Below are 72,089 nucleotides of genomic sequence, written 5' to 3'. Positions count from 1 at the left end.
TGAATTATTTGTTAAAGTAATTGCAAAGATTTTTTTTATTTTGCTATAAAATACAAATTATTTGTTAAAAGTAATAGAAATTTAAGCAATTATAATAATTTATTTGGTTTATAATTAAAAATATATATTTTAAAATATAGAATTTTATCTTCAGTTGGCCAAATCTACAAAGAAGTAGGAACAATTAGCATTTTATTTATGAATTCTGGCATTTATTTTCTATTGTAATTCATTAGACATATTAGTTGGATGAGTTTAGTTGCAAGTCATACTATCTTCACATCAATCGATATTTTTTGTCAATTTCAAAGACTTTAGGAAATGTTACAATAGACCCAGAGTCAAAGTTGATAGGAAGGATTAATTCAACAGTTCACTTAGATCCTTGATTGATCTGTTTTTTTCATGTTAGACCAAGAAAAAAATTTATTTAAGTAACAGATTGTTTACAAATTGCAAATATGAACTATTGGTTATTTTCAGGACTAAATTTATTGATACAAAGTTATTATTTAACTAAATCTTTTTAAAGTTAGGACCTTAAGTGATAGTCACAAATATTTTTGTGAATTATGTACATGAACCAATTTTTTGATATACTCTAATTAATGAAATCATTATTTTATTACTTTTTTTAATCTTTGAAATCTATATTACTATTACTTTAATTGATATCCACATCATGAAAGGATATACCACTAAACCCCGTTTAATTCAGTCTAAACATGGTTGATTTTTCTAAATTTGATGATTTTATATAAGAGAGGTTGGTGAAAAATACTTTACTTTTCAAAATTGTCAGAACTCAACAAAGATGTTTATAAGGTGCAAATATCAGTATATAATTTTGTCTTTGAATGAATAATTCTTAGTTCTTTGCCTTCATTTAGTGATTTTATTAAAGGATTTAAGACAAATATTTAATTCTAATTATCTCATTAAATTTTTAAGTTTTTATTATTTTTGTTTTAACAGTGTTTACCATAGATGTATTCTACTTATTAAATTGTGGGTTTGTATTCTTGTTAAGCTTCATGCTTTGCTGTTTATGACAACAAATGAGTCATAGAGTATAGTTGCGAGAAATTGTATTTTTGAACTCCTAAATTTTTCGATATTTTTGAGAAAGCTAAAGAGTTTTTTGTTTCTAATTCATCACAATGCATGTATGAGTTTCATGTGGTGAATTTAGATTATTGTCAAGTCATTTCTTTTTCTTTTTGATGTACTAATGAAAATTGTGAACAATTTAAAAGGAAAAACTTTAGAAGTATGATCTCTGTCAAGCATGAAAAATATCTGGGCGACTTAGCTGAAGAAAATGTAACACATGAACATAATTTTTTCAAAGATGAAAAGTGAAAAAAAATTGTTACTCTAGATTGGCTTTCTCTACACTTTTCTTTTTTCTCAAGTTAATATTTGTTTAGTGCAAAGTTCATTAACAAAATATTTCTATATATATGAGCTAAATTCTAAATGCCATTACTTGATTCATGTAGTGAGTTTTATATACTAAAAGTAAAGTTGTGTTATGAATGAGATTGTGCTTACATTGCCTACTTGCTTCTATTTAATATCTTATTTTAAAATAATTTATAGATTTAGTTTCCAGATTTGTAGTTGCCATTTCTCTATTGATTTGTTCTCTTATTTTAAAATTTTGTGTATTGACTTTGACAATGTTTAGCATGATAGTGAAAGTGTAAAAGTTATTAGCCAACTAAAGGATAGACATGTGCATTTAAGTTTTCTAAAAGTAAAGAAGGATATAGCAGATAAACAGACATATACATATTCATTCTTTTGGAAATATATCAACAAATATAGGAAAGACAAATATTCCTGTAAAAGAGCATTGTAATTCCTCTATGGCTCTATATCTTAGTAAAGGAGAATTTTCAAAGGCTGTAATTTTGGAGAAAGTTTAAGGAGAAATGTCCTTTTTGCAGCATATGACACCAAAAGAAAATATATGAAGAATACTACCAAAAACGGGTCTTTTATACAAAAAATGTAAATGGATAGATATATCTTTTTATTTGTAGCTATGATTTTTTTTTATTTTTAATTTAAATTTATTCTCTAGATGATGTATTTGTTTGAGGTCATGGAAACACTTGATTTATTCTGGCCAAATCCTATTTCAAAAACAACAAGGCTTTTTGTTTCCTTTTTCAATTTAATAAGGTTGGTTTTTGTTTTAAATATTCTGTCTATTATAGTCCTTTTTAATTATTTAAATTTCATACAAGTTACTAATTACTCAATATACTTCTTGATACAAATATAAAAGAGAAAGTATTGTATATTTTCTATTTTAAAGTAAAAGTTTTTAGTAACAAACATAAGATATTACTCCTGAATTGGTCATTTTTATTGCTGAATTGGTCTCCTTGAGTAAAACAAAAGAAAAATACAATTATGAAGTGAATGTAAACCATATTTAAATTGTTAATTGGTGTGAAAAATAAAAGAGCACTATTAATGTTTAGAAAAATAATATAATGTAATTTAATATAAATTACGTACTATTTTAATTTTTAATATTTGGGTTAAATAGTAGAAAATTTAAAACATCATTGAATCACTTATAAATAACAACGTAACATAATATTTTATAGCATATTTTTAATAGTTATCTTTTTTGCTTGCTTAAAAATTTTCATATACTTTTTCGACTAATATCAATGCTTTTTTATTTTTGTACCTAATAATATCCCGAATATATTTTATATTCTTGTTATTATAGTCTTCATTTGTCTTATCCGTGCATTTTGCGGATATCTTACTAGTATCAATTAATTTTTGTGTTTTGTTGCTGAGCTCCACCCTCGTTTGTTCCGGTTACGTTGTGCTCGTCCTTCCTCTACTGCAGGCCACCTCTTGCCGTTCTTTTACCCCACCTTTGTACTTTAGAAGGTACTTTTTTCTGTGACTATTATTTTTCTTCAATTATTTTGTTATTACTGTGGTTTAGGATTCTTGATCACGTTCTTGTTGATTCTATTATGATGTTGGTTCTCTTGTCATTTTTTGGATAAATTATATTTTTTGTCGTTAATATTTTCTAAATATTTTAAAATTGATCTTAACGTTTAATTTGTTTCAACTAGAATTACTATCAATGGAGAACTATAATTGTTAGATTGTTATTAGTGTGATTCTCCTCCTTCAATTATTGCTATTATTGTGTTTTAGGATTTTTGATCATGTTCTTGTTAATTTTGTTATATTGTTGTTTTGTTGTCCTTATTTTTTGGGTAAATTATATTTTTTGACATTAATGTTTTCGAAATTTTTCAAAATTGATCGTTTAATTTGTTTCAACTGGAATTAGTATAAATAGAGAACTATAATTGGTATATTGACAAGGTTGAACTCAAAAGAGTAGAAAATGACGGTTATTTCAGATAAATTATTGCACAGTAGCGAAAAAAAGGGTTAAAATTTTGGAAGTATCAAGTAATGACAGCGAAAAAATTGAGAGACAGAAATGCTATTTTCAGACTTTTTTTATACTCATCGAAACTTTTTCTACAAGGATTTTTTTGTTTTTTCGAAAATAATGGGTAGATTTGGGTTTTTATTACGAGAATTATCACATGGATTTAGCAGATGTTTAGACTTAGGATTGGAACGAATTTCAAGGTTTATCCCAAACAATTTTTATGAGTTCAGTCAAATTTATACGAAGAGAAAAATATGTGTTATGGAAAAATAGGCTAGTATAATTTTGTAATAAATGAGGATGAAGCACTCGTTACGAGAGTCGAGGAAAATCTTTGGTCTGATTTTATGGGGAAGATGGCATTATTACGGATGACATGCGGCATTTACATAACATTTTTTTCACTGAATCTCGGTCCATTTCCGAAAGAACTCGGCATGTCCTTAGATTTTTTTACTATAGTGAGTTAAAATATTCTTTCAATTAGTATATAATTTTTATTTGACTTTCGTATATATTTTATGATTTATTTCTATTATTTAAGGTGTGGATAATGGAAGCGGGTGTTGTGTCATTCGTTTTTTCTTGGATTTTCAACGCATTATTTTTTTTTGCCCAACCGATATTTAAATGAATATTTAAGAAAATTTTGGCATGCATCGGTCTGAGAGACGCAATTGGAAAGCAACTTCGATATTAGATATATATGATAAATTGGCAAAATTGAATGAACACAGTGAACTATCCAATAATGATGCAAATTTTGAATGGTGTAAGTGCAAATTATGGTTATTATTCTAGTGAGTTTCTTTGATTTGCAAGAAACGGTGTAGCTCACTTTAACATTGTGTTCAATTATTTTTTTATTTATAATTTTAAATTTAATTTAATTATAGTATTTTGATATTTTCACAAGAATAAATATTATCTAAATATTATATTTTTAAAATTATATACTAAATATTATTTTATTTTTTTATATATTTTTTTATAGGCTTAATGTTAAGATGTGTCAACAAGTTGAAACTTTGACAAAAATAATTATGTTACTTTTCCATATTCAGTGCATCGCAATACATCGTGTGTTTATGGTAGGAAAAAATTTATATTTTATATATCTCAATAGCTGAATCCAAGATTGTACGTTTTGGATTAGCATATCAAAATATAAATTTTCACTGCCACGAATGATGTAATGCGACGTTCACATAGAAAAGGAGGGTATGAATTCTCAATCATTTTCGTCAAAGTTTCAGCTTGTTGATACACTTTAACATTAGGTTATTAGAAAAAAATTATATAAAAGAATAAAGTAATACTTAGTATATAATTTTAAAAAATATAACAATATTTAGATAATATTTATTTTTGTAAAAATATCAAAATACTATAGTTAAATTAAATTCAAAAGTATAAATATAAAAAAAAATTGATCACAACATTAAAGTGAGCTACACAGTTTTTTACAAATAGAAGAAACTCACCAAAACCATGACTATAATTTGCATTTGCAAAACTGTTTAAAATTTGCATCATCACCGGATAGTTCTCTGTTCACTCCATTTTGCTAATTTATCATATATGTATTTGATAGTATCAAAGTTGCTTTTTAATTGCATGTCTCAAATAGCACATCAAAATTTTCTTAAATAATCATTTATATCGGTTGCCCAAAAGAAAATAATAACATGAGTGTTAAAAATCTAAGAAAAACGGATGACAAAATAACAGCTTCCATGATTCACATATGAAATATTAGTAATAAATCATACAATATATACGAAATTCAAATAAAAATCATATACTAATTAAAAGAATAGATTAACTCACTATAGTAAAAAATTTAAGAATATATCGAGTTCTTTCAGAGGTGGATCGAGATTTACCGCATCTCGCTCGTAACAATGGCATCTTTGTCCATGAAATCAGGAAAAAGATTTTCTTGGTAATAAGTGCTCTATCCCCATTTATTACAAAATTATATTGACTTATTTTTTCATGACACATTTTCTTCTCTCTATATAAACTTGATAGAGCTTTTAAAAGTTGTTTGAGATGAATCTTGAATTTTTTCCAATCTTAGACCCGAACATCTGCTAAATCCATGTGATAATTCCTATAATAAAAGCTTATCTCGCCCCATTATTATCGAAAAAAACAAAAAAGTCCTTGTAGAAAAAAGTTACGATAAGAGTGTCAAAGTATTTTTGTTTTTCAACTTATTTATTGTCGTTACTTGATACTTCCAAAATTTTAACACTTCTTTCGCTACTGCACAATGATGCATCTAAAATGATAGTTCTATTTTTTTCTACTCTTTTGAGTTTAATTTTGTCAATATACCAATTATAGTTTTTCATTGATGCTAATCCTTAGTCGAAACATTTTAAACATTAAGATCAATTTTGAAAATTTTCAAAAAATTTCAAAAACGTTAACGAAAAAATATATTTTACCCAAAGAGTTAAGTATTGTTTTTGTCCCAACGTTTGGGGTAAGTTTTAAGTTTGTCTCTAACGTTTCAATCGTCCTATTTAAGTGCATAACGTTTCAAAATTAACTCAATGTTGTCCTGCTGTTAGGGATCCGTTAACAGAATTGACGGTGGACAAAATTGAGACAATTTTGAAACGTTAAAGACTTAAATAAGATGAAAACGTTAGGGACAAAAATGATACATAAAAATAAATATTAATGTAATTTTATCTTTTGATATTATTAATTTTGTACTGGACATAGTATTCTATTATTTTTTAATTACATCTAAATAAATTACACTTAATCATATTACTTTTATTTTAAATAAATTTATTTTTTTATAATTTAAAAGAATTTTGATACATTAGAGACAAAAGGTAAAATTTATATTTTATTGTATATATATTATTTTCTTTTCTACAAGTTTATATACTAGTAATTCTATAAACATTTCATGATAACAAAAAATCTTTAAGAGTAAAATTATAAAAAAATAAATTTATTTAAAATAAAAGTAATATGATTAAGTGGAATTTACGTGATTAACAAATAATTGAATACTATGTATAGAAAAAAATTGATATTGAAGGATAAAAGTAAAATTTATTTATATATATTATTATTGTCCTTAACGTCTTTCATAAGAAATGGTAATTGGCCCTTTTGCCTCCTTTTGCATTTGATACAAACATTCATATATATACAAACATTTAAAAATAGTCTCAAGGTTTGTGTAAGATTTATTTTATAATAAACATTTAAAATTGGATTCATAGAGTTTCATGAGGTTGACTTAAATTTTAAACTATAAAGTTGGCAAGGCTGTACTAGGTAAGCATTCTCTAACTCATGATTCACAATAATGTTTTCATGTTTTTTTGAAGATTTTTTTTTCAAGCTTTTGAATATTAATTTTCTGGATTAAACTGTCCTTTTCCATTCCTTCTTTGAGTTTATGTTCATTTGAAGCATTAAAAGATTCAGTAGCAGCGTAGTGTGGCCAATTGTAAAGTTAAGATGTGATTTTTTTATTAATATTTTTAATTAAGCCCGATATCATAAGAATAGTTATTATTGGAAGCTTTTAAGATTTTTCAAAAAGAATGCACATAAATGGAAGCTTTTTAGATCCTTTATGCTTACAATTTCATTAATAACATGATCGGAGTCATGAATTATTTGTTAAAGTAATTGCAGAGATTTTTTTTATTTTGCTATAAAATACAAATTATTTGTTAAAGTAATAGAAATTTAAGTAATTATAATAATTTAATAGGTTTATAATTAAAAATATATATTTTAAAATATAGAATTTTATCTTCAGTTGGCCAAATCTACAAAGTAGGAAGAGTTAGCATTTTATTTATGAATTCTGGCATTTATTTTCTATTGTAATTCGTTAGACATATTAGTCGGATGAGTTTAGTTGCAAGTCATACTATCTTCACATCAATGGATATTTTTTGTCAATTTCAAAGACTTTAGGAAATATTACAATAGACCCAGAGTCAAAGTTGATAGGAGGGATTAATTTGATAGTTCACTTAGATCCTTGATTGATCTGTTTTTTTCATGTTAGACCAAGAAAAAATTTTATTTAAGTAACATGATTGTTTATAAATTGCAAATATCAACTATCGGTTATTTTCAGGACTAAATTTATTGATAGAAAGTTATTATTTAACTAAATCTTTTTAAAGTTAGGACCTTAAGTGATCTTTACAAATTTTCTTGTGAATTATGTACATGAACCACTTCTTTGATATATTCTAATTAATGAAATCATTATTTTATTACTTTTTTTAATCTTTGAAGTCTATATTACTATTACTTTAATTGATATCCACATCATGAAAGGACATACCACTAAACCCTGTTTAATTCAATCTAACCATGGTTGATTTTTCTAATTTTGATTATTTTATATAAGAGAGTTTGGTGAAAAATACTTTACTTTTCAAAATTGTCAGAACTCAACAAAGATGTTTATAAGGTGAAAATATCAGTATATATTTTTGTCTTTGAATGAATAATTCTTAGTTCTTTGCCTTCATTTAGTGATTTTATTAAAGGATTTAGGACAAATATTTAATTCTAATGATCTCACTAAATTTTTAAGTTTTTATTATTTTTGTTTTAACAGTGTTTACCATAGATGTATTCTACTTATTAAATTGTGGGTTTGTATTCTTGTCAAGCTTCATGCTTTGCTTTTTATGACAACAGATGAGTCATAGAGTATAGTTGTGAGAAATTGTGTTCTTGAACTCCTAAATTTGTCGATATTTTTGAGAAAGCTAAAGAGTTTTTTGTTTATAATTCATCACATTGCATGTATGAATTTCATGTGCTGAATTTAGATTATTGTCAAGTTATTTCTTTTTCTTTTTGATGTACTGATGAAAATTGTGAACAATTTAAAAGGAAAAACTTTAGAAGTATGATCTCTGTCAAGCATATGAAAAATATCTGGGCGACTTAGCTGAAGGAAATGTAACACATGAACATATTTTTTTTTTCAAAGATGAAAAGTGAAAAAAAATTGTTACTCTAGATTGGCTTTCTCTACACTTTTCTTTTTTCTCAAGTTAATATTTGTTTAGTGCAAAGTTCATTAACAAAATATTTCTATATATATGAGCTAAATTCTAAATGCCATTACTTGATTCATGTAGTGAGTTTTATATACCAAAAATAAAGTTGTGTTATGAATAAGATTGTGCTTACATTGCCTATTTGCTTCTATTTAATAGCTTATTTTAAAATAATTTATAGATTTTTAGTTTCCAGATTTGTAATTGCCATTTTCTCTATTGATTTGTTCTCTTATTTTAAAATTATGTGTATTGACTTTGACAATATTTAGTATGATAGTGAAAGTGTAAAAGTTATTAGCCAACTAAAGGAAAGACATGTGAATTTAAGTTTTCTAAAAATAAACATACATATTCATTCTTATGAAAATATATCGACAAATACAGGAAAGACAAATATTCCTATAAAAGAGCATTGTAATTCCTCTATATCTTAGTAAAGGAGATTTTTCAAAGGCTATAATTTCGGAGAAAGTCTAAGGAGAAGTGTCCTTTTTGCAGCATATGACACCAAAAGAAAATATATGAAGTATACTACCAAAAATGGGTCTTTTATAAAAAAAATGTAAATGGATAGATATATCTTTTTATTAGTAGCTATGAATTTTTTTATTTTTAATTTAAATTTATTCGCTAGATGATGTATTTGTTTGAGGTCATGGAAACACTTGATTTACTCTTGCCGAATCCTATTTCAAAAACAACAATAATTATCAATTTGACAATGAAGTAATTAAGGCTTTTTGTTTCCTTTTTCAATTTAATAAGGTTGTTTTTTGTTTTAAATATTCTGTCTATTATAGTCTTATTTAATTATTTAAATTTCATACAAGTTACTAATTACTCAATATACTTCATGATACAAATATAAAATAGAAAGTATTGTACATTTTCTATTTTAAAGTAAAAGTTTTTAATAACAAACATAAGATATTGCTCCTGAATTGGTTATTTTTATTATTACTGATACTTTTTTTTTTTTGAATATGTTAGTTTTTTCTATCTATATTTGCAATTTATCTACGTGTCTCCTTGAGTAAAACAAAAGAAAAATACAATTATAAAGTGAATGTAAACCATATTTAAATTGTTAATTGGTGTGAAAAATAAAAGAGCACTATTAATGTTTAGAAAAATAATATAATGTAATTTAATATAAATTACGTACTATTTTAATTTCTAATATTTGGGTTAAATAGCAGAAAATTTAAAACATCATTGAATCACTTATAAATAACAACGTAACATAATATTTTATAGCATATTTTTAATAGTTATCTTTTTTGCTTGCTTAAAAATTTTCATATACTTTTTTGACTAATATCAATGCTTTTTTTATTTTTGTACCAAATAATATCCCAAATATATTTTATATTCTTGTTATTATAGTCTTCATTTGTCTTGCCCGTGCATTGTGCGGATATCTTGCTAGTATCAATTAATTTTTGTGTTTTGTTGCTGAGCTCCACCCTTGTTTGTTCTGGTTTCGCTGTGCTCGTCCTTCCTCTCCTGCATGCCACCTCTTGCCGTCCTGTTACCCCACCTCTGTACTCTAGAAGGTACTTTTTACTGTGATTATTGTTTTAATTCGTTTACTATTGCTAAGTTGTTATTACTTTGATTATTCTTCTTCAATTATTTTTGTTATTACTGTGGTTTAGGATTCTTGATCACGTTCTTGTTGATTCTATTATGATGTTGTTTTGTTGTCATTTTTTGGGTAAATTATATTCTTTGTCGTTAATGTTTTCTAAATATTTTGAAATTGATCTTAACGTTTAATTTGTTTCAACTAGAATTAGTATCAATGGAGAAATATAATTGTTAGGTTGTTATTACTGTGATTCTCCTCCTTCAATTATTGCTATTACTGTGTTTTAAGATTCTTGATCATGTTCTTGTTGATTCTGTTATGTTGTTCTGTTGTCCTTATTTTTTTGGGTAAATTATATTTTTTTGACATTAATATTTTTGAAATTTTTTAAAATTGATCGTTTAATTTGTTTCAACTGAAATTAGTATAAATAGAGAACTATAATTTGTATATTGATAATGTTGAACTCAAAAGAGTAGAAAATGACGGTTGTTATTTCGGATATATTATTGCGCAGTAGCAAAAAAAGGATTAAAATTTTGGAAGTATCAAGTAATGACAGTGAAAGAGTTGAGAGACAGAAACGCTATTTTCAGACTTCTTTAATACTCTCATCGAAACTTTTTCTACAAGGACTTTTTTGTTTTTCCGAAAATAATTGGGAGATATGGATTTTTATTACGAGAATTATCACATAGATTTAGCAGATGTTTAGGCTCAGGATTGAAACAAATTTCAAGGTTTATCTCAAACAATTTTTATGAGCTCAGTCAAATTTATACAAAGAAAAGAACATGTGTCATGGGAAAATAGGCTAGTATAATTTTGTAATAAATGAGAATATAGCACTCGTTATCAAAGTCGAGGAAATTCTTTGGTCTGATTTCATGGGGAAAATGCCATTATTACGAATGACATGCGGCATTTACATAACATTTTATTTTCTTTATTGAATCTCGGTCTATTTCCGAAAAAATTCGGTATGTCTTTAGATTTTTTACTATAGTGAGTTAATCTATTCTTTTAATTAGTATATAATTTTTATTTGACTTTCGTATATATTTTATAATTTATTTTTATTATCTAAGGTGTGGATAATGGAAGCGGGTGTTATGTCATTCGTTTTTTCTTGGATTTTTAACACATTATTTTTTTGCCCAACAGATATTTAAACGAATATTTAAGAAAATTTTAGCATGGCATCGGTTTGAGAGACGCAATTAAAAAGCAACTTCGATACTAGATATATATGATAAATTGGCAAGAAGGAATGAACAGAGTAAACTATCCAATAATGATGCAAAATTTGAATAGTGTAAGCGCAAGTTATGGTTATTGTGTTAGTGAGTTTCTTCGATTTGTAAAAAAAGGTGTAGCTCACCTTAAAATTGTGGTCAATTATTTTTTTATTTATACTTTTGAATTTAATTTAATTATAGTATTTTGATATTTTCACAAGAATAAATATTTTCTAAATATTATATTTTTAAAATTATATATTAAGTATTATTTTATTTTTTATATATTTTTTTTAACCATTTAATGTTAGGGTGTGTCAACAAGCTCAAACTTTAGCGAGAATAATTACGTTGTTTTTCCATATTCAGTGCATCGCAATACATCGTGTGTTTATCGCAGGAAAAAATTATATTTTAGATATACCCCAGTGGCTGAATCCAAGATTGTACGTTTTGGATTAGCATATCAAAATATAAATTTTCACGGCCACAAACGATGTAGTGCGACGTTCACATAAAAAAGTCAGGTATGAATTCTCAATTATTTTCGCCAAAGTTTCAGCTTGTTGACACACCTTAACATTAGGCTGTTAATAAAAAATTATATAAAAAAAATAAAATAATACTTAGTATATAATTTTAAAAAATATAACAATATTTAGATAATATTTATTCTTGTAAAAATATCAAAATATCATAGTTAAATTAAATTCAAAAGTATAAATATAAAAAAAAATTGATCACAATGTTAAGGTAAACTGCACAATTTTTTACAAATCGAAAAAACTCACCAAAACCATAACTATAATTTGCATTTACACCGTTTAAAATTTGTATCATCATCCGATAGTTGTCAGTTCACTCTATCTTGCCAATTTATTATATATCTGATAGTATCGAAGTTGCTTTTTAATTGCGTGTTTCAAATAAGACATCAAAATTTTCTTAAATAGTCATTTAAATATCGGTTGGCCAAAAGAAAATAATAACATGAGTGTTGAAAGTCTAAGAAAAACGGATGACAAAATAACAGCTTCCATGATCCACATCTGAAATATTGGTAATAAATCATAAAATATATACGAAATTCAAATAAGAATCATATACTAATTAAAAGAATAAATTTAAAAGATTTTTTTGGGTAACGAGTGCTCTATCTCCATTTATTACAAAATTATATTGGCTTATTTTTCCATAATACATTTTCTTCTCTCCATATAAACTTGATAGAGCTCGTAAAAATTGTTTGAGATAAACTTTGAGATTTTTCCAATCCTGAATTCAAACATCTGCTAAATCTATATGATAATTCTCGTAATAAAAGCCCATCTCTCCCCATTATTCTCGAAAAAACAAAAAAGTCCTTGTAAAAAAAAAAGTTACAATGAGTGTCAAAGAAGTCTAAAAACATGTGTTTCTGTCTTTTAATTTCTTCGTTGTCATTACTTCATATTTCTAAAATTTTAATCCTTCTTTCACTACTGCCCAATGATGCATCTAAAATGATAGCTCTGTTCTTTTCTACTCTTTTGAGTTCAACCTTGTCAATATACCAATTATAGTTTTTCATTGATACTAATCCATAGTCGAAATATTTTAAACTTTAAGAACAATTTTGAAAACATTAACGAAAAAATTATATTTTACCTAAAGAGTAAAGTATCGTTTTTGTCTCCAACGTTTGGGATAAGTTCCAAAGTTGTATCTAACGTTTCAATCGTCCTATTTAAGTTCATAACGTTTCAAAATTGACTCAATGTTGTCCTGTTGTTAGGGATCCAGTAACAGAATTGACGGTGGACAAAATTGAGACTATTTTAAAACGTTAAAGACTTAAATAGGACGAAAACGTGAGGGACAAAAATGATACATAAAAATAAATTTTAATTTAATTTTATTCAATAATATTAATTTTGTACTGTACATAGTATTCAATTATTTTTAATTACATTTAAATAAATTACACTTAATCACATTACTTTCATTTTAAATAAATTTATTTTTTTATAATTTTAAAGAATTTTGATACATTAGAGACAAAAAGGTATAATTTATATTTTATTGTATATATATATATATATATATAATTTTTTTCTTTTCTGCAAGTTTATATACTAGTCATTCTACAAACATTTCATGATAACTAAAAATTTTTAAGAGTAAAATTATAAAAAAAAATTAATTTATTTAAAATCAAAGTAATATGATTAAGTGTGATTTACGTGATTAAAAAATAATTGAATACTATGTATAGAAAAAATTGATATTATTGTAGGATTAAATTAAAATTTATTTCTATATATCATTTTTGTTCTTAACGTTTTTAATAAGAAATGATAATTGGCCCCTTTTGCCATTGATACAAACATTCATATATATACACTCTTATCAACAAATCACAGCTAATCTTTTCCTAATATAGCAGCTTGATTTGTTATCCTAATTTATTCCTACCAAAAATATATATGACAAATTGCTATATACATAAATAACCAAACCTTCTAATTGACATTTCTATATATAACTTATGCTGACCGTTGTTACCCCCCTCAAGTTGGCGCGTGTAAATTTCGAATGCCCAACTTGACTAAGAGCTTCCCAAACTGTTTCGTCCTGAGAGCCTTGGTAAAAATATCAGCTAGTTGGAGATGAGTAGGAACGTAAGAAGGTAATAGTTGATTGTGTATGATTTCATCCTGGACAAAATGACAGTCGACTTCGATGTGCTTGGTACTTTCATGGAAGACTGGTGTGAAGCGCCGCTTGACTATCGCAGTGCAAGCGAATGGGAGTAGGATGCAATACGTGCAGCAAGGATAGTATATCCTTTATCCATATTAATTACCTGGTTGTCTTGGCCATTGAGCGGTACTCAACTTCAGCAGAAGAGGCGGAGACCGTTTGTTGTTTATGTGTTTTCCACAAGATAGGGGCGGTACCGAATTGAATGAACCATCCTGTAAGAGACTGGCGCGTTAGCAGATAGCCAGCCTAATAACAAGAAAAAGAACAAGACCTGTATAGAAAATTCAACAACCCAATAACAAGAAACAAGAATAATCTTAGTCTCAATCTTAATCCAGCAAATTGAAACACAACCCAATAATTAGCAAATTGACATAGCAACCCAACAATTTAGCAAAATAACAACGGAACAAGATCAAGAATAGACGTTCATGGTAAAAAAAAATAAGAACAATGGAACAACACCATAACAGAGTTCACAAAAACATGATCAAGAATCTTAAACCCTAGTAATAACAACAATAATTGTAAAAGAATAATCACAGTAATAATAATTTAACCATCGTAAACGAATTAAAACAATAATCATAGTAAAAAGTACATTCCAGGGCACGCGAGACGAGCATAAAAGAGCGCAATGGGGACGATAGCTTCGACCAGATGCGACGAAGGCGATGATGCGGCGGTGACACAGCGATGGCTGGATAGAGCAAAATGGCAGAAGAGAAGATTTTGCTTTGCTGAGGAAGTGAGGGTCGAAGGAGATGCTGAGAAGGTGCAATTGTCGAATGAGGAAGAAGAGCAGACGACTAAACGATGACTGTGGTGCCTGAGCCAGACGGATGGCGGCAGTCCTTGCGGCATTGTTGGAGAAGCTAGGGTTCAGGGTTTCTTTCTTTGATTTCTTTCAGGGAATCAGTGTTTCCTTCTTTGAATTTGAGTGAACAGAAGGGGAAGGAAATCACACGATGTGCGATTCTTTCTGTTTCTAGGAAATCTGGCCGTGTTTTGCTTCTGTCCAACCGGCCGGTGAAACAGGTCATGTATGGTTTTTAGAATTGTGGTTTTTCCATTTGAGTCAAACTGCAAATGTGTTCGGTTTGTGGTTGGACCGATCCGACCGGTCAGTCTGGCCCGATTTCTAGAACCATGATATTTTAAGCAACAAATTATTCAGGGTTCAATCAGTAACAAATTCATACCAGTGATGATTTTCAGCAACAAAAATACTAGTTCAGTGATAATTTCAATAACAAAATCAAAGTGTAGTCATGTATTACACAATAAAATTGAAAAAGAAAGAACACAAAAATTTGTTGGAACTCACCAAATTAGGGACCGACTTTTGGTTGCGTGAAGGAAAATTGACGGTAAGACTTGAAGTAAGGAGACGACAATTACGACCAGCCCCGGAACCTGCTGCTTCTGTCACTAGCGACTATGAGCGAAAGGAGGGGGCGCGATTGAGTGAGAGACGGTAACAAGAGAGAGAGAGCGACAACGACAATCAATCCTAGGACTTGCTGCTTTTGCCACCGGTGATGACAAGCGCAGGAAAGGTTCACGTGCACAATTGAGTACAAGACGGTGATGATTAACGACAACCGTGAGTGTGAGAGCTAGTGAGCCATAGTGAGAGAAATGAGAGAAATCGAGTTTTAGTGAGATAGTGATGAGAGGAAGTACACGTTTAGGGCATAAGGGTTTTGATGAAGTATGTAAAGCATAATAATAACTCAACAGCTAAGAAACAAGATTTGACTCATTCAAATTTAGTTCCTATCTAATAGCTTCCTTTATTTTAGCTTTCTATCCCCAAACTTTAGCTATAAAATAGCAGCACATTATTCACTCTATGTAACACGTTTAATAGCATACACAAACTATATGCTCAGATTATAGCACTTTCTTTTTCTCTCTGTTCCTGAGTTACTACTTCTCTCAAGAACCTTTATTACTTGGTTCTTCATTATATTCAATCTTCTTGAATATTCTTCACATGGTATCCAGAGCCCTTAGGTTACAACCATGGCTATGATCCTGTCTAATGCTTCTACAACTAAAGACCTTCTACCAGTAATTGCTGATAAACTTGATGACAATAATTTTGTTACATGGAAACAAGCTGCGACTGTTATGGTTGAAAGTCAGAATCTTGAAGGTCATTTCAAGAAGGAGAACATACCTACTCAAATGGTAGATTCTGGAGATGCTACAAAGCCATCACAAACTGAATTTGAAACTTATAAGGAGTGGAAGCTCCAAGATAAGTCACTAATTACATGGCTTCTAGCTTCGATATCAACAAGCTTCAAGAACAAAGTTGTGCACTGTAAGTACTTCTATCAAATGTGGGATACCATCATTGAATATTTTACTGCATCATCAATAGCAAGAATTCAAACTCTTCGATCTCAATTGAGATCAGTAAGGCTTACAACTACAGTTACGGATTATCTCTCCAGCATTTGTCAAATTGTAGATTCTTTAATTGCTTTAGATTCTTCAGTCTCTCAAGATGAACATGTTCAAACAATTCTTGATGGAGTCACTGAGGAGTATCAAGGATTTATTGGTACTGTCCTGGCAAAAAATGGGAAAATTCACTGTGGTTGAAACAGAATCATATTTGGTAGCGTATGAAAATATGCTAAATCGGTTCAAGAAACCTTCTCAATCGATTCCTTTAGCTAAACTGTCACAATCTTCAAATGCAAATAATCAAAATTTTCAAAGAAACAACAATTTCAGAGGAAGAGGAAGGGGAGGCAAGTTCATGAGAGGAGGAAGGTCCACTAATTCCTCATCAAGATTGTTCTGCCAAATCTGTAATCGATCTGGACATGCTGCATGGAGCTGCTATTACAGGTTTGACCAGCAATTTTCATCACCAAATGCATCCAATTTCACACAATCAACTCAACCACCTGCACCACCTCCTTCCTTTCATCAGCCAAGAGCCTTCTTTTCTGCACCACCTTCTATCCATGAATCCTCTTGGTATCTTGATAGTGGTGCTAGCCATCATGTATCTGCAGACAACAATAATCTCCTTCAAGCTGCTGAGGGTCAAACAGGCTCAGATCAACTCTATATAGGTAATGGTCAAGGTATCCAAATTACTAACTCAGGTTCCTCATATCTTTGTGATACTCAAACTGATCTTTCTTTTAAATTGAATAATTTGTTGATTGTTCCTCAAATAACTCAGAATTTACTTAGTGTCTCAAAGTTTGCAGCAGATAATTGTGTATTTTTTGAGTTCTGGCCTTATCATTGTGTGGTTCGTGATCAGGCTACCAGGAGACAGCTTCTGCAAGGGGTAACTAAGAATGGAATTTATGTTTTTCCTAGTCTCTATGTACCTAGACATCTGCCTACATCTAATTCTTGTATAAATCCAAAGACAGCTTTGAATGTAGGACATAATCTAGTGACTTCTATTGATACATGGCATAAGCGATTAGGCCATCCTTCAATGAAAACTGTTTTACAAGTTCTTCATACAAATCAGATTACTCATTCCAAATTGTCTACTCCTTTGTCTGTATGTGAATTTTGTACTATGGCTAAACTACATCAATTGCCATTTTCTGATTCTAATTCTGTATATTCACAGCCTCTAGAATTAGTATATGTTGATATTTGGGGGCCTTCGCCTACTATTTCTCGGTATGGATATAGGTATTATATCAGTTTTGTAGATGCGCATACAAGATACACATCTATTTCTCTTCTTGTTAATAAATCAGAAGCTTTTGTTGCATTTAAACAATTTAAAACCCTCTTTGAAAACCAAACTGGTTTCAAACTAAAAGCACTACAAACTGATCATGGTCTTGAATTTTTATCTAATGACTTTAAGACTTTTTTTGCCCAACACGGTATCATTCATAGAATGTCTTGTCCCTATACTCATCAACAACAAGGCACTGTGGAAAGAAAGCATAGACACCTAACTGAGGTAGGTCTTGCTCTCTTGGCCACTGCTGCCTTGCCATTACAATTATGGGATGATGCATTTCTTGCTGCAGCTTACTTGATTAACAGATTTCCCATTCCCATTTTACAAAATCAATCTCCTTTTGAGAAGATGTATCATCAACAACCAGATTATAATTTTTTGAGGGTATTTGGGTGTACTTGTTATCCTCTTTTACGACCTTACAACAAACATAAGTTTGATTATAGATCACATCTATGTTTGTTTTTGGGATATGATCCTCAACATAAAGGCTACAAATGTCTTTCCCCTGATGGTAAGCTCTATTTATCTCGTAATGTTGTTTTTGATGAAGGCAAGTTTCCATACTCAACTCATTTTACTAAAACTATTGCTAATTCTACTTCTGAATCTTTTAGAGATACTTACTCCAATAACCAATTTGTTGCTGTTCCGAGCTTTCGATCAGAATCACTTATCTCATCCTCACCTCCTACATCTTCTATACCAGCACCTACTCCTCTTATTCCTCCCACTACACCAGCTACAAATACATCATCAGCCTCACAACAATCTCACCCTTTACCTTCTGGACAGATCTCTAATATTGAAATTCAACTCCCTTTCCCCCCCCCCCACCCCCCACCTCCTCCTCCTCCACCACCAAAATTTAATTCTCATCCAATGACTACAAGATCAAAATCCACACACTCTAACCCATCTGCTGATCTCACTCACTTGTTAGATTCTAAAAAGGATCCTTCTTTTCTTCATCATCCACCTAAAACTGTACAACAAGCTCTTCAACATCAACATTGGAGAACAGCAATGGAATCTGAATATACAGCTTTAAACAGATGCAAAACTTGGAAATTAGTATTGCCACCCTCAAATGCTACTATCATCAGTAGTAAATGGGTGTTTGCTGTCAAGAAGAATCCACAAGGCCACCCAATTCGATATAAAGCCAGGTTAGTGGCAAAAGGCTTTCTTCAAAGAGAAGGGGTAGATTTTGATCAAACCTTTTCCCCTGTGATTAAGCCACAAACTATTCGAGTTGTGATTTCTTTACCACTGTCCAAGGGTTGGCAAATGCGCCAATTTGATTTTGACAATGCGTTTCTCAATGGAGAATTACATGAAACAGTCTTGATGGAACAACCTCAAGGTTTCTCGGCATCTAACCCTCGCCTAGTTTGTAGTCTTAAGAAGGCCATATATGGCCTCAAACAAGCACCAAGATCTTGGTTTCTAACCTTAACTGCTACCTTGCAACAGTTTGGTTTTCACAATACTAAAACAGATCCCTCATTATTTGTAAGACATACATCAAACTCTATTACGCTACTATGTGCTTATGTTGATGACATTTTATTAACAGGGAATAATCCTCAAGAGTTACAGTTTCTCATTGACAAACTAAACTCTATTTTCTCTCTCAAGGATCTTGGTCAATTTAGTTATTTTCTTGGCTTAGAAGCTACATTTATTAATAACCAACAGCTCATTTTAACACAAAGAAAGTATATCTTCTGACTCGCACTAACATGTTAATGGCTAATGCAGTACCAACTCCAATGGTATCCTCTTCAAAACCAAGTTTACATGATTCTGACCCATTTGATGATCCCAAGTTGTACAGGTCTGTAGCTGGAGCATTACAATACTTGACTCTTACAAGACCAGATCTCACATATTCAGTGAGTAAAGTCTGCCAGTATATGCATAACCCAACTATCAATCATTGGAAAGCTCTCAAACGAATCCTTCGATGCATAAAAGGTACAGTTGATCAAGGCTTAGTGTTTACCAGTTGTACTAACTTCAGACTTCTTTCCTTTGCTGATGCAGATTGGGGAGCAGATTGTGATGATCGAAAATCAATCACTGGCTATTGTGTTTATTTAGACAATAATCTGATAGCATGGAAAAGCAACAAACAGCACGCAGTCAGTCGATCCAGTACAGAGGCAGAATTTCGAGCATTAGCTGCAGCACAATCTGAACTTGCTTGGCTTCAAAACCTGCTCAAAGAGTTATTCATACCAATACCAGTTCCTCCTACCATTTATTGTGATAATCAAAGTGCTTGCTTGCTTGCAGCTAATCCTATCTTGCATAGCAAATCCAAGCACTTTGAGCTAGATCTCCACTTTGTAAGAGACCAAGTGACTGCTGGGAAGCTATTTGTCTCCAATCTTCCAACCATAGACCAAGTAGCTGATATCTTCACTAAAGCTCTCTCAATCACTCTGTTTTTCAAGTTTCGGGACAAACTGAGAGTGGCTTCAAAGCCCTCTCTCAGTTTGAGGGGAGATGTAAAGCATAATAATAACTCAACAGCTAAGAAACAAGATTTGACTCATTCAAATTTAGTTCCTATCTAATAGCTTCCTTTATTTTAGCTTTCTATCCCCAAACTTTAGCTATAAAATAGCAGCACATTATTCACTCTATGTAACACGTTTAATAGCATACACAAACTATATGCTCAGATTATAGCACTTTCTTTTTCTCTCTGTTCCTGAGTTACTACTTCTCTCAAGAACCTTTATTACTTGGTTCTTCATTATATTCAATCTTCTTGAATATTCTTCACAAAGTAAAACAATGTTTTCGAAATTTAAAAAACAAACATGAAGCATGACCCGGTTCAAGTTATGTCACTGGTTTTGATAAAAACTGGATGGGTTAAATTGGTTTTTACCATATCCGATGTTTAGACGGTTAGGAAGGTGGCTCAACCCGGCCAAGTGACCGGGTGATTGAGTTTTTGGTAGAACTGATTGGGTTAAGTCGAGTCCGATAATTATGTTTTATAGCATCAAAAGAGATTAACAGAGAGATCTCCTCCAACGATTACCTTATCGCACCAGAGTCGGTCATTCATTAAGATGAATGTAATGTACTAATATGAATAGTTTGATTTCGTTGTACATCTAATAATTCAAATAATAAAAATAGTTTGTCATTCTTTGTCCTTACAATTTGTCTTCGGTTTATTTATTTATTACATTCACCCATCAATATAGAAAAATACATGTCCCTTATAAGTATGTGCTTTTTAATTTTCATATTGACTCCACAGTGGTGTTTTTCACCATTATTGGAGCTCTGTGTGTAATTTAATTTGAGTTTTTCTAATTTAATTTTTTTTATTCACAAAATCTTCTCACCAATTTGAGTTTTCAATTTTTTTTAAATACAAAACCGATTCACTGAACTTGTACAAAATAAAAAAATTTTCACCCAACACACAAATCAGAGACTCCAATTTGTGATAGCTCAAAATTTGAATTCTTCAAACCCAAAATCAGAGTCTCCGTTTTCTTCCCACCCAAAAATCGACCCTTTAATTTGCACTTTCAAAAAAAAATCCATATCTATAAAAAAAAGCATGCAATCAATCCATAACAATGGATTACACAATGCTTCAATCCATAACAAAAAAAAATAGCCATAAGTATGAGCTTTTTAATGTGTTCATAGTATACTATTATTAGGACAGTTGTTTATGTTGATGAATGCTATAATTTACTTATAATCACAGATTCCAAAACCAAAATTTTACATTAAACATTGGAACTAATACAAGTACCAATTTCTTCAAACTAAATTAAAAAGAAAAAAGAAAGAAAGAGAGTAATGTTCCAGACTATTTTATAATTAAGTTAATTCTAATAAAAATATCTTTGTTAACTATGCATTTTTTTTAAAATGTATGTAACTTGTTTATGTCTGTTATATTATTTATCGTTAAAAAGCATTTATTCGTAATTTAAAAAGTTTGTACTTTTTTTTTACATAAATGCATTTAAGCAAGAGCTCTTAATTAAAAAGTCTTATTCAAAAATTTAGTAAGATGCAAAATGAAATTTGTTCATTTGATGCTTTTACGTGATCATTCACTTATCTTACATTTTTCTTTCTTTGTACTAGTTCATCCTATGAATTTTTAATTATATACGAAAATATTTTGTGCTAAAATTGGGGATTAAAGATAGTCATGACTTGTTCCCTTTGGCTTTTATTTGTATTTATTAATTATCGTTTAAATAAATATATAATATTAAATGTAATAAATATATAATTATAAATATTATATATATAAAATTAGATTTTTTTATTTAGATATTATAAATATTAAGTTAAATAAGATAATTTTGCTCAACTTAACACGTACAATAATTTAATTTTGCTCAGTATAATACTCAATGTTATACCATATCTTTAGTTTTGACATAGAAATATAAAAGTATGGATTTAATTTTGATGCACTGATAGTGTAAAATATTTTATATAGTCGTGCAATCATACCCGTTTTTTTGGATGACAATTCATGCCATCAATGAAAATAGTAGTTATTTTTCATGATGTGATATTACGGTCATTAGATGCACGTATAAAACTGTTTTATAATGATAGTGCATCAAAATTAAATTCATAAAAGTATATATACTAAATAATAATGCTCTACAGTCAATTCCAAGTGAATTATATACCCAAGTTCAACTAAGTTGTTATAATCATTTTTCACATCACGCGCCACTTACTAAGAACTAAGATCAAAAACATCTTTTTTCTTTTTTCTTTCACAAGATCAAAAACATCATATTACCATGGGAGTCAGCCTGGCTTCCCGGTTCTTTTTGCAATCCTAGCTTTGCTAAAACAGCTTCAAGCTCCTCATGCTCTTTTTTCTTCAATTCCTTCTTTGAAAGTTGGTTTTCAGTTTCCTTGGTAGACAACGAAGGTTCACGAGGCTTCTTAACAAACAGTTTCAGGTACTACTGGCGCTTCTAAATCATTTTCGTGTTCATCCTCAGCATCATCAAGGCCTTCTAACTCACTATCGCTTTCCTACTATTAAATCATTCACATGTCTTGCAGTTAGTCAATGTGAAGCTCAATGTCTCAATGAAACAATAATAACCATCTTCTATGTTATTAATTTGCCAGTAAGGCCAAAACAAATTAACAATTAAGTGCCCAGTTATGCAGCTTTCAGCTTTCACTACTCCAAATGGGACGTGAAGGGCAAGTCTATGAAGAATAAATGCTACATTACATCATCTACGTTAAACATTATAGTTATGGGTGAAGACACAATCATTTTAACTATGCAAGATTGAACTTTATTGAACTTTATATATATGTTAAATGATTAATTCAAAGTTTCCAGAGAACTTTAATTTATTAGTTTTTCAATCGGGATATTAATCTGTTTTTAGAAATTGGATATTTGTTAGACTTTAGAGGTTTCTAAATTTTTAAATAGTTAAAATTTTTCTACTAGTGAAGACATTGATGATTGTCTATGTTATCAAGCTTTGAATGAGTTAAAAAAATATGCTTTATTTAAGGATCAATTTTTTAAGCTGATCAAATATGCAGATTTTGTTAGATTTCTTTTGGTTTCATAATAAAAAGAAGAAAAAAGACGCGAGAATTTGAGTTGGGGTTCTTCTTTTATACTATATCTTTATTTTTATTACCGATGTATAATTTTGTGTTGTAACCAACATTTTGGTGAACATATATCTTTTTTGCGATAAATAATCTAATTTGGGGATCATTGCTATGCAAAAAGAAAAAGTGTATAAAGACATCTACTATAGCATGAACTGTTGAAAAATTGTTTCTATTTTGTTAGTTTGTCCTATACTTTAAAACTCAAGTCTTGTATTCATATTTATTTGGCTACCCTTTTTGTATCATGGAAACTTTGACTATTTTAAAAGAAGTTTTTTATATTTCTATATGGTTTTTCTCTAGGCAGAATTTTTCGCTTCCAAATGTTATCAAATTTTGGTTTTTCATGTATTATTTCTATTCATTTGAAGTTTACTAATCATATTTTAGATTTAGTTACTGTTCTGAATAATTGGTGTTTAATTAATTTTCTACATCTTATTTGATTCTTATTTTTGTTTAACGTGTGATCCATGATGGGGTTGTTGAACATTTTAAGAGTGTGGTTTAGTGGCAGCAACTGAAAGAAGCCATTGGAAAAGGTGCAAAAACTTGTTTTTGGAAGGTAAGCAACATTAACAAGAAAGGTAAGCAAAAACGTTCTAGACTCTACTTTTTATAACATATAAATGTGTTAACTGATTGGAACTTGTTTTTGGAATGAAACTTGGTTTTCAATAAGGAACAAGTGCGCATTAAGTTACAAAGCTTTTTAGTAGTTGAAATTCCTGAGAATTGGTGATCCTTTTCTACTAACTCCTATGCTTTCGATTGTAGTTGTGAGATGTAAACAATTTGCACAAGTCCTAGGTAATGGTTACTACAGGTGCCAATCAGGTGATCAATCCTCATAAGATATAAATGTGTTTTATAATTTTATAATTTTTTCATGACATAAAAATATAACACACGGTTAGTGAAGATAATGCACTTTATAAGCATTTCTGTTTCCATTTCATACCTTTATGTTTATGTGTATAATGTATTTTTTCTTCTTGGCTTCTCTCGGTTTGAACTTGGAAAGGAGCATTGTTGGGGAGAGATTTTCGGTGGTAATGAATTGGTGGTCAAATCCAGCGCCAATGAGATAATTTATGTTAAGAAAGGCAACGACTTCCCATGGTTTCTTTTCACGGATTCGCATAATTTGTGTCTTTGAGGTGGGTAATTCCCAATAGTTTTGAATAATTTTAATTCTTTGTTGAATTCCGTCTCCATGAAGAGAGATTGTTATTCGATTTTTTGTTAGAGTTTTTGATAGGGTACTAGGATAATAAACATCTCATGTTATACTGATTTTGGGGTTCACCAAAAATCGAACTCTCTTGACATTCGGATATAGAGTTTTAATACCATGTCATGAAACCGTTCATCGTAAAAACTTAACCTAATAGGAAAATATAACACTAATGGTTATATGTCTAATACTTTCTAAACCTTCGTTGTACACATTGTACAAAATTTCCATTAGCTCCCTATACTTTCTCTTAATGAAATGCTCATACACACTTGATTTTGGTTACATTGTCGATGCTTCAAATTTTGTAGGCTTCATTTCGTGTTAAGGTGATAAGATCTGCTCAAGGGGCGCCAATATACCAAGTGGTATGATTCTGTTTATAACTTTATATACAAATACATATGGTAGAAACTCAGATGCAATCGATTTCACGTGAAATTGATCACTGAGAACGGTTAGATAATTTGACTGATTTGATTAAATTTTCATCTAACGACTCTCAACTATCAGCTTCAGATGAAGTCGACTGCATCTGAGTTCTCACCAATACATATATACTTTTATATTTCTCATGTTACAGAAGGTTGTGTCACAATATTAGAAGTCATTTATAACATGTTCACGTTCATTAATTTGGATATTAACATTAAAATATTACAAACAACTCTTTTGATTGTCATTTACAGAAATAAATTATACAATACGAGCAAAGAAAAATTGAGTTGTGATAGATATATTTTTACTGTTACGATGGATTGATGTCTTCTTGTATTTCAAGTTCGGATGGTTCCTCAACTTAATTTTTTCCGTAATATAATTGTTTCTTATATCATGAGCAAACTTTGCAAGTAAGTTTCATAAATCATAATTGGATAAAGACACGTGGTACCTAGCATGAGATGAGATATCATTGTTTATAGAATGCGTATTTTCTTAGATTATGTTTCTATCATATGTTTTTTTTAATTATTTTTTTGTCGTATTTATTGTATAAAATTGAAGTGGAATTATACTTCGCTTGAATAAATGAGTTGGGTCAAGTAATGTAGCAAACAAAGACTAATAATTACTATGCTTAAATTTATGTTTGAAAATATAGAATCATGATTGTATACTAATAACGAATAAACATATTACGATTTTTTTTTTGTTAAATGATGGAAGGTGTTTGAATATAAGTAACATGTGTTGGCACGATGATTTTTTTTCAGTTTTGTAACAAGAATTATTCTATTAGGCTCACTGTCATAGAGTGAGTGTATGTCAGGTGAATGTTGAGCCTCCTAACATAAATCTTTTTGGTAAATTTTAAGATCTACAAACCAATTGTTAATTACTTGTCCAATGTCTATACCACTTAAAATTTTTAGAGTAAAGTATCATTTATGTCCCCAACGTTTAGTGTAAGTCTCAAACCTATTCCTAACGTTTTAAACGTCCTATTTGTATCCCAAACGTTTCTAAATGTAGTCAATGTTGTTCTACCGTCAAAATGGTAAAAATTTCGCTAACGCCGTTACCTACGTGGACGCTGAGGTTGTAAGCCCAAAGGTTTTGAGAGACACGTCTGCCTCTTCGCGCCCATTATACCATTCACTGAAGGAAATACGAAACGTTGAAGAAACAGAGCACCTCAACGCAAGTTTGTTCAGTCCGGTTCTCCTCACCACATACGTCTGACACTTCTTCGAGGATGATCGCAAGGAGGGGCTACAAGGTAGTTGGCGGGTTGCTATTGCTTGTGTTGCATGAAAGATCACACCTTTGGTCTGGCGACAAAGAGGTTTTCTTCGACAAGGTATGTACGAGGAAGAAATTTTGTTTGTTGGGTTTTTATTTAGTAGTTCGATGAAGAACAAAGGTCATATAGGAGATTGTTTACACTTTAGGGTTTATTTGAATTTATGTATTCCCAGAGAAATGTTCGTTGCGAATGTTAGTTAGGACATGAATTGACTTGTTTTTGGTGACTTAATCAGTGCTTATGAATTTACTAGTTTCACTTTGCTGATCTGATGTAACAGGGTCTGCCGTTTAGGATGAGTTATTTTAGTGTCAAAGTTTACCATCATGGAAACTTTGGTCTTGAAGGTGGGCTTTTGAAGTATTTGGGTGGGGAGACAACTGTGATAGACTACTATAATGAAGATGAGTGGAGTCTGATTGAGGTTCATGACATAGTGAGCAGACAAGGGTATCTGAAAAAAGACATTGCAGCAATGTGGTACAAATCACTGGGAGGGAGTACAGAAGAAGGCTTAAGGATGTTGCGAACCGACAAAGATGCAATGGATATGGCTAATATTGGGGTTAGGAAAGATATGGTGGAGCTGTATGTAGTTCATAAAACTAGTGATATCCATGAAGAGGTTGAGGATGTACACATGTTAGGGAGTACTGAAACTACCATGCAAGAGCAGGCTGGTGGATCTAATGGGTCAGACCCAATGGTAACATTTGAGGCCCATTCAGCAAGACAAGTGGAGAGGAATTCTGGCCCAAATGTGGAGGAAGAAAATGTGGGTGAGCAAGATGAAAATGATGAGGAAGAAGAGGGTAGTGATGGCAACGAGGACGAGGACTATACTCCCAAGGGTGGTGTAGTTGACAGTAGTGATTCATGGAGTTCTAATTCCATAAATGGTTATTACTCAGAAGATAGTGCTGCTGAGGTTGTGTTTGGTGACAGTGATGATGAGAAAGAATGGGCTGAGGGGTTAGTTGATGTCGACATCAGGGTAGAGGATACATTTGAGGCTGGCACAACTGAAACCCAAACTGATGCAAGAAAAGAGAGTAGGAGACTAGGAGTGACAATGACAGCGGTAAGGAGAAGATTGCTGCAGGTTTAGGGGATGAGGAAGAAGGATATGAATATGAAGATTTTCTTGATGTGCCTATTGTTGGTGATGATCAGGATAATAACAATGTTGCCAAGAGGTATCCTTTGCACAAGCAGCTAAAGGACATGAGTGAGTACAAGTGGGAGGTTGGTACTCTTTATGTATCAAGAGAGGAGTTTAAGAATTGTGCTACTGCCTAAGCTGTTTCAAAGAAGACCACAGTCACAAGGCTAAAGAGAAAATCATCTGCCAATGATGTGAGTTCACAACACTCTCAAGCTACTTCAAAAAAGGCTAAGCTGACTCCGTCCACCACAAATATGAGGGTGCTGCCAAGCCCATCGAAGAACATCAGCAAATTCCAACTAAAATTCATGGCTAGGACACCTCCCAAAGCATGGAAAAAGATGTGACAACAATGATGTCTGCTGTTTTATGTTTTAAGGCTACTTATTTATGAGTAAAGGATTTGTGTTTAGTATCTTTATAATGTCTGGAAACTAGTTTTAAGACAATAGTTTGTTATTGCAGACCATTATTGTGGAGCAAACTGTGTTGCTCTTGTTTTGTTATTTTGCTTCCAATCTTTTGTGCTTGTATCCAATGACAGCTTTATGGTTAATCATTAAGTAACATTTTACAGAAATGATTGTTCCCATCCTATTGACTTGCTTGATTTAAATAGATTGCAAAACCCAAAATTTGATTTCATTCAACTCTTTCACTGGAACAACATTGCATCTGCACAAAACCAGCCTTTCTTCAACCAAAACTCACAAAAACATCATTGCTTTACAATATCATTGAGTTCAACAAAACAGCAACTACTTTAACATCACTACTATTTCTAAGCCAACATACAGAACACAATTTAGCTATCTAACAATTTTCTCCTATAACTTATCATAACCAGCAACATCATTCTAGTGACAGTCTCCCAAATTTGGTTGCTGTTGTTTTTTCAAACACCAATATCAGTGCAAGTGTCCATCCAACTAAAGCAACTCCCACTGCAACCATGAACCTGAACTCCACCATATCCACTTTGCCCTTCAAATTTTTAACCTTCAATCTTAACCTAGAAACTTGGGAGGGATCTTCCTCTGGTTCTGCCCATACAAAGTAGCCGCATTCTTCTCCAACCTAGACAAAACATGAGACAGCCGAGTCACACCCATTGATGGTCAAAACACATAAATCAACAACAAATAAAGACATGGCTAAAGCTCACCCCGAAGTTAACGCAACCCCAGAACCTCCGCCCAGGATTTTCTGCCGTCGACGACGTTGCGAGCACAGGCCGTTCCCCACAGTAACATGCTGTCCTCCTTCGATGTGCTAGGTTTCTACTTCGAGTGGCTTGCTTGCTGCCTTGGGTTGCTTCAGATTGGCATGCTTCATGCTCCATCTTTTCTCACGCAAACGGAATCGCCCTTCAGAGGCAGCGCAGCAGCAACAAGAAGCAAAGATTTGGGGATTAGGGTTTCGAAGAGGACCCTCTGCTTCACATTTATTTTTTTTAATTCAATAACGGTAACAACATATGCCCTGCCACCATGTCACATAACGTCCACGTAGGCTACGCCGTTAACGAAATGTTTACCATTTTGACGGTAGGACAACATTGACTACATTTAGAAACGTTTGAAATACAAATAGGTCGTTTAAAACGTTAGAGATAGATTTGAGACTTACCCCAAACGTTGGGGATATAAATGATACTTTACTCAAATTTTACTTAGATCAAGCCAACATATGAAGTAAATGTAAACAAAAAAGAAAAAATAAATAAATTAAGAACAATGTTATCTTAACGTATAGTAGTATTGTTGTTTATTTAATAGAATTTTAAATTATTTTTTACTTCAGCAACTGGAGAGAAATATTAGTACAAGAATATTTTTCAAGTTCATATAATTTTAGTATTTTAGGTTTATGATTAATCCAATTGAATCAGTCAATCAAGTTCGATTTTTAGAATCTTAAAAAATACACATAAAATAATTTGATTTATAATTTAATTTCATTAAAAATTGATGTAAAAATTACATACAATACATCACTCAATAACATATTAAAATGTACAAATAATTTAAAATGTCAAAATACACAAAAAAAAATTAGTAAAATTTTAATAACTCATAAAAATTGACCGAATGAAAGATTATAGTTTAAAGTAATAGAAAATATTAAAAGTTGTTATAATAATAATAATTAATTATGATCTGATGAAAAAAAAAGTGAAAGAAGAAAACGAAAAAACAAAAAAAATATAAATTAATAATTTTAAAAATAATAATAAAATTAAAGATAATTTAAAAAATTGAATATAAAATTAAAAAATAAAATATTTTTTATTTATTAAAATTATGCATGAAAATAACAAGTATTTTGTTTTAAATGAAATATTATTAAAAAAATAAATTTAATAATGCTTATAAATAATTAATTTGTAATTAATGTTTATAAATATTTATTTTTATTTTGTTATACATAATTTTTTTAATATATTATTTAATTTAAATTTATAAATTTTATACAATTTAAAATTAAATAAATATTAAAATTTTTATATGTTTTTAAATATTTTTTATTTTAAATTATTTCATCAAATTTATAATTTTAAAAATAAAAATATAAAAATTAATCTAATATATATAGAGAGAATAAGTTGATATTTGAAACCTGGTCCCTCAGCCTCATCTTTCATCTTTTAACTAGAGGTGTTTATAAATTGGATCGTATTCGCAGATTCGCGATAAATAATTACGTCCGATCCAAAAATTACAAATACGATCCAATCCACAGATTGATCGAATCGAATTGTAGATATTTATTTTACATTCGCATATCCGATCTGTGGATCTGGACAATAATAATTAAAAAATAAATAAATATATATATTTTTAGTATTATATTTACTTGTTCATATGTTTTAATTAATAATTATTATTCATATATTGTATTATTTTATTTTTGTTATTCAAAAATAATTTAATTAAAAATATTTTAAAAATAAATAAATTTAAAAGTTTAAAAAAATATTTTTATTATATTTTTTACATAAAAATATATGATTAAAAAGTTCAATTACGTGATATCTCCCATCCGACCCTAGAAAATACAGATATCATGTCCGATCCGTACCCTAATGCTAGCTTTTTGCTGCCGCAGCACCACCGATCTCGTTCGATCGGAGAGAGTGATGGCGGAATTGGATGCTGCTGAGTCAAAACGACGAAAAACTGAGCAGGTTGAAATGGCGAAGGAAGCGCGCCTTTGCCTTATGACGTATGGAAAGTTGATCGTGATCAAACTGAGCAATTTAAAGGAAGAAGCTGATGTCAAAGATTGGACTTGTTTGCCTCCACCACCGTTCGAGATGTGTTTGGATCTTCCAGATCATGATATGTGTCCCTTCGAGATCGACTCCAAGATCTATATGGCGCAGACCGACGATTTGAGCCTGCCGTCTGAAATTGGCAGAGCCAAAGCCGTTTCCATGGGGAATGTGGTCCCCTGGCCAATCTACGAAATCAAAATTGAGGAGGGCAGAATTGACCCTACGCTGGAGGGTGCACCCTTTCCTTTTTACAAATCATACATCGCAAACACGCCAGGCTCAGGCGATGTTTACTTCTATATAAAAGTGAGGCGACGGGTCAGACATGAATCTAGATTTTACGTTCTTTGTTCTGGTTCTAGAGCTTGGAAACCCTTGATGGCTCCTGGGGCCGCCATCATTAGCAAGCCACTTGTCGAGAATACCATGTTCGTCCTCGACAACAACCTCTTTTTTTCATCGTCCAGGGAGTTGGAGAGAGACTCTATTTGGCCCGCTTCGACCCCATCAAAGAGACTTGGATGGATATGTCTGCCGCTGATAACAATCTTTCGAACTTCATAACGGGTAGACTCATTAGCCGCAGTGAGCAATGTCGTATTACTTTTTCCCCACACATTTCTGTGTCCCTTCCCGGTCTTGGAAGCAGCAACTACACCGTTTGCCTTACACATGAGTATGTGGAGGAACCTCCTCATACACCTTTGGACAAGGTCCTTGCCATTCTCGTTAACCACCTGAATGGCCTAGTCGCATTATATCAATACCTTGATGTGGCTTTTGAGGGTATTCTACCACCGACGGAAGGACCCGGCAGATTCAATTTTGTTGACCTTGGCAACGGGAAGCTGTGTGCAATATGCTCTATGCAGTTATTGGATTCCGATCCCTATTCATCCGCGCATTGCTTCTCCATTTTCACACTGTCCGTGTTGAAGGACTTTGCAGCATTGCAACTTGACAGTGGGGCTCCTCCCATGGAGCGAGATTTCTTACAAGTTACTGTCCATAGGAAGAGTGTCTTCACCATGGAGCACCGTGGGATTACTGGGATTACTAATTGTATGCGCCATGCGTTTGTTTGGCCACCTACTAAGGGAGGAAGATTTCAGCACAGGACAACTCTATTTTAGTAACATTTCTTGTTATTTCTTGTGGCTTATTATCCTCCTTAGTCGTTTTCAATAGGATTATGAATGAACAATGAATTAAATATTAATGTCTTTCAGGAATATGATCTTGCTTTGAGTTGTGTCTATATTCTCTTCAACTCGTACAAAATTATCTGTGCATTTTGAGATATTTGCATTATTGCTGCTGGTCATATTAAATGATCAACTCACTGCTTTCTATTTCAAAATACATGATGCATTTTAAATAATTAATTCAACTAATAGCCCGCACATATTATGTCAAAAGAAACATTTTGAAGTTTCACATAAAGTTAGAATGATTCTTGTTTGAAAAATTTAGTTTAAAAATTTGATTTGAATCATTTATAATATTATCGATTGATTGCTTTATTCATTAGATTAAGAAAATAATAAGAACGATTTTTGTCTCCATGAAGAGAGATTGTTTTTCGGTTTTCTGTTAGATTCTCCATTTTCGGTATGTAATGATTTGGTTAAGGTTTGCAATTGTGTTTTTGATTTCCCACTAGGGTTTTTGTGTAGTTAAATCTAAGTTTTGTAATTTTCCGTTGATTTTAATAGTCAATTTTGTATAATGTACACTGAACCATTGAGCTAATAATATGCTCATGCACACTTGATTTTGGTTACATTATCCATGCTTCAAATTTTGCAGGCTTCATTTCGTGTTAAGGTGATAAGATCTGCTCCAAGAGCGTCCCAAAAAGAAGGGGCGCCAATATAGCAACAAGTATGATTCTGTTTATAACTTATATACAAATACATATATACTTTTAATATTTCTCATGTTACAGAAAGTTGTGTAGAGCACAATATTGGAAGTCAATTATAACATGTCATGTTCCTTAATTTGGATATGAACATTAAAATATTGCAAACAACTCTTTTGATTGTCATTTACAGAAATAAATTATACAAAATTACTTGATACGAGCAAAGAAAAATTGAATTGTGATAGATATTTTTTAATTGTCGTGGTGGATTTATCTCGTGTTTCAAGTTCGGATGGTTCCTCTTTTTTCCGCAATATAATTGTTTCTTATTTCATGAGCAAACTTTGCAAGTAAGTTTCACAAATCATAATTGGATAAAGACAAGTGGTACCATGCATGAGATGAGATGACATTGTTTATAGGATGCGTATTTTCTTAGCTAAGGTCTCTATTGTATGCTCTTCTTTTAATTATTTTTTTGGTCGTATTTGTTGTATAAAATTAAAGTAGAATTATACTTCCCTTGAATAAATGGGTTGGGTCAAGTAATGTAGCAAACAAAGACTAATAATTACTATGCTTAAATTTATGTTTGAAAATATAGAATCATGATTGTATACTTATAAACGAACAAACATAATATTACGGTTTGTTTTTGAGTAAATACCTATAGTAATCCCTGAGATGCGTGCAAATACTCAATGTAATCCTCAAGATCCCGATTTTCTCATTGTAGTCCTCCAGATAGAGCTCCGAGCACTCAAAGTGGTCCTTGAGCATATTTTTGGTGATGATCTTCACCGGAGCGGTGACGTGGCGTCGTTTTGCCAGGCTGGAGCTGAGCTGGCCCATTTTCAATTTATACCCACATTGGTCCCTCATAGTTGGTGTTATTGTATAAAGCCCTACTCATGCACCCTTGGCTCTCCCTCTTCCTCGCGTTCTTCATTGCATTCTTCAGGCTCCCAATTCTCTTCCTCTACGCTCTCCAAACCTACATCCACCCCAATGTCCAACCTTCCACATCCAACAGCCTTCGTGCTGCCATTCGCCGTCCTAGCGCCCCAAAGGCCCTGCTCCCGACCTCAGAAAGCGCCCCAAGAATAAAGACAAGCTCGATTTCGCCCCATGTTCCTTTCTATATCTTTCCCCAACTTATATTTGCTGCTTAAATTCCCATCATGTTTGTTAGGAGCCACTAAATGTTTGATGTTTAACTGGGCAGGTTGAATGACTTAGACAATCATTGACAGCTATTGAAGAGCTACATCTTATTGGAAACAATATAAGCAGAATATTGGTACATTTTGCTTTTGGTTCATTATTCTCGTTAAACTATGGAGAGCAATTGAATAAACATTATTCTCTAAAAAGTAAAAACTATGTACCGAGTATTTTTTGAGCATGTCTTTCATGTCTGATTGAGTTATTATGCCTCTTGCTTCTTGTAAACACATTTTTTTTTTGTGTGTATACTCCTCTGAACTGCTTTCTTTACATCACATGGATGTAGTCAGATTATGAATTCATAATTTACCATAACCCCAAGACTGACCCTTGAGGCTAAAATTTATTTATAAACAAAAAATTTACCATCTCATGGATGTAGTCTGATTGAGTTATTGTGCATTCGATCCTTTTCTGAAATAAATAAATAAATTGAAAAATCCTAAACTTGCGATATTTTATTAACTTGATATAGGGATATGCAGGTATCACTTTGAAGTGTGTTGGAGCATCCATGGGTGAGAAGCAACCGTTGAAAAAGAAGCTGCCAGCAACAACTACGGTTAAAAATCTATTCTTTTATTAATGTAATGTTCACCCTGTTTAGACCTAACACAGTTTTTCTAATTAACTTGTTTTTCTTAGGTTGGTAAGCTGAAATTTATGTGAGGGCTTTTTTAAGCTGAAGTCATTGGAGCTATAGTTATTTCTTCAAGAAGAGGTTTGTTTTCATTGAAAAAAAAGAAATAGCACGTGTGTTCAAATCACGATTGCCTGATCAGTTACCGGCGACTTAATCTTGAAAAATCATTTCATTTTCCCTTGAAAGAAAGATCAGAAATTGAAGAGGTTCTCTTGTGCTGAAATTTCTACCCCGTTCTGATTAGCTGCAATTAATTTTAAAAGTTGGCTTGCAAATGAATGTATTTTGAAGTGGTAGACCGATTGAGTGTGGTTACAAGCCAACATTAGACGTGTCATGTGTGTTTGAGGCCCTGCTGAATTGGATGTTCTTTACCCTTTCATGTCATAAATATTTTCTGATTCCATTGCAAACAGATTTGGATCTTGCACGCCAAAAAAGAATAATGGCATTATTTGGAAAATGAGCTCAAATCTATTACAAATATGTTGTTTATGGAACATTTATTTTTGCAATGCAGATTCGGATTAGTCCCTCAAAAAGTATTGTTGTTTCTGTTTAGTTCTTGGATTAGTTGGCATGGAATATAGGATAAATAGAAGGGTTAAATGGAAAATTTGTGATATCTTAAGGGACTATGCTTTATGCTTGCAGATCCCACCGGAATGTGGATTTAACCACATATGCTGCTAAAGAGCTTCTAAAGTTAGATAGAGCGATGGAGAAGATGAGATGAAGTTTACGAAAATTTGGAGATTTAGGGTTAGATATAAAGGGAAGGATCAACGTGGGTACAAATTGGAAATTAACCAGTTTAGATAGCTGTTGGACCCCTCCAGTGTGGTAAACAGAGGCCACGCTAGCGCTCCGGTGATGACTCATCACCAGAAATATGTCTAAGGACTACTTTAAATGCTCAGAGCTCTATATGAATGATTAAAATGGGGAAATCTAGATCTTAAGGATTATATTAAGTATTTATGTAATGTATGTGTAAATGTTGAGCGTCCCAACATAAATATTTTTGATAAATTTTAAGATCTGCAAACCAATTGTTACTTGTCCAATGTCCATACCACCTAAATTTTTTACTTAGACTAATCCCAACATATAAAGTAAATTTGAATAAAAAAAAAATTAATAAATTAAGAACAATGTTATCTTGACATATAATAGTATTGTTGTGTATTTAATAGAATCTTAAGTTAATTTTTACTTCAGCAATTCCAGTTATATCTTTTGAGGAATAATTAGAGAGAAATACTAGTACAAGAATGTTTTTCAAGTTCATAAAATTTTAGTATTTTAAGTTCCTGATTAATCCAATTAATCGGTCAATTAAGTTCGGTTTTTAAAATTTTAAAAAATAGACATAAAATAACTTGATTTATAATTTAATCCCATTAAAAATTGATGTAAAAGTTACATACAATATATCGTTTAACAAGGTACTAAAAGATACAAATAATTTAAAGTCTCAAAAGATACATAAAAATTTTTTTTTTTAATAAAATTTCAATAACTCATAAAAGTTGTCCGAATAAAAGGTCATAAATCAAAGTAATAGAAAATATTAAAAATTGCTATAATGATAATAATTAATTATAATCAGATGAAAAAAATGAAAGAAGAAAACGAAAAAACAGAAAAAGACAATATAAATTAATAATTTAAAAAAATAATAAAATAAAAGATAATTTAAAAAATTAAATATAAAATTAAAAAAATTAAATATTTTTTATCTATTAAAATTATACATGAAAATAACGAATATTTTATTTTAAATTAAATACTATTAAGAAATAAATAAATAAATTTAATAATATTTATAAATAATTAATTTGTAATTAATGTTTATAAATATTTATTTTTATTTTGTTACACATAATTTTTTTAATATATTATTTAACTCAAATTTATAATTTTTATACGTTCTAAAGTTAAATAAATATTAAAATTTTTATATGTTTTTAAATATTTTTTATTTTTAATTTTTAAATTATTCCATCAAATTTATAATTTTAAAAATAAAAATATAAAAATTAAGCTAGTATATATATGTATAAGGAGAATAAGTCGGTATTCGAAACCCTGGTCGCTCGTCAAGATCCCCATCTTTCGTCTTTTAACTTTCTAGTGCTCTACCCTAACCCTAGCTTTTTGCTGCCGCAGCACCACCGATCTGGATCGATCGGAGAGAGTGATGGCGGAATTGGATGCTGCTGAGTCAAAAAGACGAAAATCTGAGAAGGTTGAAATGGCGAATGAAGCGTGCCTTTGCCTTATGACATATAGAAAGTTGATCGTGGTCAAACTGAGCAATTTAAAGGAAGAAGTTGATGTCAAAGATTGGACTTGTTTGCCTCCACCACCGTTCGAGATGTATCTGGATCTTCCAGGTCATGATATGTGTCCCTTCGAGTTCGACTCCAAGATCTATATGGCGCCGTCGGAGCGGACCAGCCTGCCGCCTGAAATTCGCAGAAGCAAATCCGATTCCATCGTGAATCTGGTCTCCTGGACAATCTACGAAATCAAATTTGAAGAGTCCAGAATTGCCCCTACGGGATCACTGGATGGTGCACCCTTTCCTTTTCACAAATCATACATCGCAAACACGCCAGGCTCAGGCGATGTTTACTTCTGTATAAATCTGAGGCGACGGTTCAAATATTCATCTGGATTTTACGTTCTTTGTTCTGGTTCTAGAGTTTGGAAACCCTTAATGGCTCCTGGGGCCATCATTAGCGAGCCACGTGTCGACAATACCATGTTCGTCCTCGACAACAACCTCTTTTTTTTATCATCCACGGAGAGAGACTCCTGTTTGGCCCGCTTCGACCCCATAAAAGAGACTTGGATGGATATGTCTGCCGCTGATAACAATCTTTCGAACTTCAGAAAGGGTAGGATCATCAGCGGCAGGGGCCAATGTCGTATTACTTATTTCCCACACATTTCTGTGTCCCTTCCCGGTCTTGGCAGCAGCAACTACACCGTTTGCCTTACACATGAGTATGTGATGGAATCTCCTCATACACATTTGGACAAGGTCCTTGCCATTCTCGTTAACCACCAGAAAGGCCTAGTCGCATTATACCAATACCTTGATGTGGGTTTTGAGGGTATTCAACCTCCAATGGAAGAACCGGGCAGATTCAATTTTGTTGACCTTGGCAACGGGAAGCTGTGTGCAATATGCTCTGCAGAGCTCTTGCATTTCGAACCGGATTCATCGACGCACTGCATCTCAGTTTTCACACTGTCCATGTTGAAGGACGTTGCAGCATTGCAACTTGACAGTGGGGCTCCTCCCATGGAGCGAGATTTCTTACAAGTTACTGTCCATAGGAAGAGTGTCTTCACCATGGAGAACTGTGGGCTTACTAATTATATCCGCCATGCGTTTGTTTGGCCACCTACTAAGGGAGGAAGATTTCAGCACAGGACAACTCCGTTTTAGTAACATTTCTTGTGGCTTATTATCATCCTTAGTCGTTTTCAATAGGATTATGAATGAACAATGAATTAAATATTAATCTCTATATGAATATGATATTGCTTGAGTTGTGTCTATATTCTCTTTAGCTCATACAAAACTTTTTGAGATATTTGCATTATTGCTGAATGATCAACTCACTGCTTTTCATTTCAAAATACATGATGCATTTTAAATAATTAATTCAACTAATAGCCCGCACATATTATGTCAAAAGAAACATGTTGAAGTTTCACATAAAGTTAGAATTGTTCTTGTTTGAAAAATTTAGTTTAAATTTTTTATTTGAGTCATTTGAAAAATAATAAGAATGATGATGAAGGCAAACTGGGTTACAAAAATTCAAATCAAGTTTCTAAATGATTAAAGAAAAATAATGATGTTATTTTTATAATGTCATTCTGTATGAATTTAGGGAGAAAAGTAACATTATCAGAATAGGTCATGTTCCTAAACAAAATAAGCCAATGTGGTGATCAGTTTTAACTGAAGTGCTGCAAAATATAATGATACATGCATATGGAGTAAAGAAATTTACAAGTCTCATTCATATATGATAATGTCATACTCTGTACAGAGCCCCAAACTAAAACAAAACATAGGGGAGCAAAAAGTTAAGAACAAGAAGTGGAAACCTAAAATCTAATGGGTGACTTTATCAACATTTTCTTCCAATACATATTTCACATATTCAAACCATTATCTCCAGTACAAGTAACATAGTTTAGTGTAGCCAGTTCTACTCAATCTATTATTTGTTGTACAATGGATTTCAGCTTCAAAACGGCATTTGTGTCATCACAGGTGAATTCCCCATGTAAGCACATCTGGTTAATACTACAGGGAAACTTCTGCATGTAGACATCAACATTTAAGTTCCTATTCACTTGCCATTGGCCATGTATCTGAAAATGGAAATCCATTTTGCATATTTCGCAAGTCATGACCGAGAGGGCCGTTTCCGGTCAGGCTGATGTTCTGACTTCCGACCTAACCACGTTATCACATCTTCTGACAAACTGGTCAAGAGTTCTCTGCTTTGAAGGGCTATGCCCGATAGTAGTATGCTTTGCAGGGTTACTTAATGGCTGATTATTTGACACAGCTAAGGTGTTCTCATGGGCATCTAACATCTGATTTTTCAATAACTAAAATTCAGAATGGTTCCTCAAAAACATCAAAAAGTAACTTTCAAATACTGCTCGAGTATAGATCTTGACAAAATATAAATATAAACCAGAATAAAAACCTTGAAACTAAGCATTATGTACATTTTGCATTACATATGATAGTTCAAGAAGATGTAGAAATGTACCTGCCCCAAATTATCCGGTTTGAATTGCACCACATCCCTAAGGCGTAAAAATTTAGATCATCAATGCATAATAAATGTTAAGTCAATGCTATACCAAGCAGCGAAAGACTGCAGAAATAATAACAGAACCTACCAAATGATGTCATCAACCATATCATTTGCCAACTAGTATATATTTACTGATGAGACCTGTAAACAAGAACTAACTAGTCAAAAAAACAGAAGAGCGCATGTTGTCTCTGCTACTCAAAAATTTAGATATGAGAGTTCTTTTCATTTGAGATTATCTGTTTTCTTAATGTTGTCATGCAACTAGTAACAACTCTCTCCTTTCTACTTAATGAGTGTGAGAATGCCTGGCCAATTCTATGAGCACGATCTTTGGCCTGAATTAGGTCACCTGGAGTCCAGGATTGTTCTGCAAAGATAACTGTGCTTGCAGCAGTTAAAGTTAATCCAACTCCTCCCACTTTATAATGGATAGCTGCATGATAACGTGTCACATGAAATCATTATCTCAAGCACAAATACTAACCAAGAAAACAGAAAAAATGCTTATAACGGAAACACATGGAAGAAATGCACGAATTGAATGTTCCTTTTCAACAAACAAATTTTGAAGCTTGAAGATAGAAAATAACATCAGTTTCCCAATTATAGAGAAAATGAAAATAGAAGAATTATTTCCTGAACTTTATAATTAGATATTTCTCCTAGAACCTTCTCTGCTTCTGATAAGGAAGAAAGCGGGAACATCCATAACCTGCAGACTCAAATTTTCAAATAACTAAGCCCTCAAAACAGCCAATCCCAAAAAGCAGAAATTATTACCTGCCATGAAACATAGCCTATAAAGCATGAGTATGCAGGAATTTGTTCAAGGTCAAAGACATAGCCCCTAATTATGGAAAATTCAAAATTTTCAATAGAAATATAAAGTTCAATACTCTTGATGAAGTTAGCATGTGAAACCTGGTCATATTGGAATTTCGCTGCAACATGCCCACTGGAATGAAGAAAATGTTTGACAGAAAACTTCGGCAGTTCTTTAGAACTTAGAAGGCTCATCTGGTTACATATAAAGCCAAAATCCAAAGCAAATGCCAATAGATCAACAAATGATATTTCAAAACCCGAAGAAATTACATCTAAGTTTATAACTATTATTTTTTCTTATGGTAGATAATTAGAATTAGAGACAAGTAACACAGCCCTCAACAATGACACTGAAACAAATGTTAAGGTTTTGAAGGAAAGAAGCATACTTTTTCCCTTGAGGCAAAGCGTCCACCTGGATTGGAATACAAACACACTATGAGAAGTTCTCCTTCCAGAAACTGAACCACAGGGTCTTTTGATTCTTCTGCATTAATTTGTTTTCTAACATTAAATGAGGGTAGCGGTGAGGACGAAGGTGGTGATGACGGAAATGATGGAGGTGACGACGGGGTCAGGGAAGTGGTGGTGGTGGAGGAGGGTACAACGGTGGTGACGGGAGGTCAGGGAGGTGGTGGAGGTGGTTACGGGGCCACTATGGTAGAGGTGTTGGTGGTCAGGGTGGGAGTACCGGAGGTGGTGATCGTGGTCATCCTGGAGGAGGATAGAGGTGAGGCAGGTGGCCAGAGCCATGTATATGGTTGCGGTGGTGTGTGTGGAAGAGCCATCTGTACATGTATATCCTTACGGTAGAATTCACCAACTTTTAATTAGTATGTTTTTGTTTGAAAAGCTTATTAGCGTAAGGTTAAAATGAAGGCCTATTTGTTTTTGTTTTTGTTTTTTTCTGTTTCTTTTTTTGTTTTCAAATAAGCCCTATAAATTAACAAAAGGATGACACTCTTGTAATATAAATTGTAGAGTGAGAGAAAGACACACATCATCATCGCTTCCGATCCCCCGCCCCTCATGGCCTCACCCTTCAATCTCTATGCTCAAATTAACGCTCCCTTTCATAACTTCATCATCCACATTACATTCCTCACTTCTCAGATCACCATTCTCCCGGACAAGGAACAAACAAAAACAAACCCTAGAGTTTCTCTCTCTTTCTTTTATTTATTTGATTTTATTTCCGATCTTGTCCCTTCACTGGAGCTGTTGAAACGCGGTCGTTTCGGGGCCATCGCTGCTGAGTTTGAGATTGGAAATGGTGGGAGGAGGGAGCAGTAGGGAGGAGGCGCCGGTCATAAACAGCTTCAACGTGTTCGCAGCGCTCGGAAGCCTCAAGAAGAATAAGAAGCCTGAGATGCTGAGAAGGAACAGGCTTCATCCAAGGGGAGAGCCTCCTCGTCCTCTTCCACCGCCGCTTCCTCCGCCGCACAACAGCAGGAGAAAAAGGAGGTTTTCTGGGCCCCGGCGCCACTCACGTCGAAGTCATGGGCTGACGTTGACGACGAGGATGATGACGACTACTACGCCATCACCGCTCCACCTCAATCCGTTTGGGGCGCTCCTGTTGCTGCTGCAGCTGAATCCGAGGCCCATGCTGAGGTGAACATAAAACTTTGAGCATTATTTCTTTTTTAATTGGATTATTCTATTTATGTGTGTTGGATCATTACTGCTGAAACTTGATATGCAATGGCTTGAATCGTTTATTTTTTAACTGTGGATGGTGATGATCGTTGGCTTGAAGCCGAGAGTGTGTAATTTTTTTCTTTTATTATTGTGTTTTTTATCTTTGAATCCGTTAGTCCTGTGGCATGGATAGCGACTAGACTTGGAAAAGGTGGATTAGTTGAGCTGTTCATGTTCTCACATTTATTTGCCACGAGGTGAACCGAACTGGAATGGATGTTATTCAGTAGGTGTTTTGATTGTGTTCTCTGTGTTCTGTTAGTTGGATGTGTTAGGCAATGCTGTTTTGAAGGTTGGATTGGATGGGTTTAATGGTGTCTTTGAGGAGAAAGAGTTGCGTTGAATGTTATTGCATGCATGATTGGAAAGAAAGCTGAGTGTTTCTTTTTATATCTTAAAGATATAATGTTGGATATTCTGTTTGATAATGAGCATCCTGGATTCTGGTCTTGTTCTGGATATCTAGCTCTGGGAAGGTATTTATGATCCTTGTTGAATTGTCATTTATGTGATTTGTGTTAACGGTCTAACGATCTGTAATCTGGTATGCTTGGATTTGATGACGTTGTGCTTGTCGGTTTGCTAATTCGAATATCTATGTTCTTGTTGAGTTGTCATTTATTCGGTTTAATGATTTGGAATCTGATTAATATGCATTTGATGGCTATTTGTCGGTTTGCCGATTTGTTATTCTCATTTCCGGATTTGCAATTTGGTTCTTCAAGCTCAAGTTTCCACGTGTTCAATCTTGCATAGTTAAAATGATTGTGTAGACCCATAACTATAATGTTTAACGTAGATGATATAATGTAGCCTTTATTCTTCATGGACTTGCCCTTCACGTCCCATTTGGAGTAGTGAAAGCTGAAAGCTGCATAACTGGGCACTTAATTGTTAATTTTTTTGGCCTTAATGGCAAATTAATAACATAGAAGATGGTTATTATTGTTTCATTGAGACATTGAGCTTCACATTGACTAACTGCAAGACATGTGAATGATTTAATAGCAGGAAAGCCATAGTGAGATAGAAGGCCTTGATGATGCAAAAAAACCGTTTAGCAAAAAACCGGTAAAAAAGTCGGTCGAACCGACAATCAACCGGTAAAACCGGTTCGTTTTTTGACGGTTTTCAAAGGTAAAAAAAAAAAAAAGTAAAAAACCCCATATAAAAGCTCCCACTACCCAGTTACCGCCACTCTCTCAGAAGAAAACCCTAATACCCCTCTCTCTCCCTCTCTGAGTTCCAGCGCCGCCACCACCCCTCTGAGTTCCAGCGCCGTCACCATGAACAGTAGCGTCACCTTCTCAGCTTCTCTATCATCGTGGTGTCGTCAAACCCGCCTCTGTCCTCGTCGTCGTTGGCCGTCCCTCTTCTCCTCCTGGATCCCTTCCCCTCGCATCGCCGGGTCTGCTCGGAGCTGCTGTTGGTGTCGTCAAGCCACTTCTGTCCTTGTCGTCGTCGGCCTCCATGAACTGGTCTCTGTCCTCGTCGTCTTTCCCCGTCTTTGTCTTCGATCCCTTTCTCTGTCGAGCTCACGGCGAAGTTCGAACGTTACTTTCTGCCGCCGTGGACTCTTCGCTCACTCTGCCGCCGTAGAAAATTACAGAGTTTGAGTATGTTGCTCTCCCTGTTTCTTGAGTTCTTCGGTAGTTCAATTTATTTTTTTATTTTGTTAATTATAATGATTATGATTTGCTGTTTTTTTATATTCTGGATTCTGATGGTTGGATAGATTAAATTCTGATTGTTGTAATTGTAAAAAAAAAAAATTCAATTGGATTAACTATTTAACTCTGTTGATTAACTGATGAAGAAAATCTGGTTGCTGCCTCTTTTGTTTTATGACTTCCGGAGTATTTTTGTTAATGGTTGCTGGTACTTTTGTTAAATTTTTTAGAATAATTTTGTTGATTTTAGAAAACTAAATTATACATTGATGCCAATAACTACAACAAGTTTTTTTTTTCCAGATAACGTACTTCATAAGAATTTCTAAAAAATTTGAAGGTATATTTTTTATGGCTGATGTTTTATTTTGTTATATGTAATTTATATTGGTTTTCATAGATGGACGGTTTTTAAGTTTCTTATTGGTTTTCTTAGCCAACCATACATCTATCTTGGTTTGGCGCCATTGATAGTGATCGAGTGTGATCTAAGTGTTAAAATTATGGATCTGATTCAATTGTTATTCACCTCGTTCTTCTTCTGCTAATAAGATTTCGGTGCTTTTCGTTTAGTTAGGTCGGAACTTTGCAGAGCATACTCTTTCGGTGCGGTCTACCTCAGCTGGAAGACCGGCAGTTTCGGTTCGCTCTGCGGAAGCAGTAGTACCTTGGCCGAGCAAATCCACAATCCAAACACCTATGGCTGTTCCTCCAATTGATCCTCCTTCCAATCGGAGCTGAGAGAAAAAGTTGTAAGCATTACTTTACTTTCCCCAGCCGTACTAATTATGATTTGCAGCTATTAGAATTAAACAAGGTTTTATACGTCTTGTAGGCTTGTAGCATTTCCAGGTTTGGCCATTAATTAATACTATAAAGCTGAATCATCATAAATTTTAAAGAACTAGTGGGCTAAGACTCTTCTAATACTTCGGTGGCACTTCTATTCAGACTTTAACGGTGCCAACTGCCAACTTCCCTAGCAAGTAAATTTCTGAAGTTTCTAACTTCCTTTGATAATATATATAGTTTCCAAGTAGAGGTAGTTTTTGATGTTTCAGACTGTTCTATGTCCCTAATAAAAAGTAGCATGCTGTGTGATGCAATGAGCTGCATACTTGTTCCTGGACCAGGATTTCAGTAATTATGGGCAAGGCTGCAGCTGCAGGGCTAGTTTGATGTTGCAGCTATTTCCTTCTGCAATGCCCAGTATTTAGAGTGCTATAAATTGAGTTTTGTGTCTTAGGTTTCCTAATGACAAGGAGTTATCAATAATACATTACATTTCATCATTACATTTCATTAGGTTTGACATTGCTTTTGTAGTCTATGATAAATTTGAAAATTGGATCCATAAAATATTTGGAAGTGTTAAAATAGAATTAGATGCAGCATCTAGTTATTAAAACAACATCAGTTAAAAATTTAAAATACGGCTACCTTAAGAACTAGTTAGGCGTATAGATAAATGATAGATATGTCATTAGACAAGCTTAATCATATATACTAAATTATGATCGCTTTGAAAAGATGGCATTTAAGGCTGTAAACTTTTGTTGAGAAACAAAGGAGGCCAATCCATAATGACTCAATGTTATTTTTATCAAGGATGAAATGAAGAATTCTCTTACTAGTTTTGCCTCCTTGTACACTTGGGATAAAAATAGAGGTCAAGCCATAACTCACTTATCTTTTGTTGACTGTCGGCTATTCTTTTTCTTTTCAATTTTTTTTGGTCAAGTGGATTACAAGTGAATCTTTTAATCTTTATACTGGTGCTGATTTGGTAATTCATAAAGTATGTGCTTTGAGGCTGATTCAACTTTTATTTTGCAGCTGGATATGCTACAAGAGGAGAATGAGGTTATATTAGAAAAGGTGGTGCTCTTCTGGCCTAACAAAGTTGGTTTTAAACTCAAATTATGTGAGATTATATTGACAGTTAAGAGTTGCAGAGAAAAAAAGCCAAGAAGTGGAGGCCAGAGCTAGGAAGCTTGAGAAACAGGTGAGGGTCCCCTTCCTCTTCTCCTTTTTCCCGACCAAAAAAAAGATAAATAAAATATTTATACCGAGCTAAATTAAGTTATTGTATGTCTTAAGTTGAGCAAAATTATCTTATTTAACTTAATATTTATAATATCTACATAAAAAAAATATAATTTTATGTATATAATATTTATAATTATATATTTATTACATTTAATATTATATATTTATTTAAATGATAATTAATAAATATAAATAAAAGTCAAAGGGGTCAAGTTATGAGTGTCTTTAATCCCCAATTTTAGTACTAAATATTTTCGTATGTCATTAAAAATGCATATGATGAACTAGTACAAAGGAAGAAAAAATGTAAGATAAGTGAATGATCTTGTAAAAGCATAAAATGAACAATTTTCATTTTTCATCTTACTAAATTTTTGAATAAGACTTTAATTAAGAGCTCTTGCTTAAATGCATTTTATGTAAAAAAAGTACAAACTTTTTAAATTACGAATAAATGCTTTTTAAAGACAAATAATATTATGATCATGTTGAAAGGTACTTATTACTGTGATTATTTTAATTGGTTTACGAATTGTTAGGTTGTTATTACTATAATTTAGGATTCTTGATCATGTTGATTTTGTGATGTTGTTTTGTTGTCCTTATTTTTTTGCGTAAATTATATTTTTTGTCGTTAATGTTTTCGAAATTTTTTCAAAATTGATCGTTTAATTTGTTTCAATTGGAATTTGTATCAACGAAGAACTGTAATTGGTACATTGGCAAGGTTGAGCTCAAAAGAGTAGAAAATGACAGAGTTATCATTTTAGATACATTATTGCGCAGTAGTGAAAATATGGTTAAAATTTTCGGAGTATCAAGTAATGACAGCGACAAAGTTGAGATACAAAACGCTGTTTTCAGGCTTTTTTGACACTCTCATCGAACTTTTTTTACAGGAACTTTTTTATTTTTTCGAGAATAATGGGGAGAGATAGGTTTTTATTATGAGAATTATCACATGAATTTAGTAGATGTTTGGGCTCAAGATTGGAATAAATTTAAAGTTTATTTCAAACAATTTTTAGAGTTCTTTCAAGTTTATATGAAGAGAAGAATACGTGTCATGGGAAAATAAGTCAGTATAATTTTATAATAAATAGGGATAGAACACTTGTTACTGGAGTCAAGGAAAATCTTTTTTCTGATTTTATGGGCAAATATGCCATTGTTACTGATGAGATGCGGCATCTACATATCATTTTGTTTTCTTAATTGAATCTCGGTTCAACTTCGAAAGAACTTGATATGTCTTTAGATTTTTTTATTATGGTGAGTTAATCTATTCTTTTAATTAGTATATGATTTTTATTTGAATGTCGTATATATTTTATGATTTATTATTATTATTTCGGGGGTGGATCATAGATGCGGTGTTTTGTCATTCGTTTTTTCTTGGATTTTCACACATTATTTTCTTTTGATTAACCGATATTTAAATGAATATTTAAGAAAATTTTGGCGTGTCATCTGTCTGAGAGACGCAATTGGAAAACAACTTTGATATTAGATATATATGAAAAATTGGCAAGATAGAGGGAACAGAAGGAATTATCCGTTGATAATGCAAATTTTGAATGGTGCAAAGTGCAAACTATGGTTATGGTTTTTGTGAGTTTCTTCGATTTGCAAGAAACTGTGTAGCTCACCTTAACATTGTGGTTAATTATTTTTTTATTTATACTTTTGAATTTAATTTAACATAGTATTTTGATATTTTCACAAGAATAAATATTATCTAAATATTGTTATATTTTTTAAAATTATATACTAAATATTATTTTATTTTTTTATATAATTTTTGTCTAACAGCCTAATGTTGGGGTGTGTCAACAAGTTGAAATTTTGGCGAGAATGATTGAGGATTTGTACCCTTAATTTTTTTATATGCATCGTGTGTAAGTGAAAATTTATATTTTTGATATGTCTAACGGCTGAATCCAAGATTGTACTTCGAGTGTTTGGATTCAGTCATTAGAGCACTTTTGCCTCAAACACACGATATACTCTGATACCCTGGGCATAGAAAAATCCTTAACCATTTTCGTCAAAGTTTCAGCTTGTTGACACACTCCAATAATATGCTGCTAGAAAAAAATTTTACAAAAGAAATAAAATAATATTTAGTATTTAATTTAAAAAAATATAACAATATTTAAATAATACTTATTTTTGTGAAAATATCAAAATACTATAGTTAAATTAAATTAAAAAATATAATTATAAAAAAATAATTGATCACAATGTTAAGGTGAGTTACACAGTTTCTTGCAAATCGAAGAAACTCACTAGAGCCGTAACCATAAGTTGTACTCGCATCGTTCAAAAATTGCATCATCTCCGGATAGTTTTTTGTTCACTCCATCTTGCCAATTTATCATATATATCTAATAGTATTGAAGTTGCTTTCCAATTGTCTTTTAGACCGATGGAACGCCAAGATTTTCTTAAATAGTCATTTAAATATTAGTTGGTCAAAAGAAAATAATAACGTGTGTTGAAAATTCAAGAAAAACGGATGACAAAACAGTTTTCATGATCCACACCTGAAATAATAGTAATAAGTCATAAAATATATACGAAATTCAAATAAAAATCGTATACTAATTAAAAGAATAGATTAACTCACCATAGTAAAAAATCTAAGAATATATCGAGTTCTTTCAAAGATGGACCGAGATTTAGTGAAGAAAATAAAATGTTACGTAGACGCCGCATCATCTTATTCGTGACAATGGCATTTTTGCCCATGAAATAAAAAAAGATTTCTCTCGACTCTGGTAACGAGTGTTCTATCTCCATTTATTACAAAATTATACTGGTTTATTTTCACATGACACATGTTCTTCTCTTCATGTAAACTTGACAAAGCTCGTGAAAATTGTTTGAGATAAACTTTGAATTTGTTTCAATCCTGAGCCAAAACATCTGCTAAATTCATGTGATAATTCTCGTCGTAAAAACCATCTCTTTCCATTATTCTCGAAAAAAACAAAGTCGTCGTAAAAAAAGTTCCAATGAGATTGTCAAAGAAGTTTGAAAATAGCGTTTTTATCTTTCAACCTGTCATTATTTGATACTTCTAAAATTTTAACCCTTCTTCCGCTACTACGCAATGATGCATGTAAAATGATAACTCTGCTCTTTTTTACTCATCCACAGTTAGAACATTTTAAACGTTAAGATCAATTTTGAAAACATTTAACAATAGAAAATATAATTTACCCAAAAAAACAAGGACAACATAACAGAATCAATAAGAAACCTAAACCACAGTAATAACAATAATTGATCGAAGGAGGAGAATCACACAGTAATAACAACCTAACAATTATAGTTCTCCATTGATATTAATCCCAGTTGACACAAATTAAACGTTAAGATCAATTTCGAAAACATTAACGACAAAGAATATAATTTACCAAAAAAAATAAGGACAACAGAATAACAACATAACAGAATTAACAAGAACATGATCAAGAATCCTAAATCACACTAATAACAACAATAATTGAAGGAGGAGAATCATAGTAATAACAACCCAACAATTTGTAAACCATTTAAAACAATAATCACAGTAAAAAGTAGAGCAAAACTAGAGAAGAGGTGGCCTGGAATAGAGGAAAGAGGAGGATGGCGGAACTGGAGTAAAGGGGGTGGAGCTCAGCAACAAAAGAATTTAGCTAGGTAATTATTTGAACAAGACAGTAACATTCAAGGTTCAACGATGGCAACCCGATAACAAAAAACAGGGACATTTTCAAGCTTAAGGATTAGCAACAACAATTTAGCAATTTAACAAGAATAAGAATTGAATAGAAAATCAGCAACCCGATATCAAAAGACGAGCAATCTCAATCTCAATCCAGCAAATTATCAAGAACAAGACCTGAATAGAAAATTTAGCAACCCAATAACCAAAAACAAGAACAATCTCAATCTCAATCCAACAAATTGAAACAACCCAATAATTAGCAAAATAACGGAACAAGATCAAGAATACATTCACTTTAAAAAAAATAAGGACAACATAACACAGTTAATAGAAACATGATCAAGAATCTTAAACCCCAATAATAATAACAATAATTGAATAACAACAATAATTGAAGAAGAATAATCACAGTAATAACAATTTAACCATCGTAAACAAATTAAAACAATAATCACAGTAAAAAGTACATTCCAAGGCACGCGAGACGAGCACAGAAGAGCCTTCGACCAGATGCAACGACGGAGGTGACACTGTGGTGGCTGGACGGAGCAGAATGGCAGAAGAGAAGATTTTGCTTTGCTGAGGAAGTGAGGGTCGAAGGAGATGCTGAGAAGGTGCGATTGTTGAATGAGGAAGAAGAGCAGACGACTAAACGACGATTGTGGTGCCTGAGCCCGACAGACGGCGACAGTTTTTGCGGTGGTGTTCGAGAAGCTAGGGTTTCAAGGTTTCTTTCTTTGATTTCTTTCAGGGAATTAGGGTTTCCTTCTTTGAATTTGAGTGAACAGAAGGGGAAGTCACGCGATGTGCTATTCTTTTTCTACTTCTAGGAAAACTGGCCGGGTTTTGGTTGTGTCCAACCGGCCGATTCAACAGGTCATCCTTGGTTTTGAGTCCAACTGCAAATGCGTTCGGTTTGTGGTTGGACCCATTCGACTGGTCAGTCTGGTCCGATTTCTAGAACCATGATCTTTTAAGCAACAAATTATTCAAGGTTCAATCAGTAACAAATTCATACCAGTGATGATTTTCAGGAACAAAAATACTAGTTTAGTGATATTTTCAACAACAAAATCAAAGTGTAGTAATGTAATAAAACTGAAAATGAAAGAACAGAAAATTTTGTTGAAACTCACCAAATTGGGGACCGGCTTTTGGTTGCGTGAAGGAAGTTGATAGTAAGACTCGAAGCAAGGAGACGACAACGACGACCAGCCCCGGAAATTGCTGCTTCTGTCGCTAGCGACTATGAGCGAAAGGAGGGGGTGCGATTGAGTGAGAGACGGTAACAAGAGAGAGAGCAACAACGACAATCAATCCTAGGACCTGCTGCTTTTGCCACCGGTGATGACAAGTGCGGAAAGGTGCACGTGTGCGATTGAATGCAAGACGGTAATGACTAACGACAACCTTGAGTGCGAGAGCCAGTGAGCCATAGTGAGAGAAATGAGAGAACTCGAGTTGTAGTGAGATAGTGATGAGAGGAAGTACACGTTTAGGACATAAAGGGTTTTAATGAAGAAAAACGACTTTGAAATTTAAAAAACAAACATTAAGCATGACCCGGTCCAAGTCATGTCACTGGTTTTGATAAAAACTGGACGGGTTAAATTGCTTTTTACCAGATCCGATGTTTAGACGGTACGGCTCAACCTGGCCAAGTGACCGGGTGATTGAGTTTTCGATAAAACTGATTGGGTTGACTGATAATTATGTTTTGTAGCATCACAAGAGATTAACAGAGAGAGCTCCTCCAACGTCTACCTTATCGCACCAGAGTCGGTCATTCATTAAGATGAGTGTAATGTATTGATATGAATAGTTTGATTTCGTTTTACATCTAATAATTCAAATAATAAAAATAGTTTGTCATTCTTTGTCCTTACAATTTGTCTTCAATTTATTTATTTATTTATTTATTACATTCACCAATCAATATAAAAAAAGACATGTCTCTTATAAGTATGTGCTTTTTAATTTTCATATTGACTCGATAGTGGTATTTTTCACCATTATTGGAGTTTTGTGTGTAATTTCCGAGTGTGAAAGAATGAGTTTTTCTAATTTATTTTTTTTTTAATTCACAAAATCTACTCACCAATTTGGATTTTCAAATTTTTTTTAATACAAAACCAATTCACCGAATTTGTGCAAAATAAAAAAATTTCACCTAACACACAAATGAGAGACTCCAATTTGTGATAGCTCAAAATTTTAATTCTTCAAATCCAAAATCAGAGTCTCTGTTTTCTTCTCACCCAAAAATCGACCCTTTAATTTGCACTTTCAACAAAAAAAAAAAGATCGAAATCTATAAAAAAAACACGCAATCAATCCATAACAATGGATTACACAATTCTTCCATCTATAACAAAAAAAAATAGCCATAAGTATGAGCTTTTTAATCTGTTCATAGTATACTATTACTATGACAGTTGTTTATGTTAACGAGTGCCATAATTTACTTAGAATCACATATTCCAAAACCAAAATTTTATATTAAACATTGGAACTAATACAATTACCAATTTTTTTCAAACTAAATTAAAAAGAAAAAAAAGTAAGAAAGGAGAGTAATGTTACATACTATTTTATAATTAAGTTAATTCTAATAAAAATATCTTTTTAACTAAGCATTTTTTAAAATGTGTGTAACTTGTTTATGTCTATTATATTATTTGTCTTTAAAAAGCATTTATTCATAATTTAAAAAGTTTTTCCTTTTTTTTACATAAATGTATTTAACCAAGAGCTCTTAATTAAAAAGTCTTATTCAAAAATTTAGTAAGATGCAAAATGAAATTTGTTCATTTTATGCTTTTACGAGATCATTCACTTATCTTACATTTTTCTTCCTTTGTACTAGTTTATCCTATACATTTTTAATTATATACGAAAATATTTAGTGCTAAAATTGGGAATTAAAGATAGTCATGACTTGTTCCCTTTGGCTTTTATTTATATTTATTAATTATCATTTAAACAAATATATAATATTAAATGTAATAAATATATAATTATAAATATTATGTACATAAAATTAGATTTTTTTATTTAGATATTATAAATATTAAGTTAAATAAGATAATTTTGCTCAACTTAACACGTACAATAATTTAATTTAGCTCAGTATAATACTCAATGTTATACCATATTTTTTTACTTTTGACATAGAAATATAAGAGTATAGGTTTAATTTTGATGCACTGATAGGGTAAAATGTTTTATACAGTCGTGCAATCACACCCATTTTTTTGGATGACCATTCATGCGATCAATGAAAATAGTAGTTATTTTTCATGATTTGACATTACGTCATTAGATGCACGTGTAAAACTGTTTTATAATAATAGTGCATCAAAATTAAATTCATAAGAGTATATATACTAAATAATAATGCCCTACAATCAATTCCAAGTGAATTATATACCCAAGTTCAACTGAGTTATAATCGTATTGAAGGGTTATGGATCACACTTTACTCCCTCAATTTTTTTCAACAATTGAGAGGATCCATTCCCCTCTTGCTACTTCTTCTTCTTATTGTCCTCCTCCTCCTTTTTCCTAATCTTTCTCTTTTCTTATTGTCGTTGTCATTACCACCTCCTCTGCCTCCGTCTTCTTTTTTCAGTTAATTTCTTCTTTTCTTTCATCCTCCTCCTCCTCCTCCATCATCGTCATCGTTGACTTTTTTTATACGTAAATGACACTGTTCATTCTCTTTCGAATTTTTGATCTTGTTCAGTTTAATGTCGCTGCGTTATCTACTTATTTTTTCACTTATTTTTTTCTATTAAAATTTGTAAATATGCAACTCATTTCTTCATGAAATAAATTCTTGGTACCATCACATCATTAAGTTAAAAATTTTGGTGTTAAAGTGAAGACATTTCGTTGTTATTCTTTAGAAATTTATGTGTTGTTTTATCAGATTTTTCGTCTTCTTTTTATACGTAAATGCCACTTTTATTCTCTTTCAAATTTTTGCACTTGTTCTACTTAATTTCGCTACATTATATATATAATTTTTCACTTATTCTCTTTTCTTTTAAAATTTGTGAGTCTGATCTCAAATCTTCATGAAATAAGTTTTTTGTTTTATCATATCATTTAATTAGAAATTTTGGAGTTAGAGTGAAGACATTTCAGTGTTCTTTTTTAGATTTTTATATTTTGTTTTATATATGAGATAATTATTCAATTCATTGAATGTGTAATGGTTTTTTAGAAAGATTCAATATTTTACTGCGTGTGTTATTGAACATCTTATGTTAATTTTAAGTTATTTTGGTGCTATCAATATGATCTTTAGTATTCAATTTATTTTCTACATATTGTATCATTGTATTTTGATACTATTTGTTTTGTTCAATTCACATCATAGTTTTTGTTTTTTTTTAATTCAATATTTGAACTCAATTAATTGACTAAGAAAATAAAAGTTTATATTTTGATACTTTTTTTCATGCTAATTTTTAAATGAACAATTTAGTACTTTCTATTTTAAAATACACGATGTATTTTAAACAAGGATAAAATATATTTTTTGTCCTTAAAATTTGTTAAAAATTTAAAATATATCTCTAAGTTTTATGTTATTTTAGTTTCATTCTAAAAGTTTTCAATTTGCATCATATATACTTCAGGTAAGTGGTGACTAATTTTTTAAAAACTTCTAAATTAATTTAGCAATAATTTCACAAGAACAAGTTTCAACATAAACAAATCAGACATAGTTGAGTCACAAAAACAGAATCAGACATAGTTGTCATGCATTATTACTGATTTGTTATAAACTTTTCAAAAATTTACTCTAGATATACTTGATGTAAATTGAAAATTTTAGGAACAAAATTGAAACAAAATAAAATTTAAGAGTATTTTTAAAATTTTTGTCAAAATTAAAGAAAAAATTTTATATTTTATATTTTTCCCTTTAAATAATTAATTGAACTTTTCTCCTATAATTTTTCTCTTTCTCGTTTATACTGTCTTCAACCAATTAATAGGTTAGATAAGATTGTAGTATTTGGTACTTTACTTACTATAAGTATGTCTTCAACCAATTAATAGGTTAGATAAGGTTGTAGTATTTGGTACTTTACTTGCTATAAGTATCACATCTTGCCCATTCATTTCAACTCCATATCAACATCATCGGATCTTAAAAGAAGTTTGATTTGACAAGAATGATACGCTCACATTGCACCATGCTACTAATTCTCTTAAATTCCGAGAGACCGAAGGGAATTATAGGCAACCCCAATTCAAAAAATGCGTTGATGTATTCTAACGGCATCTGATACATCAGATGAACATCATCAAGAATTTTCTCGGAGATGCGCATACAATGAAACAAATGGGACAGAAAAATGCATTATACCTTCTTGCTTTAAAACTTTGATAAGTAAACAGAGAGTACCAGAGTAAAAGATTCATATACTCCTATTTTCCCTCATGTAAAATTATATATTTGCTCATAGTCAATTTATCTAAAGCCGGTATCGATGTTTATTTTGCATTTGCAAATGAACAAAGAGCATATGCCCATATGTGATAATGGAAAGACTGAAAATATAAAGGGCAAAACAAAAGGATAAACAAAGACAAGATACAAGTACTTTGCCACTTGCCAGCCTGTTTACCGCACAGGCTGCTGATTGTAGTGAGTCGCCTTATCTTTTCTCTTTGCCATGGCAAGCCTTGCACTCCTAGCAGCAGCATCCATCTCCTTGATTTTTTCTTCTTCACAGATGCAACTTTCTTATGCCGCTCTTTCACGTCAGTTACAGGTGCATCCTCTGCCTTCCCCGTTCCAGCAGTTTCCGTAGTTGTCTTTCCATCAGCCACAGGATCAGGCAGTTCTTGTGATTCTTTCTGCTCCTTTGAAGATTTGTCCTTCTTCTTCTTCTGTGCATTTTTGCTTTCACCGGTGGCATTCTCCTTTTCTAACTCACCATTGCGATCCTCGACCTTCTTCTCAGCACCTGAATTTTCCAGTATAGGTAAAAGATTCCAAGTAAGAAATTTCTATATTGGCGAACGTTTGCATGAGCAAGTTCAAGGCTCAACTTAATACTTTAGATATTTAAATAGCATTCTTGTAGCCAACATGGTTAAATCAATAACAAATTCCGAAAAGATAGATACCTCCTTGAAAGAACTAGGATAATTATAATATCTTTTTTCTTTTTTTCTTTCACAAGATCAAAAACATCATATTACCATGGAAGTCAGCCTGGCTTCCGGGTTCTTTTTGCAATCCTAGCTCTGCTACAACAGCTTCAAGCTCCTCAAGCTCTTTTTTCTTCAATTCCTTCTTTGAAAGTTGCTCTTCAGTTTCCTTGGTAGACAATGAAGGCTCACGAGGCTTCTTAACAACAGTTTCAGGTTCTATTGGCGCTTCTAAATCATTTTCATGTTCATCCTCAGCATCATCAAAGCCTTCTATCTCACTATAGTTTTCCTGCTATTAAATCATTCACACGTCTTGCAGTTAGTCAATGTGAAGCTCAATGTCTCAATGAAACAATAATAACCATCTTCTATGTTATTAATTTGCCATTAAGGCCAAAACAAATTAACAATTAAGTGCCCAGTTATGCAGCTTTCAGCTTTCACTACTCCAAATGGGACGTGAAGGGCAAGTCCATGCTACATGATATCATCTACGTTAAATATTATAGTTATGGGTGAAGACACAATCATTTTAACTATGCAAGATTGAACTTTATTGAACTTTATATAGGTGTTAAATGATTAATTCAAAGTTTCCCGAGAACTTTATTAGTATTTCAATCAGAATATTAATCTGTTTTTAGAAATTGGATATTTGTTAGACTTCAGAGGTTTCTAAATTTTTAGATAGTTAAAATTTTTCTACTGATGAAGACATTGATGATTGCCTATGTTATCAAGCTTTGAATGGGTTAAGAAATATGCTTTATTTAAAGATTAATTTTATAAGCTGATCAAATATGCAAATTTTGTTCGATTTCTTTTAGTTTCGTAATAAAAAGAAGAAAAAGGACGCGAGAATTTGAGTTGGGGTTCTTCTTTTATACCATAACTTTATTTTTATTACTATGTATAATTTTGTATTGTAATCAATATTTTAGAGAATATATCTCTTTTTTGTGATAAATAATCTAATTTAGGGATCACTGCTATGCAAAAAAAAAAAGTGTATAAAGACATCTACTGTAGCATGAAGTGTTAGAAAATTGTTTCTACTTTGTTAGTTTGTCTTATACTTTAAAGTTCAAGTCATGTATTCATATTTATTTAACTACCCTTTTTGTATCAAGATTATACTTTAAAATTCAAGTCATGTATTCATATTTATTTAACTACTTTTTTTGTATCAAGAAATGGAATATAGGTATGTGTTCTTTAATCTTATTAAAGAACTTGGGACAATGGCATTAAAAAATTTTTACTTTCAAAGGCTATCAAATTTTGATTCTTCATGTATTACTTATTTCTATTCATTTGAAGTTTACTAATCATATTTTGGATTTAGTGATTATTTGGGTGCCATTATTTTGTTAAAAAAAGATTTTTTTTAATGAAAAAAGATTTTTTTATTCTTTAGCGTGTTTGGCAAATTTCTAATAATAAAAGTAAAAGCACTAAAAAAATAAAAAAATATCTTTTTTGAGAAGCTATAATTTATATCTTTTTTTAAAAGATCTTTTTTTTTAAAAAATATATTTTTTATGTAATAAATAAATAAAAAATTATTTTTATATTATTATACCCAAACATAATTGATAAATAAAAAATTTTTTTTGCAGAAAATTTTCAAACATAAAATTATTTTTACTTTTTTATCGGTTCTTTTAAAAAAAAAGATAACTCAAAAAATTTTTTTTTTTAAAGTTTACCCAAACAAATACTAATGACTCGTCAAGAGGCCCATCTTTCTTTCTGCTTTTAACTTTCTAGTGCTTTACCCTAATCCTAGGTTTTTGCTGCCGCAGCACCACCGATCTCGTTCGATCGGAGAGAGTGATGGCGGAATCGGATGCTGCTGAGTCAAAAAGACGAAAAACTGAGCAGGTTGAAATGGCGAAGGAAGCGTGCCTTTGCCTTATGACGTATGGAAAGTTGATGGTGATCAAACTGAGCAATTTAAAGGAAGAAGTTGATGTCAAAGATTGGACTTGTTTGCCTCCACCACCGTTCGAGATGTTTTTGGATCTTCCAGGTCATGATATGTGTCCCTTCGAGTTCGACTCCAAGATCTATATGGCGCCGTCCGACAAGTTGAGCCTGCCGCGTGAAATTGGCAGAGCCAAATCCCTTTCCATGGGGAATCTGGTCCCCTGGCCAATCTACGAAATCAAATTTGAGGAGCGCAGAATTGCCCCTACGGTATCACTGGATGGTGCACCCTTTCCTTTTCGCAAATCATACATCGTAAACACGCCAGGCTCAGGCGATGTTTACTTGTATATAAATCTGAGGCGACGGCTCAAAGATGAATCTAGATTTTACGTTCTTTGTTCTGGTTCTAGAGTTTGGAAACCCTTAATGGCTCCTGGGGCCGCCATCATTAGCGAGCGACATGTCCACAATACCATGTTCGTCCTCGACAACAACCTCTTTTTTTCATCGTCCAGGGAGTTGGAGAGAGACTCCTATTTGGCCCGCTTCGACCCCATAAAAGAGACTTGGATGGATAAGTCTGCCGCTGATAACAATCTTTCGAACTTCAGAAAGAGTAGGCTCATTAGCGGGGGCCAATGTCGTATTACTTATTTCCCACACATTTCTGTGTCCCTTCCCGGTCTTGGCAGCAGCAACTACACCGTTTGCCTTACACATGAGTATGTGAAGAAACCTCCTCATGCACCTTTGGACAAGGTCTTTGCCATTCTCGTTAACCACCAGAATGGCCTAGTCGCATTATATCAATACCTTGATGTGGCTTTTGAGGATATTCAACCCCCGATGGAAGAACCGGGCAGATTCAATTTTGTTGACCTTGGCAACGGGATGCTGTGTGCAATATGCTCTATGCAGTTATTGGATTCCGATCCCTATTCATCCGCGCATTGCTTCTCCATTTTCACACTGTCCATGTTGAAGGACTTTGCAGCATTGCAACTTGACAGTGGGGCTCCTCCCATGGAGCGAGATTTCTTACAAGTTACTGTCCATAGGAAGAGTGTCTTCACCATGGAGAACTGTGGGCTTACTAATTATATGGGCCATGCGTTTGTTTGGCCACCCACTATGGGAGGAAGATTTCATCAAAGGACAACTCCATTTTAGTAACATTTCTTGTGGCTTATTATCATCCTTAGTCGTTTTCAATAGGATTATGAATGAACAATGAATTGAATATTGATGTCTTTCAGGAATATGATTTTGTTTGAATTTTGTTTACATTCTCTTTAGCTCATACAAAATTTACCTGTGCTTTTTTGAGATATTTGCATTATTGCTTCCGATCATATTAAATGATCAACTCACTGCTTTCTATTTCAAAGTACATGATGCATTTTAAATAATTAATTCAACTAATAGTCCACACATATCATGTCAAAAGAAACATTTTGACGTTTCACATAAAGTTAGAATGATTCTTGTTTAAAAAATGTAGCTTAAAAATTTGATTTGAGTCATATTAATATGGTGAATTCTATTTTAAAGATGCAACATTGTATATATATGTGAGCATTATTGGTGGAGAGACAGAGACGGAAATTGAGACTGAGAGACAAAGACTAAGAGACAATGATTGAAATAAATCTCAGTATTCTGTTTGGTGCAAAATGGGAGACAGGAAGTGAAACAAGAATGAAACTCTAATTTAATTTGCATAAAGGATAAAATTGGAATTAATTAATTGAAATGAAAGTATTTTAGGTATAAAATGTTATTAAAGTTTCAGTCTCCATATCTAAAGATTTCAGTTCCTGTTCCTATTTTTTGGAGATACTGAAATTTTAGAGATTTTAATACCAGATTCTGAACTAACAAATACGATACTAAGTCTCAATCTTTCAATTTCTATCTCAGTACCTCAAAACAAACACTATCTAAATGTACAGAAATGGTTCTGAGCCTCTGGTGTCTTCCGTGAGGGAGCGAGCTCTGTTGTAGTGGAGGCATGCATCATCTTTTATTTGTAGTTGAGCCGTGTTGTTGTCAACACAGTACGATGTGCATAGGCCCCTTAATGCTATTGGGTTGGGCTTCACTCTTTGCAATATCAGTGATGTATTCCTTTTAAAAGAAGTGGAACTAATTCGAACTAGATTAGAAGATTTGATTTTTTCTTAGTATTTATGTATGTGGACTTGCAATGAAGGAATTCTTTGTTAATAAAATTAGGTGGAGAAATAAAATCTTAAAGATGAAGGATTTTTACCAAAAAAGGATAAAAAAGAGTTTGTAGTAGTAAAAGCATATTTAGGTTAATTTCGTCATTTTTACTCTTTTAGAATATATTGAAGTGAATTACAATTTTAAGTTAAAATTGGAGAAAGGTAATTTTTTATTTTTATTTTATGAATTTTTTTTCAGTTACACAAGTATCGGACAAAAATATTTTTTTAGATTTATTTTTTTATAAAAAAATGTTAAATATACTCTTATATATAATTTTTTTATTTTATTATATGTGTAATACAATTGAATTTACATATACTTCAAGAAAAAAAATATCAATAATTTAGTTTTTGAATTAAGTTGGAATGGAACTATATACTTTTCGTCGTGGGAATGAGTCTTTTGATTTAATAATTTTTAAGATATTAATTTTATATGAAATAAAATGAGGCATTGATACTTGATAAAGATGAAATAATATATTTAGCAGTATCTTTTTTAAGATTTTTTTGGTTATGAAATTTATTTTAATTTTATTAAGAATTTGTTAATAACTTTGAAGCAAAATTCTAAATCTATCATAAAGATAACGTGTTTTAAAAAAAAGTTACGTGCATATGAAATATAAAAGGTAATTTATCTTAAGTTCTTAACATATGATTGGAATTCAAATAAAATTACACATATTTTTTATTAGAGTTTGATTACGTCTGTCCTATTTGATTTTTTGTAAATCGAATAAGTTAGGCTCAATTTGCACATATATACATAAATCGAATCATACAAATTCTATTTATGCTCAAAAGTTTGAATTTATGTAAAATGAATTAAGTCAATTTAATTTAGTAGCATGGAAGAGATAGTACTTCACTTTTGAAAATCTAAGATTTTGGTCATAAAAATTAAAATCGAATTGCCTCAATTTGATTTACTAAGATGAATCTACATTATAAATCAAACCACCCTAATTCAACTTAGTCTTTCATTGTTTATTTAAAATTCGACTTGGGAGCATCTAAGAGAAAAATAAAACTGAAAATTCTTTCACTAATTATAGAAATTTGAATCAATCCTTTAAATATTTAAAGGTATTAATCATATTAATAATTTAAAATATTAAAGTATTTAATAAATTTTAATTTTTTTATATAAAAATATTTTAAATACTATTTACATATATAAATTAATTTTAATATATAGTTAATTTTGAACATATCAATAATATATTAATATGATTGAAATAGTTATTATTTAAATTGAATTGATCTCGATTAATTTTTTTTAAGTTTTGAATTTTGATAAGAATCTTATTGTGTAATATATATATATATATATATATATATATATATATATATATATATATGTGTGTGTGTGTGTGTGTATGTGAGCATTTAACCAAAAAAAAAAAGTAGATCAATATTATAACAAAAATAAAATTTAATTTTCTAGAATAAAAAAGACAGAAAAATAAACTTATTTTTTATGTCATAAATATTATGACAAAAATAAACTTTTTAATTGAGTAAAAAATATAAAACTATTTTTTGCTTTATTTTTTTATATTGTTTAAAGAATTTAGTTATACATATATTAATATATGATATAATTTTTTTATATTTTTATTTAAAAGTGTTATATTTTATATAAATTGATTATTTTAAATAAAATATAATTAACAAGACACATGATTTATATGAAATAGTGATTCAAATAATCAATAGAAAAAAATATTATCTTAACATATAAAAAGTATGAGAATTTTTTTTAAAATTTTAAATCATCATAAAGCAAAACAAAAAAGTTTCAACTTGAGAACATTCTATTCTTAACAATCTTTTCTGCTTTAATTACAATCAGATGTCTGATTCCATTTTTCTTCAACCATCTCTTTCCCCTGGCAAGACATTTGATTTTGGGAAAAAAATCTTCTGGTCTCAAACAACACAACACGCCCCAAATACTTCAAATGAAACACCTATATCACTACTGAATTTTTCGGCACCACCATTATGAAATTTTTTACTACTTATAAGAACAAGAATACCATTAAAAATCAGTTGATTAATTTCAGTTGCCAAACTTCTCTATGCCCCAACAAAATCTCCGCCGACGCTATTTCTGCGGACTTCGTCACCCAATTCACCCGTCTTGAAGCCATTTTCAACGGCATTTTGGTCGTCATCCCCATTCGAAAAAGATGTGTCACAGTATTCATCTGCACTACTTCAATCTGATTCATCTTCGCCACCACTAAACATAAAGCTCAAGTCTATCTTAAAAAACACGGTAACTCAGTCACCTTCAAAATGTTTTATTGGCAATATTTGATGAACAATTAATTAATATGCATGTTGTTTTCGTTTTAATTACTGTGTTTATTAAAATTTTTACTCTAATATAGTGAAATGCTATGTACAATTCATTTTGTGTATAATTATTGTATTTTCTATCCCAAAATTTGAATTTGTTTGTTTGATATAATATATATGGTTAAAGAAATATTAACCTAATGTTGCTAAAAAAATATCGTTGTTTTCGAATAATAATTAACGTAGTATTAAACAAGAAGGATAATGTGATAATTTGAGATGATATAAAAGTAAGAGTTAAAATTCAAAAATTACACCAATTTACTGTTTTATATCTCTGAATTTGTAAAGAATTCACCAAGTTAGTCCTCCACTACATCTCCGGCTAAATTTATCTACCGCCGACAATCCCACACTGTCGTTTCACTTTTGGCACTAAAATGAAACCTCCCTAAAATGATGGCGTTTTACCAACCATCCCTTCGGCCGTATCTTCCTCCTTATGACCACCGCGTCGGCTCCTACTCCCCCTCCACTAACTCTCTCTGGCACACCGGCGGCTTCCTCATCAACCGCTACAGCCTCAAGAAGTTCCTCTCTCGCAACAAGAAGCTCTTCAGCCCCATTCAGCCACCCGACTGCATCTTCATCTTCGACACCGATTCCAAGTCCTCTGTCATCAACGAAGCTCACAATCTTCACATCCCCGTCGTCGCCATTGTCGACTCCTCCATGCCCCTCCATTCATTTTATCCTGATCCTGCCAATCCTTTCCGTCCAGTTTGTCTATTTGTTCTGCAACCCCGTCACCAAGACCCTCCTTCTTGAGAAAGAGAATGGCAAGCTAAAAGAACCGGCACCTCTCCAAATTCAAGCAGGTAAGGCTGCGAAGATGGACTTGCCAAACCTCAACATACCATCTATTTTTTCTATACAGTCTCTTAAAAATTGGAGCTCAGCAATTTTCTCGTTAGTAGCAGATAAATTGGCTGGAGATGTGGTGAGGAACTTAGTGCACTTTTTACAAACTTGGGACATAAATAGTATAATTGGTAAGTTAGAGATCAAATGAATACAATCCCTGAATTTAAGAGACTACTTTGAAATTTAACTCTTGAAAATAAAAATAAAAAATAAAGAAAACTCAAGAAAACCAAATTAACGGGTGTACCAAATACGAAGGTGACCGAGTCAGGTGAACCGAAGAGTGTGGTTCAAACTCGCGCCTTTTTTCATTCTGCTCCGAACAAAGCCGCGATTTTTAGGGCTCGAGAGAGAGAAAAAGACAACCAACTTTTCTTTCTTTCTTTCTTCGTTTCTTCCTTCCTTCCCTTGGTTCTTTCTTGTTCTTCTTTCATGACAAGCACAACAACTATGCTTCTTCGAAGCTCATCATCTTCGTCCACGCTCAATTCATGGCTTCCCCATTCCAATCACTCTTCTGCCGAACCCGAAATCATTCACCAGATTCCACGAATAACTCGATCCATCACGTTGTCCGCATCGTCCTCGCCCAAAGGAGTCGCATTGCCGCGTGTTCTCTCTGATTCTGATCTCTCCTCCTCCGTACACATGCCTTGGGTTCGTCCTCCTTCCAGAACGACGTCGTTGGGCCCCGCATTGTTTTCGTTCTCCGAGTTGACAGAAGGCGACGGTGCAGGTTGTGGTGGTGGTGGTGGTGGAGGAGGTGGTATTGGCATTGGTGGCGGTCGCGGTGGTTGGGGATTCTGGGATTCCAATTACGACAATGATCCAACTGACGAATATTACCGAGCCATGATCGCAGCTAATCCCGGGAATCCACTTTTTCTTAGCAACTACGCAAGGTACTTGAAAGAGGTACGTCAATGAAGTTCTTCCATTGATGTTTTTTTTTTTTTTCCCTTTTAAGTCTATGCTCAAAAGACTGAAACATGTTCAGTTACGATTGTGCATTGATCTAATTTGTGGTGATGGCAGGTTTGTGGAGATTATGTTAGAGCAGAAGAGTATTGTGCAAGAGCAATTTTGGCTGACCAGAATGATGGGAAGGTGTTATCCATGTATGCAGATTTGATATGGGAGAGCCACAAGGATGCTCCTCGTGCTGAGTGTTACTATGATCAAGCCGTTAAAGCTGCTCCAGATGATTGGTAAGAACCATTCACAATTTTATTCTTGGATTATAATTTTGTTTGAGATTCTTCTGGTATGTATCTTGATTTACTTTCTTCAAATAATCAAACCTTACATCATTTGATTGTAAAGTTCAAGAGTGCAAATTGCAATTAACTTAATTTCGAGAACACGCTGGTATGCTTTAGCCAGATTAGAAGATATTAGTTGGGATGGGGTAGGTCTAGATCAGAAATTCTGTTTGCTGTCAAATGTAATTGTAGAAACTATAATAAACTAATTATTGTTTAACTTGTTATTGTAGTTATGTTCTAGCATCCTATGCTCATTTTCTTTGGGATGCCACGGAAGCGGGTGAGCTAGGGGAAGAAGATTCCTCTCAAACTTCTCCTAGTTTCTTCCATGGAGGTATTCCACCAGCTCCCCCTTCTCCTCTAGCCACAGCTGCTTAAGCTTCATGTTCTGGTGCTGGCTTTCATACAAGTTTCTAACATTTGCTTATGTTACCTTTTACCTCGTAAAATTTTGGTCCATGAAAATAGTTGCCATTATTCAAATATAGATTCATGTATAGGAGAATGAAAGATGAGAGACAAGAGAGAGAAAGTTAGAAGAGAGGGATATCTCTTTTTCCCATTTGATTCGTGTGCATTCAGATCTCTCTTCTAGCAACCTTGTATGGTGGAAATATTGTAATAATGGTAGCAAAACATTTTTGGAGTTATATCATTCACACGTGCACCTATTGGCGGTCATTTATTTGTAGACAGAAATCAAAATCCGTAGGTATATAAAGATATGTTTGCAACTAGCCAAATACGAAGTGAAACTACCTTTTAATAACTGAATGGTTCACATCTTAATAATTCAAAAAACTTTGAGTACGGAGTAGTTTTTTAAAATCTAAAGCTACTTTAGGGACTAATGCTTATGAGATTTTCCTGTGAGAGATTAATCTTTTAACGACCAATAATTTCGGAGACTAAGATGCATTTTGCTCTAGTAAATAGCCAAACACAGATTTTAGTGTCATTTACTATCTGTGGATACTGGATACCATATATTACATATTACTTGCCTAGATATCTACTAATGGTCTCTACGGTTTCTCATATTCTGGAATGGTGAAGTTTGATGCTTGATGCTGCAGAGCTATTCCTTTATTGCCCAGTGTGCATTGCCCTAAGGTGTATTTGCAAGTTGAGATCTTGGAATAGAAGGGAGGAATGTGAACGGCTTGATGTGAAAAGTAGAGTCCATTTACTCATAGAGCTCCCTTCCCTCCCTTTCCTTCCAAGACACAACTCACAAACACACCTTTAGGATCATTTTATTACACAATGGAACTAAGACCTTTATAAGATCCAGAACCAGCCTAGGACTGAACCACCAACCAAACCAAATCCAAGGAACACTATCATCACAATAGCAGATAACTCTGATTCTGAGAAGGGCACTGACTTGGGTGTTTGAATCATAAGGACACTGGTGAGGTAACCATTAGTAACACCAAGCAGAAAGGTAAGAGCTATCATTGGCACTTCTGATTTCAGCCACTTTGGTCCATGAAGACAAAGGATAAAGAGTGGATAGAATAGTAACCTTATTATGGAGGCCCATATTGCCCTTGTGATAGATTGTATGACATAGAAGGCAGTTAATGACTTCCCAATAAGATCAGCAAGATTATAAACTGTTATCAGTAAAATAGGATACCAATCCATTAGAAGCTTGGATTCCAGATCTTCTGCAATGAATCCTGGGAAGATAGACAGAGTCACTACGTAGATTATGAGAATTGCGAAAGCTGGCCCCTTGATTTTCCCCGCAACTGCCCAAAATCTTGTCCCAGAGCATAAGGTGTTGTCGTGTTGAAGGCTCTGATAATACTCCTGCATGACTGGTAACTTGTACTGCAAATTGCTGAAGATTATGCAGCATAGTAGGAAAACAGTAGCAACCATAAAGTACAAGTGAGCACTTATTTGTAGTCCCTTTGGTGTTTGTGGAAGTGATGCTTTTGTTATTATCCTCAACACTGAAATTATAATACCTGTCCCCCAAGAAAAGACTCTGATTAGTTGTTTAAGCGTCAACTATGTAACTGGAATTTCCCTATATAGATATCATATTTGAGATTCATTTGTACCTTAGCTACAGCTTTAGTTGTTGCTCTGTCTATATATATATAAGAAAAATGGTTGAGTGTCCTTAGTTGTAGCATGGTTTTTTGTAGAAGGAAATGGTTACCTAGATATGAAGGAATATGCTAGGCAGTGTTATGCATGGACACACACAAACAATATGTTGTCGCATAACTAGGATACACATACACTGCACAATTAAAAACCAAGAAAACTAGACTCTGGAATCTACTAGTTTTTAATACCTTTAAATTCAAAAGCTTGTATATCCCTAAAAGAATAAAGTACGCACTATGGTTTTATTCAGAGTTGCTTTACTTCATTTATGCCTCATATTTATGTAGAATTTTTATAGACAAGAGGTTCTCTTAATCTCATTAGATCACTTAACATTCAGATATAGAAAAACACCTGATGATGCAGTTCCAGCGAAAACAGCTTGCATGTACTGTTTTGGGAGCTTGCCGGCCGATCCTATCAAGCTTCCACCCACCAAGCCATCTGCTAAACCACAAATCACCACTGCTGCAACGGTCAAACCATAGGCGCCGCTTGGTCTGTCCTCTAACTTGGTGCTGCTGGAGGCCCAGTCAATGACAGGAGGTACCATGAGAGACATAACAAACATTGAATACCCGACGTTCATTCGCAACCTCAATGTTGTTCTGCTCCAACCTCCCCAGCTCATCATCATGAGAAGTACTAGAACTGATGAAATCATGTAAGCCACTGAGAAAACCTTCTCTATGTGTTTGGTTGGATAGAGGTACGCAAAATAATCCACTGCAGTGATTAAAGCATTCCAAGGAAGCAAGTTGCCAGCACCAAGCAAGAAATGGATTATGTAAGCAACTCTGCATGTGTCTCTTCTCTCATCTTGATCAATTGAGACCTTGACTGCTTCCATTTTATTATATGTTTTGCGCTTTGCTAAAAACTCTAGCTTAAAAGTTCCCTGCAGAAGTTGTTAACATTGTCAAACAAGTGACTGATACAAGTAGCTTTACTTATATGCTAGTGCTAGTTTGGGTCTTTGGGGCTAGTTGACACTTGCATATTCAAATATATATATAGACGCACACACACAGTCTTACACATAAGTGATTGATGGGCTTGGAATCGATTTGCTTAATGTACGAAGAAGAAAAATTGTGCTGTGTGGGGACAGCAATGGATGGGTGATATTAGATATACCATTTGGTCATATACAGTAACAGTTCACACATGTGAATGCTGTCTTACAATCACTCACAAGTACTTGATTGATTAACACAAAATTGGAAGATAGATATCCATGATAATGATCCTTTCTGTATAAATAAGTCTTGTCTTGAACCCTATTAGTTTATCTGTATACAAGTCACAAAAAAGGGTCTTTAGAAACCAATTAAAAGGTAGAGTAAATCCATAATAATATTAAGCCACCAATCAGTGGCTGTGTTAGTGAGAGTAGTCAATGGAGTCATGGAGAGAAGCACAGACACAAATGGGCTTGTCAACATGACCTTTCAAACAAGAAAAGAGGCCCCCTTGGTCATTTTTACCGGTTTACCTTGGGAAAAACCAACCTTTTTTCGATTGAACTACTGACATCAAGGTTCTTGTTATATATATTTACATCCAATTAACCCTACCTGACCTAAATGAAGTCACATAAATGGTTAAGTGGTCTCTATATGAGGAATTTCTTTCAATTCCTATGACTTGAAGTTGAAACTTTCGGTTAAAAGACTAAAGCACGTATCACCTGGACTAATTTCACATTGTACCTCGATAGAATTTGATACTGTTTTCAGAGAATTTATACAGTAGTGGTTATCATGTACCTCGGCTTGACATATGTCATGTTGATTATCAGTTGCCGTTATTCTAGGCTTTTTTTTCCCTTCACATAATGGTAGGTTTTTAAGGTCCATATTCACCAATAAGCACTAGAAGCATAAAGTCTTTAAAGCACTACTGTCTGAAGACAGCAGTGTAAAGTAATTAAGAAAGGTTCATGGGATGAAGTGGCAAAGCTGAAATCACTAAAAACTAGCAGGCATAACATTTTTATGGAGCTTCTCTGTATGTCAGCTTGTCAAGTTGAGGAGACACACATAAGTTCCCCCAGTGACAGTGATTGCCATGAGGCTCAAACCTGCCAAAGTAATACATAGTGGATGGACAGAAATCATGGTTTTAAAAAGCAGTAACATGTTGCAGTTATCTGACATGAGTTAAGATTTTAAATTCATTTTGTTTTTCTTCGCCCCTCCCTGCCCTGTCCTCTAAAATTAAAATCAGATAGGCTATTTATAGTAGCTGCAGAATGAAGTGAAAATAAGATATAGCAGCAAGGAAATCTTACGTTTCCCTCTCAGTCTCATCAGTCATGTTTTTGTCACTTAGAACATAATACACAACAATAGACATAATTGGTAAATCTTGAATGAGGAAACAAAGAAAAGGGACAGAATTTTGGCGTAAAAGATTTACATTATCTACAATAGAATGCCTCCCCAAAATGTTTACAACCATTATCTAGGGTCTACCACACTTCTTGGTACCAATATCAAATTCTAATAATTACAATCTCAAATCCCTAGTGATGGTCGTTTTTTATTTTTTATTTTTTGGGTCTATTTATAAATTAATGTATGTAGATACTTTTTTTTCTTTATAGATATATAAAGAAAAAGTAAAAAACAATTATCATTAGGGAATGAAGTAATTTATTTGTATTCTGCTTAATGGTAAGATAGAAAGGTATAATTATGAAGCATACACAAGTCCTTAAAATGGAGGCCATGTAGATATTTTGTTTTTTTTAAAGAGCCAAGTTGAACTTCATAATTGATTTGAATAAGATCATCAACTAGTATTGATAGTCCGGGGTGAGAAGATGACAAGAGTGGTAGTCATTCATAGTTGTTCTGTGAATATATTCTCAAATCAATGAGGAAGGACAATGATACATAGGTAAATATTAAAAAAAAAATTACTAGATTTTCTCACAAAGGGGGATCTGCTATCTTTAGTTGGTTGGCTGGAGGTTATGTTTGGAGGGTAATAGGGTATAGCTTTTTTACCATGTCTCTTTCCTTCAACCATTTAAAGTTATAAAAAGCTGAGAAAGGACATAGGAAAAGACTTAAATGAGCTTTAAGGTTTTGGTTTTTGTGTTGCCGTGATTCTAGTTTATCAGTTCCTGATTCTGATTATGACTTGACTGATGTTAATAGCTAATTAGCCTTGTTTTGTTTGCTTCTAATCCTTATCATAAACATAATAAGTCCAAGATTATGGTAATATCTGAAAAATAGTAAGATATGCAATTATGCATAACTTAAGGATAAGCTATTCATGATTATTTGTTAGAACCATTTGCACAAGGCAGCATCAATGGTAGAAGGAAAAGTTTCTGTTCTAAGCTGTGTTGTCAAAAGGAACTTCCCCTTGGTCCTTTTAGATGCCAAGGATCCTTATCTCATACTCATAGTATCAAACATTTCTGCCAAGACATCATTGGCCAGTGAAATAGAATATTCTTTCCTACAACATTATTGGTTCCCTTGGAATGATGTCCAATGTTAGAAGTAAGCAAAGTCCATTGCCCTCAAAAGAAATAAGTAAAAAAGTATTGTATAGAGTTAGTATAAGGTCACATTAGATTTCATTCTTGTGATTTTGAGTTTAAAAGGTTGTTCGATGTACAAGCGTCTCGCGTTAACACAAGATATGAAAAATGGCCACACTCCAAAAGCTGTAATGTAGGCAGCCTATCCTAATAATTATCTCGGTGGCTGATTCCATGACTTAAACATATAATCTTAAAATTACACAGAGACAACTCAACTGTTGTTTTAAGACTCTTCTTCAAACTTTGAACAATATTGATAAAAAAAAAGATAATAATAATAATAAGAAGAAAAGTCACATTACCAAAAAGAGAGGGGTAGCCAACCACTTCTTAAGAATCATTAGGATTTGTGGCCTTACTTAGGGGCTTTGTGGATAGTGGATACCCACTTTGTTTATTTGAAAAAGCCATGTCATTTTTTTTGGCTGCTAAAATATTCATTTTCTTAATATATATGGAGGATCAAATTCTTGCATCTCATGATAACAAACTTGTAAGTGCTTGGCACATTTTACAAAAAAATATGAATTTTGATTCATGAATGTAGGATGTCATGGGGTGCCAAATTCAATGCCTACTTCCCTAATCATACCAATGTTTCTAAAGCTTCCACTCAACTGATTGCAAAGTGTTCTCAGTCAACTCTCCCTCTACACACAATATTTATTTTCTTAGTTTCTTTTATTACTTTAGCTTTGTACACAGCCGGTATGTTCCTACTTCCTAAACATTTTAGTGGATGGAATTAGGCATGTTCAATATCACTGAATATTCAAATAATAAGCAGTAAACAATATTGTGCACCTTAAAGGTCAAAAAAAGCGAGGATCTTTGGACTTAATTTAGACAAACTAGGTTAATAAAATTTATTTTTGATAGATTATATAGTATTGCTATTACTAGGGAAAAAAAACATGGAGAGATTCATGTTCTAAAATTCCTACATGAAACAAAACATACACCCACCAAGATTTTATTACCTATTTGTCTTATTTATCATTGCCATTAGTCTTAGTGATACTATTTTCTCATTTCTCAAGGTATCTGCATTGTTTTAGCATAGTATAGAACTGAAAGGAACAAATCTTCCACTTCGCCTCAATTGACCATAACCAACTATTTGATTGATTTATTTATATACACTGTTGACAAAGCTATAGTTTCAACTACTTTTCACAAAGCTTATGCACATTATAATGCATTCTTAGGTGTATGTAGCAGTCATAATTAGTCCTGCTTTAAGGTTTAAAGTCGTAGCATATATATATATATATATATATATATATATATATAATTCTTCTGTTGCTGTGATAGTTGATAGTTGAGTCTGCTACATATTAACACGTAGGTGCATCAATTAATGTTGATAGTTGATATTGTCTGAAACTATATGGAATTTGGCTATGAATAGAGAGATTACTATGCATCATGGTCATTCTTATTGGTGCAATTGAAAGTTGACCACTAATTATTTTAGGGTTTTATGAGTATATACACCACCTTTGATGTTTCTGTGCTTAAGTGGAAATAATGATGTCATGGCATGAAAACTTTGGCATTTGTTAACTGCTTTAATCAACCCTTAAGATATTGTTGTATTCTCCACTTCCCTCTGTAGATTTTGTGCACTGAATTCTTTCAATAGTAATTAGTTACTAATTAATCACACGTTAACAATAACATAAATAAAAAAAATTAAAATAAAATTGGATTAATCGGCACAGGTAGTTAGTTAGAACTTAGAACAGTGAATAACAGTTTTGTTAGAGTTGTTGCAGAGTTAGTTACAGGGAGGGTTAGTTATGAGTTGATTCAGTTCTGCTGATTGAAGTATCCAGGGTTAGTTTTTGGTTCTGTTTTTTCCGTTATGGTAGTTATAAAGAGCATTTGTGCTTGGAAAATTGAAACCTGTGTGAATGTTGTTGAGTTTTTGAAGTCACTGACAAGTTCACTGATTTTTTTATTTTTTGAATTACATACAATAATAACTTTTGTGCATATGCACCAAATAATGCCTCTGCTGAATGTATATATAGAATTATGGATAAATCGTGT

General features: G+C 32.4%; 4 protein-coding genes, 1 long non-coding RNA gene and 1 pseudogene across 29 annotated transcripts; 3 read left to right on the top strand and 3 right to left on the bottom strand.

Annotated features, from left to right (window-relative positions):
• The first annotated feature begins 30,704 nt into the window (after positions 1–30,704).
• On the top strand, positions 30,705–35,469 carry LOC112702031 (uncharacterized). 5 transcript variants are annotated; one of them, XR_003810946.2, is made up of 7 exons: positions 30,705–32,073; positions 32,751–32,825; positions 33,545–33,938; positions 34,034–34,108; positions 34,521–34,597; positions 34,681–34,756; positions 35,333–35,469. It is a non-coding gene; the product is annotated as an uncharacterized lncRNA (long non-coding RNA). The 5 variants fall into 5 exon arrangements; XR_011864508.1 differs by lacking the exon at positions 33,545–33,938 and having other exon boundaries at positions 30,716–32,073; XR_003810945.2 differs by lacking the exons at positions 33,545–33,938; positions 34,034–34,108 and having other exon boundaries at positions 30,728–32,073.
• A 3,228-nt stretch (positions 35,470–38,697) lies between these two features.
• LOC112702016 (uncharacterized) lies at positions 38,698–41,265 on the bottom strand. Of its 10 annotated transcripts, XM_072200503.1 has the most exons (7): positions 40,758–41,263; positions 40,324–40,560; positions 40,213–40,255; positions 39,893–39,976; positions 39,626–39,681; positions 39,493–39,529; positions 38,698–39,310 (listed from the first exon to the last, which is right to left on the bottom strand). In XM_072200503.1, the coding sequence occupies exons 2-5, from the start codon at positions 40,558–40,560 to the stop codon at positions 39,647–39,649; spliced, it is 399 nt and encodes a 132-aa protein (XP_072056604.1). In that variant the 5' UTR covers positions 40,758–41,263; the 3' UTR covers positions 38,698–39,310; positions 39,493–39,529; positions 39,626–39,646. The 10 variants fall into 10 exon arrangements, 3 of the variants coding, with proteins under 3 accessions (XP_072056604.1, XP_072056602.1, XP_072056606.1); XR_003153908.3 differs by having other exon boundaries at positions 39,626–39,976; positions 40,213–40,323; positions 40,465–40,560; positions 40,758–41,258; XR_011864505.1 differs by having other exon boundaries at positions 39,893–40,255; positions 40,465–40,560; positions 40,758–41,258.
• A 90-nt stretch (positions 41,266–41,355) lies between these two features.
• Positions 41,356–58,896, top strand: LOC112701978 (uncharacterized). 12 transcript variants are annotated; one of them, XM_072200464.1, is made up of 8 exons: positions 41,399–41,982; positions 43,078–43,685; positions 44,313–44,491; positions 44,575–44,725; positions 45,576–45,617; positions 45,695–45,744; positions 56,103–56,195; positions 57,486–58,896. In XM_072200464.1, exons 5-8 carry the CDS (start codon positions 45,582–45,584, stop codon positions 58,780–58,782), a joined length of 1,476 nt encoding a protein of 491 aa, XP_072056565.1. In that variant the 5' UTR covers positions 41,399–41,982; positions 43,078–43,685; positions 44,313–44,491; positions 44,575–44,725; positions 45,576–45,581; the 3' UTR covers positions 58,783–58,896. The 12 variants fall into 12 exon arrangements, 8 of the variants coding, with proteins under 8 accessions (XP_072056565.1, XP_072056578.1, XP_072056580.1 ...); XR_011864492.1 differs by lacking the exons at positions 56,103–56,195; positions 57,486–58,896 and adding an exon at positions 51,227–51,465 and having other exon boundaries at positions 41,357–41,982; XR_011864491.1 differs by lacking the exons at positions 56,103–56,195; positions 57,486–58,896 and adding an exon at positions 50,672–51,465 and having other exon boundaries at positions 41,357–41,982.
• On the bottom strand, positions 53,888–56,045 carry LOC112754855 (uncharacterized; annotated as a pseudogene).
• A 3,616-nt stretch (positions 58,897–62,512) lies between the features above and the next one.
• LOC112701968 (uncharacterized) lies at positions 62,513–64,997 on the top strand. Its single transcript, XM_025752801.3, has 3 exons — positions 62,513–63,992; positions 64,113–64,285; positions 64,573–64,997. The coding sequence occupies exons 1-3, from the start codon at positions 63,510–63,512 to the stop codon at positions 64,718–64,720; spliced, it is 804 nt and encodes a 267-aa protein (XP_025608586.1). The 5' UTR covers positions 62,513–63,509; the 3' UTR covers positions 64,721–64,997.
• A 244-nt stretch (positions 64,998–65,241) lies between these two features.
• On the bottom strand, positions 65,242–68,610 carry LOC112701960 (equilibrative nucleotide transporter 8). Its single transcript, XM_029287715.2, has 2 exons — positions 66,824–68,610; positions 65,242–66,321 (listed from the first exon to the last, which is right to left on the bottom strand). Exons 1-2 carry the CDS (start codon positions 67,317–67,319, stop codon positions 65,624–65,626), a joined length of 1,194 nt encoding a protein of 397 aa, XP_029143548.1. The 5' UTR covers positions 67,320–68,610; the 3' UTR covers positions 65,242–65,623.
• Positions 68,611–72,089: the final 3,479 nt, after the last annotated feature.

Source organism: Arachis hypogaea, chromosome 1, assembly GCF_003086295.3.
Source record: "Arachis hypogaea cultivar Tifrunner chromosome 1, arahy.Tifrunner.gnm2.J5K5, whole genome shotgun sequence".
NCBI lineage: Eukaryota > Viridiplantae > Streptophyta > Magnoliopsida > Fabales > Fabaceae > Arachis > Arachis hypogaea.
Note: the sequence above shows the minus strand (reverse complement) of the source record. Positions and strands in the feature narration are given on the sequence as shown.

What these genes read in the sequence shown, in the direction of transcription:
- LOC112701968 (XM_025752801.3), top strand. Translation starts at nt 63,510, where the DNA reads ATGACAAGCACAACAACTATGCTTCTTCGAAGCTCATCATCTTCGTCC. An exon ending in ACGCAAGGTACTTGAAAGAG is followed by an intron (nt 63,993 to 64,112) that starts GTACGTCAATGA and finishes TGGTGATGGCAG; the next exon opens with GTTTGTGGAGATTATGTTAG. An exon ending in AAAGCTGCTCCAGATGATTG is followed by an intron (nt 64,286 to 64,572) that starts GTAAGAACCATT and finishes TTGTTATTGTAG; the next exon opens with TTATGTTCTAGCATCCTATG.
- LOC112701960 (XM_029287715.2), bottom strand. Translation starts at nt 67,319, where the DNA reads ATGGAAGCAGTCAAGGTCTCAATTGATCAAGATGAGAGAAGAGACACA. An exon ending in CGCTGGAACTGCATCATCAG is followed by an intron (nt 66,322 to 66,823) that starts GTGTTTTTCTAT and finishes CTTGGGGGACAG; the next exon opens with GTATTATAATTTCAGTGTTG.
- LOC112701978 (XM_072200464.1), top strand. Translation starts at nt 45,582, where the DNA reads ATGCTACAAGAGGAGAATGAGGTTATATTAGAAAAG. An exon ending in ATGAGGTTATATTAGAAAAG is followed by an intron (nt 45,618 to 45,694) that starts GTGGTGCTCTTC and finishes TAAGAGTTGCAG; the next exon opens with AGAAAAAAAGCCAAGAAGTG. An exon ending in CTAGGAAGCTTGAGAAACAG is followed by an intron (nt 45,745 to 56,102) that starts GTGAGGGTCCCC and finishes TTAAGTGCCCAG; the next exon opens with TTATGCAGCTTTCAGCTTTC.
- LOC112702016 (XM_072200501.1), bottom strand. Translation starts at nt 40,560, where the DNA reads ATGAGCCTTCTAAGTTCTAAAGAACTGCCGAAGTTTTCTGTCAAACAT. An exon ending in TAGGCTATGTTTCATGGCAG is followed by an intron (nt 40,256 to 40,323) that starts GTAATAATTTCT and finishes TTGAGTCTGCAG; the next exon opens with GTTATGGATGTTCCCGCTTT. An exon ending in CCTTATCAGAAGCAGAGAAG is followed by an intron (nt 39,977 to 40,212) that starts GTTCTAGGAGAA and finishes GTTATCATGCAG; the next exon opens with CTATCCATTATAAAGTGGGA.